The following is a 72089-nucleotide window of genomic DNA, read 5'->3' on the forward strand; positions in this document are numbered from 1 at the left end:
TCCGCCACTAGCTTAGGGCCGGATGGCTCAAAGTGCCGCTCGAATGATACGAGCCATGTCGTACAGATTGGATCAGTTACCATTGTGGAGACAAGCATCAGCCGCTAGAACGTGTCGATCATTGGAGGGGTGTTCGCCATTAACGATTGAGGGTTGAGTGGCCTGTAGGCTATCGCCTCGAAATTTCCACGCCGAGGAGGTGTAGAAAGGAGCAACACTACAGTGGGTGGCCATGGTTGTGAAGATCACTATCATGGAAATGTCAAGGGAAGGAGCACCATCTCACGATCCATTGGATCTGACCTCTCCTTGCTCAGGTTTGGTCGCCTCGGCCACCATCCAACAGGTCCAACGCTAAGGATTGGATTTTCGAATGCCATCATCGAAGTAAGTATATTCATCTCCATGATGCTTACTGTGATGGATTTGCTTTTGTTCTTGTGTTGATTGCGCGACCTCTGTTAGCGGAATGGAGGGCGAGATGTTGTTGATAACGTATTGAATGTTGAATGTAATTGAGAAAGTAGAGTTGAGAGATTGAGAGTAAACTGAATGTTTCATTGCTTTAATTCGATGTACATTATACATAACAAGCGAGTATGTATCCGTTGGGGAGACATCCCTCCCAGACACACACAACCGTCGATGATGATTATTTGATAATCTTTGTTTGTAACAACAACCATCTCCTTCGCCCATATGTTGGTGTATCAATAATTTGAATAAGGCGATCAGCATGGAACACAACCATGTTGCAACCAATTTTGGGAGGGAAGTAGTTACTTCAGGTGCAGTTAGATTTGACAGGATTGATCCTGAGCATGTAGTCATTTCCATGTGATGAGGCTGACAGAAAAGGTGCCAAGGGCTAGGGAAATGGGTTATATGGGGGAATCATCGGATAATACAAGGGGGGAGGCAAGCCCGCCCCAACCCACCTGTTGGTGTTCCATGGAAAGGAGGGAGAGGTTGGAGGGAGAAGAAGATGGGAAAATGGAGGACGAAGAAGGGGATGATCCCCCTACAAAGCTAGCACATATGATATATGGGGGTGGATCAATCTATATACGTATGTTTTGTGCCAGGGCATGCACTGAATGGCCGATTGGTAGTATATGTGCAAAAAGAACCATGTTAATTGTAACATTCCTCTATTTTATATATACAAATTATGAACTCTATTGGGTTCGAGATAATTTGAATATCAAGTATGTTGCATTCCTATAGTGTGGAAAACAAATAGTTAGCACATCCTTTATATTAGAGCATAAATCTTTTACAGGACAAAGTGCAACAATATTTTCAATATATCTAATGAAAAAGGAGTTAAGGATAGCCAAATTCCATCTTCAGCTCGCCATTGTGGTTTCCCCTTATGCTTGGCGCATGACCGCATGCAACTATATATGTTTGCTACCAATGAGATGCTTTCCAACCTAATAAGAAAGAAGGTAGTTAGAGAATCATGATATTATTGCCAAAGTGAAATACATTATTGTTGTGATTTTTCACCGTGGTTTTCCCTCCCCTTTTATGTGAAATACGGAAATATGACTACATATACGTATATCCACATTGAGCACAAATTTAGCATTTAGTAAACTACAGACATCTTTATTGCTTTGTTATTAGGGCAAAGGGCCCCTTTGTTCCCTAACGCCGTGTAGTGAGCAGTTAACACCTTCACCGCTTTATCGTTGGTGCGGGAGAGGACGATCGAGCTAGCGTCGTGCCACCTAGCCTCTTTTGTTCTTAACATTGCTCTTACCGTGTTTCTGGAAACTATGCACACATTGTATGGAGCATACTTGCTCTAGGTAAAATAAAAGAGAACATTTACCACTTCTTATTGACGTTCACCCTTCCCCTTTGGGGAAATTGTGCTCGTTTCTGCATCAACTGCCGGTTTGGCGCGTACAGCAGACACCACGTATGTGTCTGCGCCGAACTTATAAAGGAGTCACACGGCATGCGCGCATGCACGTTGATGCATCCACGTCGATGCATGCCAGCACGCCAAGAGATAGGAAACCCCGTTCCGTTCCGTTAGCCGCCCCTCCGTCGCCGTCAGCAACCACCACCGGAGGGCAAAGCTGGGAAAAAGGAAAATACCTCTATGCCCGTGGAGCCAGGCGGGGTCCAGTCGTGCCTGCGCGGCGTTGGGCTGCATGTCCCGCGGGACCGCCACCTTTTCGTTGCGGCTCCCAACAACCGAGAAACGCAGGCCGCGCAGGGCGCGCGACACCTGTACGGGTGGTGACCTGGTAGAGATAGAGCGCCGCTACGCACTCCTACGCGTGTACCCCCAGCGAGTGCGTGGTGATCTGGCGAGGATGCGTGCGGCGTCCAGTACTACTCAGAAACGAGGAACGGTTTGGGGCGCCGGCCGGTGCGCGGGAGAAGACGAGGACGGGTCGAGTGATGTGGCGTGAGCTGGCGCGGGCGGTGGACCGCTTGGACGGGAAGGCCACGCGCGGGGGCACCGAGGGAGTGCTGCGTCACTGCGGCTGGAGTGACGAGTCATGCAAGACTCATGGCCTGCTGCATGCGCGCAGCCGCTGGACTTTCCGAGTGGCTTTTTCCGGTGGGTGCTGCCAGGATTGCCGATGTGGTGTGAGCTATCGGTTTCTTTGAGACAAAAGAATTGGTTGCATTGGAGTGTGCTATCTTGCAAGTATTGCTTAAGGACTACTGTGGGTGGGGCATGTGCCTGTGCTCTATCTAGAACACTTCTCGATATCTGCTTATATCATGCATGATCACATAGTAAGTAGATATATTCCTACGATAAAATTAAGATCCGATGTTAATTTTTTTTGTTACGTTCATGTTTGGGTACCACTATTTTTTTGCCATAAATGGAAAAAAAATACTTGTGAGTTCATAAAATCACTGGAATCTTGATCTTGCACAATGAACAGATACAGTAATACCATGCAACATATGCGTAGAAACTCACCGGATCACATTGATGGCATAAACATGGACCTGTAAAATTATTCTGGCTATTTTGTCGCCTTTGCTTCTGCTCTTTGCTACCATGTGCTGTAGATTGTATGGATGGAAGAACACAAACTCTGACTTGTTGGGTGATGCACACCGTAGAACAAACTTGGAAAGGAACTAAAATTCCCGTCACATTCGCCAGGAAAGATGAATGTGGCACATACGATTTTTCCCCCTTTTTCAAGGGTGTCAAAACAAAGCATATGTCGGAGAACAACAAATAAGTAGATTATCACACAATAACCAGAAAAAAACTTGTAAATATAAAAGGGAAGGGGGATACCTATGAATAGCTCTAGGAGAGCCACCGGATCTCTCCTGTCTTGCCTGTCACGAGATGGCCGAAATTGGATCGTAGATGGGGGTTAATTGGTTCCATAGCCGGGCGGGGGGGGGGGTTAAAAAACCATGGAGGTAGAGAGGGAAGGCGGGTGGGGCGAAGTGCCGAGGTGAGGGGTTCCGCAGATTGATTCAAGCTCTACTTGTAGTATTTAAAGATGAAGAAGTATGCGCACGTGAACTATCACGTGAATAGTTGGATCACACACATCAGTTGCTCAATACAAATCATAACATTTTCTATATATTTCTGGGGTTTACTGCAAAACTTGATGTCGATTTGACTATCAACTTGATCAAAATATTGTCCTTTCAAAATTAATCAAATGGGTCCATTTTCTTACCAAGGATTTTTTTTTCCAAAAACCCCAACATACAAGGGTACATTTTTTCCTACCTGATTTTTCCTGAATAGATGCCTTTTATCTTAATTTTGTTTCCATTGTGCACCTCAGCATGCCCAGAATTACATTGAGCCGACGGCTCGTTGAGCCGACGACTCGTTACCTCAACTCTCTTTACCACCAGGCTAGGAATACACATCTTAGCATTGCATTGGCTATCCTTATCCTTCGGGCCTAATACACTACAACAAAAAGGGTCAACAGTGCCCGTTAAAAATCGCTATCAGTGCCGGTTTTGCAACCGTCACTGTATAGTCGGTACTGATAGTGGAGAGCTATCAGTGCCAGCTTAACAACCGGCACTGTTGAGGTTTTTCAAAAAATAAAAAAGGGCCAACAAACGAGCCAGCTCTATGCATTGAGCCAGAGCCCACCACTACCCCACATCAGAGCTTGCCGGCATCATGGACAATGGCATCATCTCAATGGCGGTCGATACACATACGACTAGCCAGAGCACACATGGACAACGGCATCAACTGGGAGTCAAATCACCAGCGAGCAAGCACCTCAGCCATTGACAAAACAGCAGCGGCGCAAACAGAACAACAATGCCACCACCACGCTAGCCATCCAGACACACCAAAATGACGGTGACCTACCAGCCGAGCACGCACACCAGCGCAATGACAACCCACACATCAGCAAGCATGGTGGAAAACATCACATCAGCACATAACACACGCACATGCTGGAGTATACCTGCCATTGCACACGTGTCGGAGCCCCGAATCACTTCAACAGCGACGCATAACACACGCACACGTTGGAGAATACTTGGCATCGCTTCAACAGCGACTGATACCCTCCTGCAGTATGGATCTCCGACCCAGCGAGATCCATGGTCAGATCCACCGGATTCCACCGTGGATCTCGTAAGGGGCGAAGTTGCTGGTGGGGAGGGTGGGAGGAGGCCGGTGAGGGGAGTGAGAGAGGGAGGCTGATGAAGAGATAAGGGAGAGAGAAAGAACGAGATCGAGCCGGAGGAGATAGGGAGGGCGGTGAGGGCGGAGGAGGCCAGGATGGGGAGGAGGGCGAGGGCGGTGAGGTCGGGATGGGGAGGAGGGTGAGGGTGGTGAGGAGGGCATGGGCGGAGGAGGCGAGGAGGTCGGGATGTGCAGGGAGAGAGAGACCGAGAGATAAGTGAGAGAGAGACCCACATGAGTGTGTGAGAGAGAGCCGTGAGAGTGGATGTGAGCCATGAAGTATTAAATGAATATAATAAAAATTTTGGGTCCGAATCCTGCTTTCAATGCGGGTTCATAAAAGAAGCCCGACACGGATACTACCAGTATCAGTTTTTGTTATATAAACCGGCACTGATAATACTTATCAGTGCCGATTTTTACTCGAATGGATGGGTTTTTGCCTAACTGTGTTACGAACATACTAATGGACTATTAGTGTCGGTTTTGAACTAACTGGCACTGACCCCCTTGTGTATTAGTGACAGTTACTTAGGTGGAATTGGCCAAATTTTAACAATTTTAATCTTAGGTAGAGTTGCAAACACTCAAATCAATTTTATAAATTTTAACTGGATAGATACCATTACAACACTTAAATATGTCATGTCAATGAGGTTCTGAGATCCAACAAGCCATGTGAAGGTTTTTCTCTTGATCTGAGCTTCCATTAATCTCAGCTCATCACTATGATGTTGCCATCTTCTTACAAATGCACTCCATTCGTTTAGTCCATATCCTTGGGAGTACCCATTTCAAAATATTTGTCCACCTACCTCGTGATGATTGCTCTCTTGTTTCTAAGAGATTTTAAATGTGAAGTGTGTCTTTTGGAGAGAAAAAACCAATGCGTGTAGAGCGTTTGAGGTAGGTTTGCGTGTTCCAAGGGGTGAACACCTAAATGTGGGTTGATTTATTGCTTCTTTTGCATCGATTTGGAATTTTTTTTGTCTGTGCATAATGGTTGTCGTGGAAAAATATAGAGAACTGGAAGGGGTAATGTATTAGATCAAAAAATCATTCCAGGCTTTACCCGAGATAAATTGGGGCCTCCAATGCGGAGTTGGACGGTAAGCGGGCACAAAACCGCACCCATAATCCTCCATGCCTCGGCCAAAATTTGAACTTAAATGGGCCGCACACTGCTAGGACAAAGCAAGGCCTCTTTGTGTGATGGGTGTCATGCAACATATTTTACATGTTGCTTATTTAATTGAGTGCTTGGATTTTCTCTAAAAAAAAAGAGTGCTTGGATGATGGCGGTGAACTTTATACCAAAGATCTACAAACAAATCTCTGGTGGTTTTTTGTTCTAACACATCCTGCATACAGAGGCATTGTTGTCCTACTTATCCGCAAAGATCATCGACAAATTGAGTCCTGTAACCGTGATCACCATCACTAATATTGCCGAAACACAATGGAATTTCGAACCCTGGTTACACCGTTCGAAATCGGTAATTAGAACTAAGTTGGTACCATCACAAATATGTCCAAATTTAAAAAAAATACCATCGTAGGTGGGGCTGACAAGTTGGCCCTAGCTATAGAACCATAAGTCACTGACACCCAGATGGTGCCAACCAAAATTATATTTACTATGGTAAGGAATAACTTGATCAGGGGAGGTGGCACTCATTAGTAAGTACCGCATAACACAAGTAGAAAATTAAAAAAACATCAACATTCGACAACTACATCCAAGGTCTATCAACACGAAGACCTCATTAATCGAGGCAGTGAATGCCAATGAAAAACACCGAGAAAAACATAAGTCCTATGGAAGAAAAATAATCGTCCAAACTCCAATGAGAGAGTTCTTCACTGTGCAAATGGAACACAAGAAAAGAAAGTACGCACATATCTTGAAGAAATATATAGGTCTGGCTTTACTAAAACCAACCAATTTGGCTCACCGAATTTATGTCCAAAGGCCCTGTGCCAACCTCACCAAAGGCTCTCATTTTCAATTTGACTGCATTATGTCCAAAACGATAGGTTTTTTATGACAAGGATTATTGGTATGCTAGAGGATCTGAGCTATATATACTGCAACTACAAGTGTTGCTGAAATTTAGGGGCAATTTTTTTTTTTAAATAGAAGCAAGGAAAAATGACAAAGGAAATCGGCCTTTTCAGCCTGTAGCATTATATCCTAACAAACAAAGTCATGCCAAAATGTTGAAAACAAACAAACATAACACAAACGGATGTGTCAGGGAAAAGCAAACGCAAGTTGAAAAATTAGTGGCAAACTGAAGGATAATGGTTTTTTTACTGATAAAACAATATTGATTATTCATAACACAATTAGGAGATCATGTATATACAGTTATACACACATTCTTATACAACTTTTATTGCGGGGAAAGAGAGAGCTTTATAGATTAAGGATTTGAGTTATTGTAATCCTGGAGTAGCTTCCCCTGAACACATGCGGGAATTAACCTGCATTGGTGCACAATTCACATTCTTATACAACTGACACCCACTAACTATGGCTAATGCTTTAAATCTTATAATGTGATGATCTCCTTAATTAATTTACTGTGACCACCATCTTGAAGTTGTATCCTCTATCTGATTTGCCTTAATCGAATCCCCTCCCATGAGGCCCAGTGTTGGCCTTGGCCAGGTCGCCACATAATTGAATATAATCAACCCATCCCAAATCAGCCTCCCAAGCACACGTTCCGCAGCAACACAAGAGGTATCCATGTAATGCTAATATACAAATATATGTACCATTGCTATATTGTATAAAATCCCGTGGCATTTCTTCGGTACCTAATAAAGTGAAGTCTTTGTTACGTTTAGAAAAGGATAACATCATCAACTCATTGAGAAACTAACCAATCCATTTATTTATAACATTATGCCACTAGGTTTTCTATATTTGCATATTTGCGAATTGCTAAGGAGATAATTGCTCTTATGCCAATGCAAAGATGAGTAACGGAATCTTATTGCTACTTTCCATTACGAGTCAGTCATGCCGTTCGGTCAAACGATGTGACCAAACCATGGACAATGGTACCTCTTGTGCCCCCTGGGTACCACTACGCCGCACGCTACAGCTCCCTGAACCCTGATGGAGAGAACCAAAGCTCTATGTATTAAGTGATAACCCGGATGCCTCTCCTTCCTTTGGAACATAATCTTCCTCAAAAATTAGAAACGGGACGTGAGTGAATCTTAATTTCATCCATACCGCTACGCCGTACATATTTACTGACAGTTAAACTCTGCTATATAAGAAACGGGACGTGAGTGAATTGAACGCTGAGAAACGAAGTCTGCCTATCAGCATCCTGCGTAGTGTACGTTCCAGTCCAAAGCAAATGAAAATCGATAGAGAATCATATGCTTAACAGCACGATCGAAGGCGGCAGCGAGGCAGAGAGAAAAAGCTGTTTATTTTTTTTTTAGGGAAAGAGGGAAAATTGGAAAAAGGCTGTAAAGCGAACAAAGAATGGCAGATTTGAAATAGCAGCCCAAACTTGGCCCGCGAGCCGCGTGCAGGCCCGGCCCGGTCCGTGGCAACCGGTTCCCACCTCCCGGACGGCAACGGGAGCCGCGGGCTGTTAACGGCGTCGCGGGACGGCGCATTCCTGCGCCCCGTTAGTGCGCCGCGAGCCGAGGGCATTTCGGTAAGTCCCTGCCCTGCCAGACTCCTCCCACTTCCTATAAATACCTAGCTCGCCTCGGCTGATTTCAATCACTCGTCTCGTCTCTCTCGTGTGCAAGGAGTGGTGGAGTCGTCAAGAGTGCAGCGCGCGGATGAAGACCACGCGTGGGGCTGAGTCGGAGGCGAAGGCAGAGGGGAGTAACGGGAAGAGGCTGAAGGTGGAGGAGGCGCCCGTCGGCTACGGCTACCTGGGAGCGTTCGAGTTTCTGCCCCAGGAGCTGATCGTGTCGGTCCTCGCCGCCGTGTCTTCCTCCGCGGACAAGCCCGCCGACCTTTTCTCCGCGATGCTCACGTACGTGTACCGGTTTGGTTTGGTTTGGTTTGGTTTGGTTCATGTCGCGTGTCGTGTCTCTCTGTTCTTTTCATTCTCAGTGTTGTGATTTTTGGAGGGGATGCCCGGGTTCTTGACGGGATTGATCGCAGGTGCAAGAAGTTCAGTAAGCTGGGAAAGAACCCGCTGGTGCGCAAGGTGGCGTCGGCGCAATGCGTGGCCGTTCGCGCGGCCAGCTGGTGCCGCGACGCGTACCACTTCCTCTGCCGCTGTGGCAACGACGGCAACGCCGACGCCAACTACCTGCTCGGCATGGTGCGTGCGTAAACATGACGTGTCTTGTTTCTACGGAAACGTTAGCATCAACCCATGCACATTGATCGGCGTCTTTCTGTTTATCCGTCTGCCTCCGGCAGATCCAGTTCTACTGCCTCGGCAAGCGCCCGCAGGGGTGGTCAAGGATGGTGAAAGCGGCGTCTGCCCGCCACACGGAGGCGTTATATGCTCTCGCAATCATCCGGCTGAACGACAGCGGCGTACCTAAGGAGAAAAGCGACTACGCCTCCGGCGCACGCCTGTGCGCAGCCGCCGCGACCCTCGGCCACACCGGCGCGCTTCGCGAGCTCGGGAATTGCATCGTTCACGGCCTCGGCGTTCCCCAAGACATCGTCTATGGCTGCCACCTTACCGTCTGGGCCAACGTGCAGGAGCTGCACGCCAAGTACCCGGCTGGGCCTGAGCTGGACGCCGCCCTCGCCCACGTCCGCAGCGGCAATGGCCCCACGTGCCTAACCAGCAACTTCGGATGCTTTGCTGCCGTGCCGTCCGGCAGGTATCTCTGGTCGCACCCGGCCAACAAGTTCCTGGCCGAGTGGTTCGCGGCGCACCCTCTGCCGCCACCGCGGGTGCAGCGGCTGCTGATGTGCTCGGTGCCCACCTGCGGGCGCCCCGAGACGCGGCCACTCGAGTTCCGACGGTGTACCGTGTGCACCATCGCACGCTACTGCTCCCACACGTGCCAAGCGCTGCACTGGAGGACGGGGCACAGCTCCGAGTGCATCCCCATGCACTAATGGCTCATCAGTGCAATTATCAAATAATACCGCCGCGACTGCAGGCAATGCCGGCGACGATGACGACGCGGCCAACATGGCGCTACCGTGGCTGATCAGTCGTGTGGTCGTGTGGCTGCTTGTTGCTCGTGTGCTGATCTATCTATCTTTTTTCCCTGTCTTTTCGTTAAGTGTTTGTGTAATCTTTTGTTTTTTGTGTTCAAGATTTTATACAAAGGTTTGCATATTGTCCGGTTGTCCTATGACATACCAATTAGCATATAAAGAACAAGCGATCAATAAATGTATTTTGAGGTGTCTCACATTGTTTGCGCGCGTGTGTACACCAAACACATTGCACGTGTGTGTATCACATTTTCTTCCAAACACATTACACATGAATGAAACTTAACAAATCAGAGCACGTCCACGTGCTAGAGATATGTAACGTGTAACATAGGCATAGAACGTACCAAGCTAGGTCTCTAGAGTATGGGTGATGCTATTCCACATGTGACTGAAATTAACGTTTGCTTCAGTACATTAATTGTGGACCATCCAATTCTAATCCAATGGCCGATTTGCTTTCTTCAACCTCTGGTCATTCTCACCCCTCTCTCTACTACATAGACCGACGTGATGAACACACTCCCTCGCACCATCCCGCCCCCTCCATCCATGGGTGGATCTAGCGGGGGATTGGGGAGCTTCAACCCCCTACCCCTTAGGAACAAGCCTCCTATAATTTTTGGGTATAGAAGAGGAAGAAGAGGAGGAGGAGAAGGAGGAAGAAAAGGGTAAAAAGAGAAGATGAAGAAGTAAGATGAAGAGGGAGAGCATCCTCTACTTCTCGGCTCTGGATCCGTCACCGCCTCCATCTCCGATAGCTCTCCAAAAGCCAAGAAAGCCCCCGCCAGAGAAACTCCTTAATACTAACCATGGCTACCACGCCGTGTTCACATGGTCGACTGAGTTTTCAGTTGACTGAGTTTTAAGTCGCCTGAAATATAGGAGCATCATGCTAAAGTATCTTTGTTCATCATCAATTAAGTTACTCAAAATAAAACTATGTATCTATATATTAACATGACGACGCTATGTTTGTGCACAAGCTGATGAAGGCGTATCGATTGGCAGCAACAACCTAGAAGTGGTGAGATCGAAGGTCAAGCATAGTATCTTGTGATGAGCAAATACTCAAGCAGGCGGTCGATGCGGTCCATGGAGAGATTATTTTGAGTAATTTTTATGGGATGGTAGAAATATTTTTTTATAAAAATACATGGACAATAGAATTGAACTTAGTGAAACACCTATGATTTAGGGTTTTGAGATGACTGATGTGCGTATATTGACCACGTGACCTTACTATATTCCTCGATCTACTGAATTAGAGTCTTGCGCAAAGTTATTTTTCTTTTTTCCCCCTCACATTCACAATATTCGTTAACATGTGTGCATCCATAGTGTAATATTTCATTTCTTTTTTAGTTTATCTCTGGACTCCACGACATAATTGTAAGAGATACCTACATTAATATTTATGTGAAACACATGTGGAATGTTCAAGGTAGAGACACTTTAGTTTAATTTTGTTACAATGTTATATGTGGGTAATTTAGAAGCATGTATTTGGGTTTTTTAGTTAGTTTTTTTTATAATAGAAGATGTGGGTAATTTAGAAGCATGTATTGGATGTACTTTGGGATAATTTTTCATAATGATAGAGGTGGGTAATTTAGAAGCATATATTGGGGGTATTTGGGTTAATTTTTCATAATGTCAAATGTGGATAATTTAGAAACATGTTAGATCCAAAGGCTGTTGTTGTCAATGAAGATTAGAGTCCACCAAATCAATGGTTAAATATATGGCTTCTTTGTGAGAATTTAAGGATTTATCTCTTTTTCATCTGAGGATTAACGTGGATGCTCTAAAATGAGCCTCTAATTAGTAATGGTAACAAAGTAATACGATCAATCCTTGAATATGATCTTTTTTTGGACAATGAGTGCTACTGATATGCGGAGCACACACCACTATTAAATACACCAATCATAATCAGCACATCAGAATTAGTTCCTTGGGAGTCAATTATAATGCTCAAGCTAGCTCTAAACTGATTCTAATAACAATTATTAGAATAGTTCTTACATTTTAACCTATTATGATATCTGTCAGAGTATTAGAATTGGTTCGGAACCAATTTTGATACATCCCCGAGAACTCTAACAATCGAGAAGCCAGGAGGATGACGCTTCATGCTTTATATTCGTATGTTGCAATTTTCATACTCTCTCTCAACCGCTCATTTTGCACTTATCCTGTCACTCTCTTCTCCTCTCCCATGTAATGGTTTTGTCTTCCAATCAGCCTCCCTCTGACTAATCGGCCGTTGCCAGTTTTAGAGGCTGATCGAGAGGCCAATATTGAATGGGAGGTTCTCAAGATGGAGGGACATTAGGGAATGGAAGGAGGCCAAGGAGGAGGTTACGGACGTCGATGACACTGGCATCGATTAGGCTATCATGCATGCACTGCATAAGGAACTAATAGCTGTAGAAGAGGGTGCCTACGGCACCGTCAATGACGCGGATATCGCACATGCCCTTGTGGTCGAGGAGGAGGAAGTGGATAAGGATGAGGATCCGGAGGAGCATGAGGAAGACTATGAGGAGGGTATAATTGATGATGAAGACGAGGAGAAGGGGATGACAAGGACAATGAGGAGGAGGAGTCCGCCGCTGATGATAAAAATGAGGAGGAGTCTGCCACCGATGACAATTGAGGACGAGGATGAAAACAGTGTGGAGTAGGCGATGAGGATGAAGACGCAAACTAGGAGGAGGCAAAGAATTATTATTGTATCTTGTTGGGGGAATGGTCCCACATGTCCGCCCGTTCATCGACTTCAACCACAATGGTCAAATCCCAAAACCCAAAATAGAGGCTAACATCAAGGTGGGGATAGTTCCCTTTATGTTATGTAGGAGTTAGGCTCGATAAGGCATAGCGAACTAAGGAATGAAGTTCGGAGTCGAAGCCCAAAAGACTGAAGGGGTGCAAGCAAATCCCAAAGGGCGAGGAGTGTAGCGGAGCTCTGAGGCCGAAAGGGTATAACGAGACCCAAAGGGAGAAGAGTGTAGTGAAGTCCCAAGGCCGAAGGGGGTGCGGCAAAGCCTGAAGGACAAAGGAGTTGGCACAAGTCCTAAGAATGAAGGGAGGTGGCACAAGTCCCTTCGATAATAGAGCGAAGGCTAGCTTGAAGAGGGACCTGCTAGTTAGCTTGAACCTAACAAGGGGGTGGCTCAAGGAGGATCGCTAGCGGTCCTAGTGAAAGGTCCAGTGCAAGAACCCCAAGGCACATGTCAAGATCTTGTTACTTAGGGTAATATATGTAGACAATTATCATAATACCCTTTGAGATATCCTGAAATATTCCCTATCATTAGTAGAAATATTCTTGTGGATAAGAGGCAAATATGTAATGACAACCGGAGTGGTTGAGGTATGCATATAAATACCCCCATTCACCCATATAAAGGGAAAATAAACAGTTATTACATCAACAATTATTACACTATTTACTGTGTTATGATCACGATCGCAACATATCTACAAGGTAGTTTTACAAATATATATAGGAGGCAGTTGCTATAATAATGCCTTGCAATGCCAAATAGAAACAGAGATGAGACAGACTAAAAACGAAGCAAATCAGGAGGACCGGTTAGAAGCCTAAGCATGCATGATGATCAAATAAGGGTGATACTGTAAGAGTGATCAACTAAAAGTTTAACAACTCTTATTTTTAGAAAATCTGACTATTCAGTAAATACCACATACAAAGGTAGAGCCCAAAACAAACCATATATAAATAAATCTTTTTGACGGTAAGAAAAAAATAGTTCAGTTCATTCTAGTTGCGCAATGAAATGTGTTACGCTATGGATAGTGTGTAACTTTGTGGTGGTGGATATACACAACCACAGAAATATTCATCCACGCCCCCTCTTCACTGCCTGTTAAAAAAACAGCAATGATAACATATCACTACCAATTCATAAGCTTCAGCCACACATAAAAAGTCAAGGCAACAAGAACTGACAGTGATAGTGATTAACTCTGTCGGTCAGTAATACGAATCAGTAATGATATATCACTGCCAATTGTATCACTGTTGGTTCATACAATGAACCGACAGTGAAATTAGCACATCAAAAGACATGCCTTTTATAATCGGTAATGATAATGGCTATCACTGTCGGTTGTGTTTACGAACCGGCAGTGATACTAAAAAATTTGTACATCTTCACATGTGTGACTGCCAGGCTTCACGCACCTGACTGCTCAATTGTCTTCCTAGGGATTTTAAATGTTTGCTCACTCTCACCCTATCTCTCGTGTGCTCTCGCTCTCTCTCCCTAGCTGTCACGCCCAATTTTACAAGGCCAAATCGGATGCAAACTACCTGTATGCAAGGATCAGTTTCATCATATATGTAGTGACATCATCAGTGATAAAAAGTACTATATCGAATAAAAATAACTTTATTGAAATAAGTACTAGGGTTTTAAAACAACAACAGAAGAACAAGAGGAAACTCCAACGAAAGCATCAGGGCATACCATAGGCAATCGACTGGAGGCAACACAACCTAGGACGCTTTGTCTTCATTGTAGCCTTCAACTTCCTTGATCTACACATAGTCTTCTCCAATTGATCAATATTTATTATTGGAAATAACAAGTATGAGTACATATCATAATCCACAAGTGTAGGAAAGCATGACATATGGCTTAAGTCAAGAAAAAGGTTAGACACTGATTTATTGCACTAAGCAACCTTAACCTATAACTCTAAGAAACAGGCATCCTATTTATTAAGTGTGAAGACACAACTTAAACAAGAGGAACAACTTATCGGATTCCATCTAACTACCAAACTCACCAGATATTCCATATCCGACTACCAACTCATCAGGTTACCACCACCCGACTACCAAAACCAACCATCTAAGATCTCAACTTATCAAGAAGAAGTCCAAGTTACTCTTGACTGTGAGCACGGCTGATCGATCATTTTTATACTCTGCAGAGTTTGCACACTTTACCCATGAGTCATGATTTCATCACCCGCATTACCAGGTGACAATCTCCATGTTACCGTGCTAATCAAGCACTTGCACACTTCATATGGTGTGCTGCTAGGAGATCACTACAAAGCCTTTACAAAGCTCCCACCGACCTGTAATCACCCACTAAGGTTTTACTGCTAATGATGATTCCATCACTGCAGAAACCCCCTCTTGTGTTACTCAACTGTCCATAGGTGCTCATATAATCGGAGGGGTGGCTAATTAATTGACCAGGCCATACCCATATAGGCCTCATGGTTGTGTTGTTTAGCTGGGTTACATGCTTCAAAAACCGATACTTAGGATCTCACACACGAACAATTAAACATAGTCCCACTATGTAGCACAACACAAACGCCTTCTTGAACCATCCTCAAACCAACCATCTTTTTATTATCCCTATACCATGCTGCTACAAAAGATTACCATACCCGGTTCGTATTGCATAATCATTATTCAAGTTTAACTCATAACCCACCCATGATAGCGACTAGCATATCTACCCTTTATTTTCCATGACTCGATCAACGACGACAAGAATAGTGAGCAAAATCTAGTAAACCCTACTTATAGGTTTCCAATTTAGACAAAAATATAAGAAGGATAAACAACTAACATAAATATCCTAAAATAGGTGAAAGATGTTCAAGGACACTTGCCTAGATGCTACTGAGTGATCTTCGTAAACTAGGTCCTGGGATATCCCTAAGTCTTGAATATGCAGATCATCGATTCTTCCAGACACGTTGTACTCTACGTGAAGACATGCTATAAAAAGCAAAACTAAATAAATACAAAATAAAACCAAATTTGCAAATCAAAAGAGTAAAGAACAAGGATTGGGGCTTTCAATGAAGAAAGAGCTAGGTTGACTGGATTTAACATGAAGATGACGAAAACTAAGGTTTCACCGGAGAAGGACGTACAAAGATGTCCGAGAATATTGACATGTGAGATCTTATATAATTTTATAAATATTATTTTAATATTGGATTCATATCCTATGTGCAATAATATGTGAGCTCTACACATAGAAGCCATCTGATATGCATCCAGCTATTAAATAATATCTAGAATTATATAGTACTACGTGACGAATAAATCATTGGACATGAAAAAGGATGATTTGTTGGAAACTTGCCGAATTTAGATGAATTTACAAAGTGGCTTGGAATTTAGATGAAATTCATTGAATAAGATTTGAAATGATGAACTCTATTTGAATCATGAAGGCCGGAACAAAATTGACTATAGAAGGCAGGGGCTAACATGTAGACATCCTGAAAAGGAGATAAAGACATAAATAAAAGAGAGAAAGGGAGGGGGTTTCCTTCAATTGCGCATACCAACAGAGAGGATAGAGAGCACGAAACATGGCGATGGCTGGTGGTGGGCTCTCGACGTCGCCAACGATGGAAGACATGAGCGACGGCGGTGGCGGTCACTAACGTCGATGTTAGGCAGCTGTGACATTTCAACAAATCAAAGAGAGCATGGAGCAGGACACGAGAAGGCAAGTTTGTTTTTATGGTTGGTCTTGGCAGTGAAGTTCCGAGGTAGCGGCAAAACAACGATGAACGCTCCCAGGTTCCGTGGTGACTGCGAACATATGTAACAATGAAGATGCTTGTGTTTCCCGGAGTCTGGCTATGATATTCAAGAAACGGTTTGAATAGAAGGTTTTGATATTTCTTAGAACACATCTCAACAAGGTAGAACAGCCAGGAACTAACCAGAGTAGGAGATCAAGCGTGGTGGCTTGGGATGGTGGTGCTAGGATTGGGGCTCACGTTTCCGTTGCGTTGCTACAGATCCGGGAGTGCCCTCTAGAGGTCGAGCAGAAGACGTGATTCGACATGCTATGACATGCTTGTCACATCAAGACAGCTGCTGGGTTGATGGCAAACGAAGATGCATTCCGGGTGCATGTGCCGAACACACCCAGACATGGGGGCAACGGCGCAGCGACAATAAAATTGTCGATGCTCTTCTGGCTGAACTTCTTTTAGGGATTATTGAGGATAACTAGGGGCATGTCTCAACCAAAGGACTCAAGGATTGGAGTTATAGTTCGCCGACAAACGCAACTTGAACCCACGCTGCATGCGCGGAACTCGTCCAGACTGGGGCAGCAGCACGGTGATCGTAATCCCAGCGGCATCAGCTCTCTAATAGCCAATCTAGTTAGTGGGGGCATGGAAAACATCTAGGGGCATGTGCTGGTCAAAGGGTATGGCGATCTAACCTCTGATCGGTTAGGGAACGCCGATGCCATTCGCGATGGCGTGCCTATCCGCGACGGCAAAGACCGTGGTTGCGTGACGATGGATCCGAGGGAATGGGGGTTTGGCTAGGGATCACATGGGATGATAACATAGGGGAAAGGAGGAGGGGAAGGAGCTGGTCCTGACCTTGCTGCAATGGTTGGGGATGTGGTCATCAGGGTGCTGAACGGTAGCATCAGTAGCAACTGCAGTGTTGGAGGTTTGACTTGTGTTCCCATTTCATCGTTGCCGATCTAAGTGAGTCCTCCTATGTTCACATAGAAGAGAAGATGGGACACACCATGACGTGGGTGGCATGGCTGGATCTTCGCTGAATCATCGGGAACATTGATAGATTCTTCGGTTCGCGCCCTGGATGCAAGGAGACGTAGAGCAGCGTAGATGACAACGTAGATCCCAACGTTGTCTATCCTCTTCTTGAAATGCTACTTTATGGAGTCATGTGCTACAGCCAAGGGCTCACGGTGGTGAAGGGGCTCGGTGATTTGTACACTAGATTGCTAGGAACGCAGATGCCAACAAGAAGAGTGCACGGCTGGACGCAGCTAGCAGCAAGAACAGCGAGCCATGGCAGCAGCCTGGAGGCGTGGTGGAGTTGTGTGCAGCATGCAGCTACCTAGAGGGTGCCTTTTATAGGCCCAAGGTGGGAGAGGGATAGCAATGTGAGGAGGTGAAAGGACGGTGATAGTGGAGACCGGAGTTATGGTCATTATGGATATTGGTTTCATGAGCTATTAGTGGGGAGGGGAAGAGGAAAGGTTAGAAAATCTATTTGATGCTCTTGAGGGGGAGGGGGAGGACGTGATGGACTCATTTATAGGGCTGGGTGTGGCTGGCCACAAAGTGGGGAGAGGAAACGATCGGAGGTGGAAGATGAAACGAACGGGTGAAAGATGAAATGGATAGCCCAGGTTCAAAGACGATTTCTCTACCGTCCGAACACCAAATTGGATGTTTTTGGACTCTATATTATAGTGCTCGAAAAGATCTATATCTTTGGTATCCATTTGAACTTCTAAAAACTCCATCTTAATTTCTAAAAATGCACCACAAGATAAATTATTTGAACTTTAGCTTATATGCGCAGTACTGATTTCAGGGGCCACAACTTCTAGATCCATTATCCAAATGTGAACTTCAATAGGTGCAAATCTAAGCTCTCAATGAGAAATTGCATTTGAGGCTATATTGAACTTTGAAACTGCGTGAGAAGCTGAGACTGGGTGACGAGGAGTAACTAGTAGTCGGAGTAATGGCCATTAGAGACAATTAGAGCATCTGTTTTGATCTTGAATTGAGGGAAAAAATAAAGATAGGGAACTTCAGAGCTTTCATAAAAGGGTGACATGATATAAAATGGAAGAAATAGATATAGGGATGTTAGATGATGTTGGAAAAATAGAACAAGGCTTTACCCAACCTTGAAATTCTTGAACCTATTCTAATATTTTATAAATACATTTTTCATCACACAAAACAAATTCTTTTTAAACTCTAAATTTTTTTGATAAGCTTTCAAATTTTAGGATAAATATTATTTCATTGTTTTAAAATGCTCACAACCCAAAATTGAAATTTTGGGGTGTGACACTCGCTGACCGCTGGCCCCCTCCACCTCTCCTGTGTGATCCACATGGATCCGCTGCCACTTCTACCCCCTTCTCCGAGGATGCCTCCCACACCCGCATCCTTATTTGGGGAGGATGAGGCCCTGCCGAACGAGGCGGCGCCTCCTCCTCCGATTCTGGCATTTCACCAGTCTCCCCCCTCGTCGGACGACGAGGTGTGGGATGCGTTCATGACGAGCTGTTGAGGGCCAAGAAGGCTCAGAGAAGCTCGTCGTCATCGTCATCCACTACGTAAGAAACTAGCAATGGAGACACCACATTAGTGACGGTTGCTCAACAGGCATCACTAATGTCCTATTAGTGACGGGTCCAATGAGTATGCGTCACTAATGTCCCTTTTGATTAGAACCAAATATAGACCCATCACTAATGAGTGGTCATTAGTGATGGGTCGTAACATGACCCGTCACTGATAATAATAGTGATGGGTCAAGTTGTGACTCGTCACTAATGACTAGGTCATCAGTGATGGTTTATAACATGACTCGTCACTGATAATAATAGTAACAAGTCAAGTTGGGACCCATCACTAATGACTAGGTCGTCAGTGACACTTCATCCTAGGTCAATCATTATTGACGGGTTAATTTATGACCTGTCACTAATGATAAGGTCATCAGTGACAGATCGTCCTAGACTAGTCATTAGTGACGGGTCACAACTTGACACGTCACTAATGATCCACTCATTAGTAACGGGTCGTCCTATGGCAGTCATTAGTGACGGGTCAACTTGTAACCCGTCACTAATGACCGACTCCAATCACTAATGACGGTATTCACAAATAATTTTTTTATTTTTATTTTATATTTGTCTTATTTTTTCTCACCTCAGTAGCACTAGAATATGAACTATTGTACATTTCTGCTCAAGTTTGATGTAAGGTGTGGTGGCTATGGACACAAGCGCGCGTTCCGAAAGCAGTGTAGAAACTTTCGAGGGCGAGAACTTAATCTTTCAAGCCATTTTTGGCCTCGAAAAATTCTCTGAACCTGAGAAAATTGGGGAGAAATGGATTTAACTTTTTTTTTCAGATGTCCGTAGAGTAAAAAAAAACGTTAAAATCGGAGTCCGTATGCAAAAGTTATACCCGTTTTATCGAATGCACTCCGGGTCACATATCAAATTAGTCATTAGTGACGGGTCATGGTTATCTGGTTTCTATCACAACTACATGATAGCAGAGGTGGTAAGGTGGCTACACGCGCGAGTAAGAGGTCATGGGTTTGATTCCTATGTAACGCAAACTTGAAAATAATGTGAAAAAAATGTGGCTTGTGAGGCATATGGGATGAGCCTATGTTGGGATGGCTCGGGTGAAAAAATATTTTTTTGACTTTTTTGTGTCCAAAAAATATGAAAAATGTTTATCGGTCATTAGTGACGGGTCAAGATTACAACCCGTCACTATTGTTCAGTCAATAGTAACAGGTCACGGTTATGAATCGTCACTAATAACTTTATTAGTGATGGGTCATCACCCGTCACTAATGACCTATCATTAGTGACACGATAAGAGTGACGGGATACATGACCCGTCACTAATATCGGTTATCACCCGTCACTAATGATTTTTTTTCACGTAGTGATCGTCGGAGGAGGACAAGGAGGAAGACAACACTGACACCGACAGCGGCAGAGATGATGGTGACGACGCTGATGAGGGTGATGATGGTGACCACGATGGCGATGAGGGTGATGACAAGGCTGCAACTTCCGTTCGTGGATCGAGTTTCAACTTGACCACGACTAGTTAGCTAGGTTAGTCCATGCGCACGGGTTTTCACACGCGTTAGGGTTTTTGCATTGTTTTCTGCATGACGATAGCTTTTGCTATAATTAGTATAAACTATATTAATATGATCATTAAGAATCATTTAAATTAATGCATGGATGTTTAATTATATATATTTTTGTCCTGAATTGAGTATAACTATTATTTCGTAGCTGGAACCAACATTAATGATAAGTATACAAATTGAGTGGAATGAGATCTAGAACCGGCAGTGATAGATTGTATCACTGTTGCTTATTTACTGCCAGTTCAAAAACCGACAGTGATGACCTTTTCTGTAGTAGTAGTGATAATATAATTGAGTTGGATTATTACTTAATACAAAACAATATTATAAACAGTCATCCTACATACTGAGTTGCATTGACAGCCAATTTATCTAAAAACCTAAGCTGATGGAGAAAGATAGATAATTCACTTATATTTTAATACCCTCTCTAATGTTGAGGATCCCTCAGGCCTCAAATGTAGAAATAAAAGTTGATTGCAATTTTTAATTTAATTATACCCATCATGACTCAAACTCGAGATATCTGATCCTAATATCATATAGAACCATAATCTTCAACTAACTCATCTAAAAACCTAAGCTAATTGAAAAAGACAATTCACTTATATTTGGTTAATACACGCCTCATCAGTGAGTTTGGGTGCGTCACCGCTGTGCTGTATGTCCAACATGTTCCTAGTTGAGTGGTTCACGAAGCGGGAGCATGGCTGCTGCTGCTGTGCTCGGTGACCACCTGGTGACACCCTGAGGCCTGAGATGTATCTGCACCCCTCCCCCCCGGTTGACGGTGCATCTCGTGTAGCATTGCGCGCTACTGCTCCCAAAGTTGTATTGTAGGCTGGGGCAGAAGCAGGAGTGTGCCACCGTGCACCAGTGGCTGCTCGCAGTCATTGCAAGGCCCAAAACGAATGTTGACGCGTGTGCTAGTGATGCCGACATCAATGCCAGTGCGGGTGACAACAACGGTGATGGGGATGCTACTGCCAGCATGACACTGCTTTGAGTGAAGGTAGTCAACGTTCTTTAGTCTGTGTTGTCACGGGCTTGCGTGGCAACCATAACTTATAAGTAAACTATCATATAAATGAAAAAATTGGAAGTAAAAAATGAAACAAACGCGTAATGAAAATACAATAGAAAACAACATATAGAAAGATCTACACAGGAGCACCAATGTTGTCAGACACATTGACGTTGGCTTTAGTAGAAGGACTGTCACATTACCACTTTGCCAGCTCGACGATTGGGACCTACGGCAACGAGGTACTGGTGCATAGGGATGCACTCGGCCCTGCCTCATCCTACAGTGCACGAGTGCAATGCCTGGCATGCGCGGGAGTAGTAGTGCGATGGTGCACAGGATGCGTCGCCAAAACTCGAGCGGCCTCATCTCAGGGCGCCTACAGGTGGGCATCAAACACATTAGCAGCAGTCGTGCCGACAATGTCGCCTGCAAACAACTCGGTAAGAACGTGTTGGCAGGGTGCGATGAGAGATAGAAGGGTGGCACGACGGCGAAGCACCCGAAGTCACTGATCAGGAACGTGGGCCTGTCCAGATCCTTAATGCGCACTCTTGTGCGTCGGCCTAGTCGGCGAGGCAGTGTTGGGAGGGAGGCTGTTAGGAATAATCTAGTTGTTATCTGGTCCTGTCATGTTTTGTTTTGTGCATTTTGTGCTGCATTAGTATGTAGGTTTGTCAAATTGTAATCTGGACGTTTTGCATGTGTTGTACGCAGTCTGAGTCATGCGTGTTCATGGAGAGATCGTCGGGTGTGCGTTGAGTGCGTCAAGTGGCCGCAGCTGGTGGAACGTGGGATGGCACGTTTGAAGCAGGCTACGACTATTGGTTAGATCCTTTCATGTAGCATCTAATGAGAAAAACCCAGACAAGGAAGCTATGGGTTTTGTGTCAAAAACTCGTCTCGGTGTTCATCTGCCTCATGGTGATTGCGCGGGTCCTGATTACGTTGTGTGTGATCTGAGAGCGGAGAGCATTCTCTCCTCGAACATTTGGCATCAGAGCTAGGCGGCAAGGCAGCCATCGGTGTTTGCACGCCCAAGTACCAGCCGATGACAAGCAAGATGTCAGGTGGTAGTCAAGCGGCGGTGAGGGAGAGCACGGTCAGGCTGTCGTATCCGGTGCTCACACAGAGCAATTACTCGGCCTGGTCGATAAAGATGCAAGCCATGATGGAGGCACAATATCAGTGGGATGTGGTGGAGCCCATGGATCAAAAGGCGGCGACTGATGCAAGGCGCGATAAGGTGGTTTGCGCGGCCATCCTATTGGCGATCCTTGAGGACCTGCTATTTGTCATCACCAAGATAAATGGCAGGTGATGCATGGACGACCTTGAAGACCATGTTTCTAGGCACAGAGCGTGTACAACAATCAATAGTGTAGACCCTAAAGGAAGAACTCAAGATGCTCAAGATGAAGAGCACCGGAGAACGTCGATGACTACGCCATCAAGGTGGGCAGGCTTGTGAATAAGATTAGAGAGCTGGGGTAGACCATGGAGGATTCATACATCGTTAAACAAATGCTACGCGCCGTCCCTAACAAGTTCCTTCAGATCGTCTCCTCGATCGAGAAATTTGCTAATCTCAAGTCGATAACCGTAGAGGAGCTCATTAGGCATCTCAAGGTGCACGAGTCACGCTTGCATGTCCCCGATGATGGTGACGATGATGTTGGGGAATGGGCAAGCTACGCTTGCCAAAAAAAAAAATTCTACCGTATTCACCCAGGAAATCATGCTAGTAGGAGATCATATATTGTTACCGCTCGACGCGCAGTGCAGCGGAAGAAGAGTCCGATCCAATGCCGTGCGTGTCAAACTCTTCGAGCAACTTCAAGATCGGATCCACGACCAGCTCCGCGTAGGTGGTCCTACTCCTCGACCAACTCCGAGCAGGTGGTCGTGCTCCTCAACCAATTTCGAGCAGGTGGTCATGCTCTCAACCAACTTCGAGCAGATGGTCGTGCTCCTCGACCAGCTCATGTTCGACTCACCGAGAAGATCAGCGTCGTAATAGCAGCAGCGCCTCTGTGATATACACACGTACTGGGTAGAAACGCCAAGCACCATTGTGCTAGCACCACATGCACAACTAGGGTTTTGGGAGATCTTGTGGAAGGTTGCGGCTAAGGTTTCAGAGTAGCTCAACCTACGCACACCATACCCACATTGGAAGCCCTTTAGGACTCTAACTTCTCATGCATCACAATCGAATTAAAACCCATATACGAATCCAATTCGCATGTTTTGTTCCAACTCATTAAGTGTGTGACCTGTTAGATTCATGTACAAATGGCTACGACTCGGAAACCCTTTCCAAACTGAAATCAATAGCGGTCCCTAGAAGGACATGTTGACTCTTGAGTATACATAAAAGATCATATCGGCTGAACCTTGATATACACATGCATCGATCCCTTCGCCACCCTTGTGATAGCCCGACCATAGACTCGATCAAATAGTGAATTCATCATGATTAACTCTTTAATCATATTGGCATGGCTATGCACTTTCTTAATCCAACTACTTAAGAGGCCTAGAGATATCTCTCCCGTTATCAAGGAGGGGCAAATTCCATCTTAATCATTGATACCCACGACATGTTTCATGACAAATCTGAAAACTATTTTTATGACTACCCAGTTACGGAATAGCGTTTGACAGCCTTAAAGTATGCCACTACACATTCTGGAAATCAATAACGGTCTCAGGTCTAAGGATTCTACAGGTACACCATTTGAGATAATAACTGATGGCACATCATAAATAATAATCACATCAGTATCTCAAGATGGGTCTATCCAATATCATATTCTCTAACATAAATATCTATATTATTGACCTGGTATGATTCTTAAAACGTGATCCAATACATGTGCTGTTCTTATCATCTCTTTCTTCTCTGGTCTTGCGTACGTACTTGTAGATTCAAGAATCAATTGCAGGTGATGATCATCGACAACCGGGTGGCGTTTGTCAGGAGGCGTTCTTGACTACTAGTCGAGACCGGCACGCCCTTGCGCGCCGACAATAAAGATTGAAGCAGCAGCAATAGTGATAGTTACAGTTCAAAATGCTAGTGAAAGATATACATATAAATTTAGGAAGATAGCAATCTTTACAGGATCTAGATTGATATAACATAGACATTGAAAACACTGCTATGGTATTAAATTTAATATTATAAGGGTTTGTGCCTTACTATAAAGCTATATTAACAACAAAAGGAAAGTAGTGTGCGGGAAGGTTTAACATTAAGTTTGTATTTACAATCATATCGGGAACAGGTGTTGCTGATGATGTCCATGGCACAGGATAAAGCTATATTAACAGCAAAAGAAATTTAGTCCCTGGATGGTGAGGTGCAGAAGAACAGTTTTGATCACGCAGCAAGGTTTAGCATTAAGTTATATTTACAACTATATCAGCAACAGGAGGTGCTGGTGTTGTCGATGCCATAAGACAAACTTATATTGACAGCAAAAGGAATTGAGTCCCTGGAAACAATCTTGGTGGCATAGGACGAAGTTCCATTAACAGCAAAAGCAATTCAACTCCTGGGTAGTAAACTGCAGGAGAAGAACAAAAACAGTAAAGAGAAGGCTGCAGCAAAGGAAAGAAAAGTGAATATGAGAGAATTAAAACTAAAGAGGTTGTGGTTGCTGACACTGGAAGGTTATTAACGTTTGGTGGAGGGATCGTCATTGCCGCTGCCGGAAAGAGCGGAAGAGTGATGTCTATATGTTGTAAAGATTGTAAAGTATGAAATGTGTTAAAGTAGGATACTGGTATAATGAACAAAATAGTGAAGGTGTGTGTGATATACTAACTTAGCAGTTATCTTAGACAGATCATCTTGCAGCTCCTCATCGGCGAGATCATCATTTGTATCTAAAATCTGTTAAAAAAAACAAAGGGAGGACAAAGGTTTGTAAATATGTATACAGAGAGAATACGTAGTATAGAACATATCTAGCCAAGAAAACATTGTGATATGAAAAACAGGTAGAGATAAACACTGGTGATGATATAAATCACCTGCTGGTTTGTTCTTGAACAAGCGTTTACGCACATTTTGCTGTTTTGCGTCAAAGTTTGCTTCAGCACTGCATCTCATAAGGTTGAAGATCTAAGTGCGTAAGTATAATATGTGATGAACTGTGTCAATAGGAATGTAGAGTGGGAGCTGCGATAAACAAAAAGTAGGAAACATATTTGTCTTACGACGAAGAGGTCTTTGTTTTAGACAACAAAAGTGTTGGTGAGAGCTTTGGTGGCGGGGTATCTTTTATGTTCTAGAATATAACAAAATTCAGTAGTGATTAGATTGGGAGAAAGCTTGCTGGTAAGTACAACATATGGAATATAAGAATGTATACCTGAGGAAGAGCAGGGATGTTGATTTGGTGGGGCTCTTCTAATGATGGATTAGTAGCTGCTGTAGCCTGAAAGTGCATCTAGGCCCCCTAAGTGGGTTTTGGCTTATTGATGACAAAACGATTAAAGAACTAACATGCTTTTCGAGTGTTGAATAGGTTTAAGCATTAGTTGTGAAGATAAATGATGTTTGACGCCCGCCGAAACAAATGAAGAATCAACGAAGGGTACTTAGATAGGGTTTACATTCGTTTTATTTTTGAAATTGAGTCTAGGATAGACATATTTTTAGAAGGATGGATTTGATTGCTTGGTTAGTGTCTCAATGCTCAAGAGATCCTTTAGAACCACCCAGTTGAGAGACACATTCACTCACGGACACAAAACTCTTTCTGAAAATCTTCACTGAGTCCGGAGTCTCCGGTGTTCACCGGATACTCCGGTACTCAGTGTTCAGCCGGAGTCTCCGAGGTAGCCTTCGGCAGAGAGTCTCGGTTACGGTTTATTCTTTTTGAAAAAAAGACCGGAGTCTCCGGTGTACACCGGATACTCCGGTAAAATGTTCAGTGTTCAGCCGGAGTCTCCGAGGTAGACTCCGGCAGAGACTTTCGGTTAGTATTTAATCTTTTTGATAAAAGAAAAGAAAGACCGGAGTCTCCGGTGTTCACCGGATACTCCGGTACCTGGAGATGCCGGAGGGTCCGGCTAGTCTCCGGACTTAGTCTTTTTGGAAAGTCTGTCAGGACCGGAGACTCCGGTGTTCACCGGAGACTCCGGTAATTAAACAGAACTGTAACGGCTAGTTCTGACACGTTCGATGACCGTTCTGACGCCGTTTTTGGATTTAGGACCGGAGACTCCGGTGTACACCGGATACTCCGGTAAGCTTTGACAAAAACAGTAACGGCTAGTCTGTGAGAGAGTGTTATAAATGCCCCCTCTCTCCATAGCATTTAGAGCTTGCTGTGGCTGGTAAACTTGAGACCTCTTGATCACTTTAAGAGCATTCAAAGCCCCTCCGATCACCTCTAGAGCAAAGTTTGCACAAATTTGAGAGTGTGTGTTTGGAGAGGGTTCAAGCCACTTGAGCATTGAGCTCTTCATCGAGCATCTACTGCAATCATCTCTCTTGAAGCTTTGGGCTTCTAGAAGGAAAGGAGTCGCCCGAAGAGCACCCAAAACTTGTGGTGTGCCTCGGGAAGTTTGTAAGTATCTTCATATTGAGTAAGAATTTCTAGCTTGATCTTGGTGGTCGCTAGAAGAGGATAGGGTTGGAGAAGACCCGGCTCTTTGTGAGCTCCTTAACGGAGACGTAGACACTTCTTTGTGAGGTGGCCGAACTCCGGGATAAATTCACGTGTTCTTATTTGCGCAATTTACTTTATCGTGTGAATTTGGTAACTTGTCATTTAAATTGCTTTAGTGACAATCTTGCTAGTATTAAGTGTTATTCTAGCTTTGTGATATCTAGTAGACCTAGTGTAATTCTTAGACTCTAGCTGTTATCTTTAGTTCACTTTTATTCTGAAAATTCCTGTTAGGCCGGAGACTCCGGACTAGACCGGATACTCCGGACCATACCGGAGTATCTGGACTTCATCGGAATATCCAGCAGTTTTAATCCGCTGTTTTTAGTTTTAATTTTCAGAAAAGCCTATTCACCCCCCCCCCCTCTAGGCACTTTCATAGCCTCATACGAATCACCTTTGTGCTTCATCCCAGTAAGTCTAGGAGTGGGATTTGTAACTGTTGGAATTGTAGGTTGCCTGCCGTATGCACAATTGATGGCATTCACCTGATATGATCGGTGGGCTCTCTCAAAGCATTTGTTAGTCACATTGATTGTCAGCAGATATTTTTGTGATACTAAAGATGTTATCGGGGTTGGAATTTCATCAGCTTTGTGACATGACCTCATTAGCATTTTGACGTCTTTGTGGACAAGGCGTTGTTCCATAGCTCCGAAGAATAAGAATTCTGCTTCATCTGTTCCGTCAGTTCCAATCAAGCATATTTTGTATCTAAAGACAATTAAAGTATTAGGTAATTGTATTAGAAACTGTGGTATGTAAGTTTGAAGAAAGGAATTGTAAGATATTTTTGTTGAATATGTGAATGTGTTATTACTTGAATGTACAACCAGTACAGGCGCAGTGTGGGCTCTTGTAGTCATTTCCATGTGGCAGTGATGTTTTGCTGCATCGGTTGCAAGAAGGAAACCACCATGATATGAATGGATCTATCATTGAGATAGTGACGACACACTGAAATCCTTCACGCTGTAGATTAGGGAAAATTAGTTAGCGACTGGATGAGTAGTGCAGAATGTAAATAGGAACAAATTAGATAACAGCAAGTATAAGTGCGAGCTGCACTTAGCTGGAAAGTCGTATGGGCTAATTTGAAGAAGTTCATAGAGAGTTTTTTTGCTGCGGTTCGACATTGGTACTGTGAGAGGGATGTTGTTGTTGAATGGGTGTGGTGCACTGTATAGGATGGAAATGACCACCGAGGCTATGGAAAAGGGGAAAAGCAACTTTAGGGTGGCTCAAGATGTAGGTAAAATGAACAATAGGAATATATGATGTAGTATGAGGGCAATATGAATGCATTTAGGTGCAGCGGTCGTACCCATGGAAAAAATCATCGACCTCAGGGACTTCAGGATTGATATACCAGCGGCACGCTGTGTTGCCACTTAACGAATGTTCACCTGGAAAATAAGACAAAGATTTAGGCAGGTGAATGGTAACTGTATCCCCTTTAATTTGTTTTGGGGTAATGTTATATGTAGAAAGTAATGTAAGTGTAAAAATAAAGATAATAACTGAAGCTAATTTGAGAAGAGGGATCTAAAATTATAGCCTTTTTTTTACATTGCTTATGTCATTCGACGATGGGTATTTCTGCTAAAATGTTGGGTGTACTATTATCTTAAGCAGGGAATAGGAAATATGCTTTTTTTTTCTTGCCCTCGGCCCCCTCCTCTTACAATACCAATGCAAAAGGAAAAGTATGTCTTGGATAGAATAGTTAAAGTAAAAGGGATCATGAAAAATCAGAGCAGTGAAACTGAGCAATGATATATGGGGAAAAATGCTTGTGTTAGGAACAAATGCAAATCTGGAGAAGGCTGCTATTAAAGGATTACCGATGCAGAAAGAAGTATGCTTAAGCACAATTGAGTAAGATTCAGATAGAAAAAGAGGGTAATACGTATGTAAAATTTTGTCTTGAGTCAAATAAGAGTTAATAAACTTGAAAATAATCTAAAGTAAATTGTACGTTTGTAACACTTGATAAACATACCAATAAAGATAACAAAGAGTCTACAGTGGTGGGTAAGCTCATATATCTGATCATGCTGAAACTGAGAAGCTCTTTGATTTGATAAATACCGAAGGTAAAGCGAGAACAGGAAGCTAATATTACCTGTATGTTTTTTTTTTGGCGCTTCACATTTGCCAATTGGTATATCTGTTAAAAATCCAAGTGCACTATTGTGCTAAATAGTAAGTACCAAAGATCCTTATTTTCTGTCATTTTTTATCTTTGTTTCTCGTGCACCAGGAGTTTACAACGGAAGATATGTTTGAGGCATAGTAATTAAAGTAAAAGGGATGGTGGAAAATCAGATCACTGAAAGTAACCAATAATATGTGGAAAATAACAAGTATTCTAGAAAGAAACGCAAACATATACAAAACTGTTATTAGAGAAGCAGCAATTCTACGAGAAATATGTTTACACATACAACTGAATAATATTCAGATACAAAAAAGACACGAATATACATCGAAAGTATGATCTCCAAGTGGGCGAATGTGGTTATTATATGATATATCAAGTTGTGTGCTGTGAATATTGCAATAAAAACATCACTGTCATGCAACATGTTGATGAAATAGTGATTTTTTAAGATTCAGAGTTAAAGATGAAACCATGTTGTTATATTTGTGGGAGGACATTGCTGGTCATATAGGGAGTGATTTTTCACAGCGAAGAAGCAGAGTTATTTGTGAGAATTAATAAAGCTGAAAGTAACTCAAATCGAATCGTACCTTTGTAAGATTTCATAAGCATACCAACAAAGATGACAATCACTGGATGGTGTTGGTTGAGCTGGCATATCTGATCGGAATCAAACTCAGAAGCTCTTTGACCCCATAAATTTAATTTCATTTCATAGTTGTTGTAAACAGATGGGAAAATAATTTTTATGAACACATGTATTTGAGGTATGGGTATATCAGATTTTAAGAGGGAAAAACTGAGGAAAAGCAAATAAAGATAAGATCGTGTAATGCACCTTGAATCTTTCAATGTAATAGTTCTTCGGAGTGTAGGCCTTTGCTGATTTTGAAGCTGAATGGTGTCTAGCTTAGAAATTTCTGTGATCATTCCAATTACATCTGTCAAATAGCAGGCATTAAGTAAGTATATAGTGCTATAACTGCATATGATGACACATATTAAGGTTAAGATACGTAGGGGCTTAAGCTAATTGGAGGGACAAACCGATGAAACGCTTGGTTTCACCAACAAGCATATGTAGATTAGCAAAGTTTGTCAGGCTGTAGGTATAGAGTGGGAAATCAGCTGGAGCATCATGGTTTTCCTCGATTAAGGTATGGCAGGTGATGTCAATCATAAACTCTGATTCGACAGGTCTATAAGTGGTCTTGGATTTTAAAACTCTAAACCTCCTGAATGTATATATTTTTCCTTCTGCATGTAATGACTTTTTAGTCTCAATATTGTCAGCTGCGATTTCAGCATACATTGCAGTGCCCTGCACTATGGACATATAAAGAGGAGCAAAGAGAATTTAGATTACAAACAGTATAGGATTGAGTAATTGTGGTTCAAAGTATGTTATGTGAAACTTTTAGTACGTCAGCATCAACAAGCACGAGATCGACATGACGTATTTGACCATCATCTTTTCCTCCACGATAGTCCCACATCCTTGATACCCTTGTGAAAATGCTCCAATGTCTGCCTTGTGGGTTTATATCTTTAAGCATAAACGTTGACATGGTCTGTTGCAGACAAAATAATGAAAGCAGGTGTATACAAATAATGTAAGAAACATAGTGCATATCCAACATGATTAAACCACTGGTTGTGCAATGCAAGGACAGACAATTATTTAACAAAGGGGAATTAGTGATAAATAGAACATCATGAATAATCATAGATAAAGCATTACATGTTTACAGGCAAAGGTATACATATTTATATGTAAACTACGTAGAGAATCTATGATAAGGATGCAAAAATTTCAGTGTACACTATGTTTTTGGTTTTTGAACCACATGTACCATCTTCATTTTCAATCAAGATAGTAAGACCTCTCTTGGATGTAACTCATGACACAGCAACATAAAGTTGACCATGGGTGAAAATAGGAGTCTTTAAGTAAACACCAACATTGTCAAGAGTTTGCCCTTGGCTTTTATTTATAGTCATAGCATAGCATATTTTAACAGGAAATTGACGTCGTTGAACACTAAATGGCATCTTGTTTTTTGTGAAGACAAAACTATCCTGGGTATGTAAACAGTTTGGCCAACATTTTTACCAGTTATAATAATAGCCTCGATGACAAGCTCAGCGAGGTTTTTAACAATAAGCCGTATTCCATTGCACAATCCTTCAGTTTGGCTAAGATTACGTAATAACATGATAGGAACACCCTTTTTTAATACAAGTTCATGTTCTGGGAAGTTGTTAAATTTAAGTGAATTAAGGAACTCGATAGGGTAGAGTAGGTCTGGGTCCCCAACTATATCTGTTGATTTGGAAATTGTGTCAGAACTTAAGTATTGTTTTTCTTGACCTGGAACAAGGGACAAAATATATGAGTTTACCTCATCAGCAACCTCATTTGTAGGTATTAATATAGCGCGTCTACACAAATATGATGCATTGGAAAATTGCGCTCTAAAATCTGGGTAAACAGAAGCAATAATAGAAGCAATTTTGTCACCATCTGTATGAAGCAAAAAATTAGAAGGTATCTCTATCCATGTTGGCTTAGACTCATTATCATGTTTTTCATTAGGTATTTTTCCTTCCCCAATATCAAGTACCCATTTGCTAAACTCAGCAATTTCATATTGCACAACGATATCAAGATTGGGTGAAGACAACCTCATATTAGTTGTTAATTTTAAGACAGTGACATGATACCACAATGGAGAATTAGTAATTGAAGCATTCACTATTTGAGATCTAGTACCACCTTCTATAACAGGAAGAATTTATCTTAAATCACCACCAAGTACAATCACTTTGCCACCAAAGACAAGATGCTCTACTTTGGGATCCTGTCCACCTATAATATCATGCAAAGTTCTGTCTAGAGTTTCAAAACATTTCCTATGGGTCATTAGAGCTTCATCCTAGATAACTAATGAGATTTTATGGATTAGCTCAGCTAGCATCGTTCCTCTTTTTATGTCACAAACAGTATCATCATCAATATTAAGCGGTATTTTAAACCGGGAATGAGCAGTTCTTCCACCAGGTAAGAGCAAAGCTGCGACACCGGAAGACGCTACAGTGAGGATAATTCTTCCCTTTGCTCTTAAAAATGATACAATCACATTCCAAAGAAATGTTTTTCTAGTACCACCAAAACCCGAAACAAAGAAGAATCCAGGAATTTCATTAGAGGCACAATTAACTATTTGTTGAAAAGCTTCCATTTGTTCTGGATTTAAGCGACTACACAAGGATGCTGATTCCATTTCTAACTCAGATAAGTTGTAAGACATCTCATCATCTATAAGTCTATTCGCGAAATATTGTGAAGTTTTTTCGCTCTTGGTAGGCAAATCATAGTCTTTTATATTGGCTCCATGCTTATTAAGTAAAATAGATATCTCATCAAGAATCATGTCTTTTAGTTCAGGCAAAGGGAGGCTAAAATTTGGGTTTCTCAAAGTTTCTTTGAGTCGACGCTGAATATCATCTCCTAAGTAAAACCAAATTTTTTTCAAAGAGTGAAAATTCATCTTTGACATCACAAAATAACAACATAGTAACAAAAAGTTGTCTAAGCTGAGGTGATGAACCCCACGTAATTGCTTCATTAAAAGCATTAAGCCACTCAGTATCATCTCCTAAAAGACCACGAGCTGCACATGTTTCTTTGAACGTATTATAGACTATTCCTTGATAAGTCCTAATGTCTTTATAGCTTTTTGCACCTTTCACAATCATCAGTAACATTCTTAAAAAGTATCGTTCTCCAGCACTGGGGTGCACAAAATATAGGCGTCCTATTTTAAAACCATGGCGTCTTTCGTTCCACACCCTATCTGTTTCATCCCATGTAAATAAGGTAGGATATTCAAAATAAGTTAAACTATTTCCTTGTTGGTATTTTTGGTTAGCTAAAAACCACTCTGTTAACATAGTTTGTTTCACACGATCATTCGCTACGACTGCAGACAGATTATCGGTATCTCTATAAGTTACCCAATTTTCGTTAGGTAAGTGAACAGGCAATCGTTCTACAGCCGGAACATGTACATGTATTTCATAATCAAATAAACGCCAACACGCATCTTGCTCACAAATATATCGACAATCTAAGTATTCCTTCATCAACAGCTCTAGTTGTAGCATCCATAGGTGTATCTTGACCCCTTTGTATCTGCTCAAGATAAACTTTTGCACAATCAGAGCCCTTTGTAACATATTTGAACAAATATTTTAAAACATGCGTCATGTTACAATACTCAATATTAATGTGAGCTTGGAACTTTTTAAGGAGGGTCATGTTATAAGGCACCACCCATCGGTTATCTAAATCGGCATTTCATTTCTTAATGTACCTCCCATTATCAGAACGTTTGTATATAGCAAAGCCCTCGTCGTCGATTCTAGTTTCATTAGAACATGGTTTCGGGTAGCCTTTAGAGCAAGTGGCATTCTTCATACAGGGACAACTTGGGTTTTGTGCACCACAAGGATCATGTATCATATGCTCTGCAACGAGAGCATAGCCAAGGGGATCAACTTCTGGATCTGGGATCTCAGCACTGATGAAAGAATCTATGTATTCAGCCGCAGGAATTGCTGCTACGTGACGGAACCATAAGAGCATATGCGCATGTGGCAAGCCATGTTTTTGGAATTCAACAGTGTGAAGCACTGTTGAACGGGAACAAATCCAACAAAAGGTAAGACATAGGAAACAGAAGCAAACCAAATAAGAATGGTAAAACGAAGCAAAATAAATGGGTGGGAACTAAAGACAGAAGTGTAGCAAGTGAACAGGCAACACACCTGCATTAATAGGGCCAAAGGGCATATGACTTTTGATATCTCCAAGCATCTCTTGTAATTTCATATGATATACCCTAACAACAATATCGGCCCTATCAGTGTGTTTTTGACCACGTTCAAATCTAAGGGCTTCAGCAATTTCAGGCCATTTTGGGTTACATGTGAATGTCAAAAATATATCTGTAACACCATAGACTAGTTATTGCAACTGCATCATGGAAGTTTTGAATCATGTAGTGTCTACCTCCGGTATGGCTTGCAGGAAGATACGTGCGTTTACCTACAGCATTGCCATCTATAGAACCATTTGTTACAGCATCAACGATTCCTTGGAATTGTTCTACTCTAAGCTTGTCCTGATTGTCAATAATCCATTGTAATCTATTCTCATCAATACAAGCTCGGGCGTCAACCTTAGCCTGCGAAGATAATCTACCACAGCATAGATAGGGATTTGATTGGTTTCTTCTATAGTGAAAGCAATAACAGTAGTAATCTTGCATTGTCATTTTATTTCGAGCATTTGACCTTGTCAAATCAGCACCGACATACGGAACACCTACTTGGAAACCACATTCACCATATGGGAATAATAGTGGATATTGCAAGGCCATGAGAGCAGGATGAAGTACTGATATTTGGCGAAGACCACCATCAAGACAATCGACTATTATGTCACGTTTAAAAGTATCAAGCGAGAAATCCGCAACCACTAATAAAGCAAGTTCATCACATGTTGGGAGGTTATATTGCACGGGGTCACCATCACGGGCACCAATGATTCTGATGGCCAAATTTTCGTCAGGATACTCTTTTAATCGATCTCTTGCCATTCTAAATTTTTTCACTAAAGGATTATATTGATCCAACATCTGTAACAAACCTTTGATGATCTCTTTATCTAACTCACCATCTAGTGTTTCAGCTGGATCTAACACATGGATCCTATTTGTCACTTCGTTTTCAGTATCGTAGATATAAAGCTCAACGAAACGTGGCGCCTCACCATCTGTTGGAAGCAAAGATCCAATACGATGATGGATTTGTCCATAATACGGAATACGTATGGACCTCGACCTCTATTTATAGCATTGTCTATTCTAGCACCCATTGAGCTAAAAACAAATAAACAATTATATTGTCGCATTTGTTTCAGAAATTTCTTGCATCGAGGTTCGTCATCGTATTTTTAGAGGTCTCGTAGAAAGGGTGGATGTTCTCTAAACGGTGGAATTTGAACTTTCCCACCTTTACAACATAGGTTATAAACTGGTCCTCGTCCCCTGGATGTAGACGATCCTCGTACAGATTCTATATACTAGAATAAAGCATGGCAATGATCACATTGAAAATCTGGAGATCCAAAATATGACCTCCCGCGATAAGTTTCTGCGTATTGAAAGCAACACACAGGCAAACATAATAAGAAATAGTGCTATATGTCGACATTTAGAAACGCCAAGGGCAATCCTATGTATGTGCCTATACCTTTTAAATAATCTATATACTCCTGTGTGAAGCGCGCATATAGGGTAGTCACAACACAACCATCGCTTGGTCCTATCGAGAAAACAAGGCAACTCATCGCATTAAGAACTCCTAATAGATAATCAAACCAACCTTAACTTTATGAAATCTATACAAAAACTACCTAGCAATTTCAATCGCCGATGATTATCTAACCTTCAACGCTTATGACGGTTGTCCGTTGCCACATCAGGAGGCAAAGATGGATACGTAACGGGTCCTATTTATACCCGATCCCAACAACACAAAGACAGGGGGAGCGGGGAGAGACATAAATAAGAATTTATGCACCGAAAAAGATAATACAAAACATAAGTAAGGAAATACGAGGCAGTGCACATACTTGGGTTGTTACGTGAAACTCGAGGCATTGCTGAAACGACTATTAACTTGAATGGTCGGAAAAAAAAAACAAACAGACAACGATAAAGCAAGTGCGCAAATAAACAACATATTGTAAAACAGTTAAGGTAACCTAGAAGTGAACAAGCTGCACCAATAATGATGGACAACATATAAAAGCACAGAGTAGCTATGCTGTGTATATAGGTATAACACTTACCACAACAAAAGCCTAACGAAGGAAGGAACAATGACAGGAAACGAAAGAATTATCTTATTAATAGACATGTGAACAAACAAGAAAAACATTACATGATAAATAATGCTTATAAAGTGCTATGAACAAGCATAAAAAGAAGACATACGTTTAGAACCATGGACGACCGGAAAGGATGTCGGCAAGGGGAAATCGGCAAGGTTCACTCATACTCTCAGGAAACATATCCTGAAAACAGACAAATCGATCAACAACACCGGCCCAACTCATAGCACCAGCCGCAAGTTGGATAGCCGAGTGTGCCACTCTCCTATAGCACAACAAAGCCTGATAGCTGTAATCAAGTACCAAAAACCCATAAAGACCTTGCAGGTAACTTACAGCCTTGAATGCTGCCTGCTCATAAGGAGCCATATAAGTTATATGAGGACAATTCCAAAAAAACACACGACGACCAGTAACATCTGTGTGCAAAGGCGGCAATTCTATCTCTACACCAGCTAGAACAGATCCATCATCAGCGACCTCACACAAATAATAAGCAGATACCGATTGGCACCGACTGACCACAGCCTGTAATAAAGAAACATAGGACGCACCCACGACAAACATCTTAGGATAGAAAACAAAAAGCAAATAAAAAAGTAAAAAAAACCAAAGGATCAGCAACGATGTATCACACAAATTGAATACAAGAAATAACAATATACAAAAAATGTAATCAATAAATAAATAACAGTACTTATATAAATCGTTACCTTAAATATGAAAAGATAGCCTGAACACGTAAGATATAAAGATCAGCAACGAGCCAAGAAGCTGGAGACAGATGATACCAATGACAAAGGTGAAACTCGCACACATGCAAAACACATCAGTCTAAAAATAAGTAACCATCTATATACCAAACATAAAAGGACACTTACAAATAGGGGAAAATGTAGACGTCTAAATGAAACAACCACCAATTCATAGATGACAATAGCACGACATGAATTCCGCTCCAGCAAACAAGGAACAGAACATAGTGCAGTAACAAAAAACAAACAAAAAAAGAAAAAGAAAAAGAAAACACTTTCATAAAGGATCATAACAATCAATCTAATGTGATTTCGCTCATACCTAAGAAATGAACAAAGAGGTACATATCCTATAGAGCCTAATATACTGTTATCTTATAATTCTAGTAGGCATATAAACACCATAAACTATCAAATAACAATTCTATTTGAAAACCATCAGCAACCAAGCAACAAACAATCCTTGATATACATCTCTGACATTCATCTAACAGCCCTCTTCCAATAAAATAAGTAACTACAGACATGTAGGATGTACTAATATATAAATAGAATGAATAAATGAGTAATCATATTTATGGAAAATCTCACCTTCAATAAAGGCACATAACCTGATGAACCCAGACACCCCACCTTCAACAATGAGCAAGAAAACCAGTAAACCAAACTTCCAGACAGTCTATAGGCAAATGAACCGATCACGAAGCAGATTGTCGCAGCCCTCCAGCACATAAGAACAAAAAAATAATAAGTAACCGTAGCTATAACAAGGATTTTTAAAAATAATATCAAATAAAAAAAACCATGTAGATGAATAAACAAAGTGACCACCAACTCAAAAGTAATAATATTGAAATAATGAGGTTCACTGGAAGAACCAAACTCCAAGGCACAATACATTAACAGTGATCATAAAAAGTATATAAGAATTACACTAAGAAAGATGAACAACGTATCCTAGGTAGCTTTACTCATGTGTAAAGAATCAACAAAGGCAGACATATTCTATAAAGCTTACCATGCTACAAGCTCATAATACCAATAGTAACACAAGTAATACAATTTATGCTCAATGTTTAAGAAGCACATTTCTTTCACGTATGCAACGAACAGCACCATCCTTTACCAAACACTAAAAGCTTAAACATTGAGCATAAATAACTGCAATGAGATGAGAGAATGAATATTACCTTTCCAACATAATATGTCCATTGCCAGAGCCATACGAGCGCTACACTATAAACCTGCAACACCTAAAAAAAGAAGAGGCAAAACACATAAAAAAATGTCACAGCGAAGAAAGGAACCTCTATTTTCTTTGGTTTTCTTTTTTTTTTGAAAAAAGGTAGGGACAACCACCCGCAGAGACAATCTAAGAACCGAAATCGAAGGAAGCAAAAAATAAAAACGACCTGGACAGAACTTTGCAAACCCTACGCAACACCAAACCGGAAACATCAGGCCCCTCCGACCAACGAGGAAAAAGAACCCGGAAAGAACGAACAAAATTAACAAGCAGGCGAAAAGCGTAAAAAGAAAAAGACAGCTACAGATACCAAATCGCTATCCACATGAACACGAAGACCAGACAAAAAGCGCAAAAACAAAGAGACACCTCCACATACCAAATCCCCATCCGCACGAACGTGAAGACCAGGCACACCATAAGAAAAACCACACCATTCAAGCAATAATCAAATACCGAAAGGAGTATCTCCACCACAAAAATACCTGTATCCTGAAATCTGAACCCCCAAAAAACAGGAAAACCACCCACACCAAATCGGAGCAAGCAGACCTAAGCAGCCCCCAAGGAAGCAACCGGGGAGGGAGGGGAGGGCGGGGTGAGGGGGAGAACAGGCAAAACAAAACGATAGGGACACCAGATCTGACCAACCGGAGAGGGAGCGGAGGGAGAAGGACAGGCAAAATAAATAATGCAGACACCGGATCTCACCGAAGCAAGCAAGAACACAACGCTGCGCTGAGCTCACGACAGAAACGAGGAAACCAAAGAGCAAAGCACTGAAGACCGACGCCGGAGCCTCCAATGCTCGATGAGCATTTACCCTTCCCTACGGACAGCGCAACCACCACAAACATTAGCTAACTAATGAAGAGCAGACACGTGTACCGCACTAAAGGCGCTCGGCAAAATCAGCACGCGCGGGGCGTAGCGCTGGGCAGGTGCGAGAAGCAGCGCAAACGCTCAGCCGAGCCAAACAACCGGAGCCGCTAATTAACGATCCAACGATTAAAAAAAATGAATGACGTGGCTAGACTGAGAGCACGCCTATTCGATCAGGAATAAAGTATTAGATCCTTGTTAGTGTCTAAGATAGCCTCGAGTTCGGCCCCATGGGCGGAGCCTGCATAAACCGAGTGAGGGCGTAGATCCCGCTTAAATTCTAGTTTCTCAGGGAATTTAAATAATTATTTCATGAAATTGCAAAAGTCCGACCACTGATATGCTCTCTCAATTTTTAAGCTAGACCCCTCCTGCTTGGTCCAGCCGGTCGATGTTCTTCACCGTGAACAGGAGCCTGGCCACCGCCAGCTTGATGCGGACCCACTCCTCGCGCAGCTCGTCGGCGAGCTGCAGCATTTCCCTTTCCTTCTACAGCTCCTACAGCACACTCCCAGCCTACCGGGCCGCCCACGCCGCTGGCGAGCTCGTTGGATGCGGTCAGGCCCCCGGGAGCACACATCACAGACTTGCGCCAAGACTCTGACGAGCTCGTTGGATGCGGTCAGGCTGTTGTACAGATCTCGCAACTGCATGCGCCGTTCTGTTCTCTTGGCGTGCTGGAGTGAGGCCTTAAGGGGATATGTGCACCTGAAATTAGATCGAACAAATCTATCAGAAACTTGATCAGATGCAGAATTTAGTTAGTTGTTTCCTGTTAGTACCTGGAAGACAGTGAGCTCATTCAAGACAAAACGAATAGCAAGTTCAGTGTGCTTGTTTAATGTTGCTCACATGATCTCATTAAAATAGTTGATGTAAATTCCCATTGCAAACACAGACAAAATTTTAGTGTATGGCGCAGATGATATTATGATAAGGCGGAGGGCCCGTTTGGTTTACATATATAATTGGACTCGGAATTGGGGCAGGTGCCACAGGTCTAAGTCCTGTTTGTTTCGGATCGTAAAAACTGTATTATAATCAAAATTCAAAAATTGAAACAAACAGTTGGATTGTGATCATAATCCAAAAACTGAAACAAACAGCTGGTTGAAAAATCTGGATTGTTACAATCCAATACTCATATTGTAACAATTTAGCAATCCGTCTACCACCAGATTGTAACAATCTACAATCCAGCTTTTACAATCTAGATTTTACAATCCAGCTTCTTACAATTCACAATCTACAAGCTGCTTTTCATAATCTTCAGCTGAAACGAACAGATCCTAATTCTGTTTTTTTGGTGGTGCTAGGAATTAGAATTAGAATTGGAGATGGAATTGAAATTGAAATTATAATTTATTTCCAGTTAAATTGGAGAACAAATACGAGGGGACATCATCAATTCGGATCTCTACTGCTCTGCTTTGGAACCTGACACCCCCTGATTGGCATAGCTTTCTGACTGATCTTGGTACGTGCTCATGAGCTCCCATCGCTGGCAACCGCCATACTCCACCGTCGACTATAGCTGAGCACTGTCAGATTCTGCCGCCGGACTCTACACCTTCTTCCCCAATTCCAGCCCAAAGCACTGGACGCCGGAGAATAGTAAGCATGAACAGTATGAGAGATGAAGCAGGACTGCTCATGCTGGGTGTCGCACCAATGACGTGTCCATCATGATGTGGCGGACCAAGTGGAGCTTCACAAGTGACATGGCATCCGTCTGTGCACGCCTCCCACAGCTATGAAAATCATGTTGATGGTAGTTTTACCCATGGGTAAATATCTTAACAGGGTTAGATATAGTCGTATTTGGCACCCGCAGGTACGTTCATGGGTAAAAAAATGTTACCCAATGGACATACGAGCATAAGTATAGATAAATCTTACTCATACCTGTTGTACCCATTTACTTATCTATCCCTTAACAAGTGGATCCAATGCAACAGCCCCACGCTCCCACTCCCGAGTCCAACTCTACCCTAATCCCCATATCAATCGATTCAGTCTTGATCCCCTTCTCCCCTTCGCTGACCAGTCGATTCATTCTCAATCCCCTTCTCTTCTCCACCGACCACCACCACCCCCTCCACCCAAGCCCGTTTTGTGGATCCCTGCCTCCCAACAGCTCTCCACCGCCACCCAACACCTTGCCACCTAGCTCCCCGTCGCCATCTTTGACTGATTCGGTGTCATCTTTGTTCCCTTCCTCACGAACTTCACCCCATGCAAATCCGCAGCAAGAGCGAGGGGGAGCAGATTGGTGGGCGGTCATGGTGCAGGCAGCTTGGCTAACCCGATGGGTGGCGAGGGCGATGATGGGGAGCTGCAGCTGGGGCGGGAGCTGAGCTTTGGGATCTCGGACACAGTTCTAGGGCAGGTGATGGGGTGTGTAGAGGACCCTTGGGTGCGTAGAGGATCTGTGCCACCCTCCATCGTCCACCATCACACCGCTCATCTGTCGTTACGCCACCCGTCCACCATTGTCGGCCTCTGCCATCACACCACCACATTGCCCATCTACCACCACGCCATAGTTCTTGGGCGGATCAAGCATTGGGTTTGCATGTCGCACCCTCTATGCAACAGTAGTGACCTCCCGAATAGCGAGGTCTGTTGGATCTGACCTGATATGATCCCAGCAGCCACCCCTCTCCGTTGTCCGCAGCTTGTATGCCGCCCATCGCCCATCCATCATCTATCGTCTGAGTGCCCCGCCGCTCGTCCTCCCCGTTGCTCATCACTCAAGTGCCCTACAACTCATCCATTGCGGGTAAATGGGTATACCCATGGACGACGGGTATATTTCCCTTTTTTCGCGTGTGGCCGTTCGCGGGTATACCTATGGGAAGTTAAAAATTGACGAGCACGAGTATGGGAGAGCACTACTCATATACATGACACCTATTGCCATCTCTACTCGCGGACGACTGTGCGTGGGCCCACATAATTGTTTTTCTAAAAAAAAATTCTCAAAACTTTTGAGCAAACTTTTTTTTACTTTCTTCTCAAAACTTTTAAGCCAATCTTTTATCGTGCAAACTTTTTTCATAAAATTTTTCTCGTGCAACTTTTTTAAAAAAAGAAAGAAGGAGAGTGAAAAAGTTTCTGAAAAAAAAAACGGAGGCTATTGGGTGGCGCGCGCGTTGGATTGCTCACGCGCACGAATTAGAAACGTTCCCGCGGCTACGCTGCAAAAACCTTTGTTTTTGGAGGCTACCCTACAGAACTAGGTAGCCCATAGAGAAGTCCTGTAGCGAGAACCATGGAAAGTTATTTACGAGCTATATCAACCAAGCCAGAAGACTAGGAAAACTGCCTAATGTATCTTGGCCGCGCCTATGATGCTGCTGTTGGCTCAAATTCGTTAGCCAGCAAATATGGCGCCATCACTACAAGCGAGCTCGTCCAAAAAAAAAAAAAAAAAAAAAAAATCACGAGTGAGCAGAAAACATAGTCTGTAAATCAGGACGACATCTCCTCAATTATTCTAGTTATCATATTGCGGTAATACACTCCAGGATCGAGGCCCTTTCGTGAGGTTCAGTTTTAGCCCTAAGCAAGTCAACACATTGTCAAATACAAACCCACTCGATCTATTTATTGTATGAAACCACTCCAACCTTATATACATATGGCACAAACAACTGTGGCATTTGTTCCGTACAAATTAAACGCAGTCTTTGTTACTTCTACAAATTAAACACAGTCTTGTAATAACAACTGACATTAATAGTGATTTTCAATACCAGTTCTATACCCGGTACTGATAGTCTGTAATCAGTATCGGTTCAAAATTCGTTACTGATAGCGATTTTAAACTAGTACTGATGAGGATATCTGTATAGTGAAAAGAATAAAACATCAACACATTTAGAAACTAACTTATCACCTTATTTCTTCAAAGCATTATGCCATAGGATTAATTTTATACTTATATATTTGCCATTCCTAAGGAGATAGCTGCTCCAATATAATACCACTGCAAAGGTAGGTAACGGAGTCTATTTGCTACTCCCTCTATAAAAAATACTTACGTTTTGGATATCGCATGGTCATGCGTACCACTATTTTTAACTATAATATATTTATAAATTTAATAAGTTTACGATATTATAAAAGTATTTTTTAAAATAAATCACAAATATATTTTTTATGTAATGAAACTAAATATTTAAAAATTATTGATGATTAAAATTTTAAAACGTTGTATATTTATGACTGAAAAGAAGACTTAGTTTGCCGTTACGGGACAGTCACACCGTTCGCTCCAATTATGACTAAACAATGGATAACTTTGCCCCTTTGACACCTGGGTACCAGCACGCCGCATGCCTCAATGCTTAAATAGATGGCCCACGACGTCTTGAACTAGTCATTCATATTACTCCCTCTATTTTAAAATGTATGAGGTGTCAAAAAGTACACTTTAGCCATTGATTTCTTTTATATTACCCTGCCCTTCACAATAAAACCGTAATCACTGGAAAAAATACTTTTAAATATGAATCCAGTGCTACCGATATTGTATCACAAAATCTGCAATGTGTTAGCTACAAATTGTGTTGGTCAAAGATCAAAAAAATAAAACCTTGAAATGTATTTGGCTTTAAAAATAAGAAATGGAGGAAGTAAGTGCGACCAATCTAACAAAACATAACATACATGCATGTTATCAACTGAATTGAATGTTGAAATCTCGATTATGTGTGTGCTGCTCTTCGTTCAATCCAAGAGGAAGAGAAACCGCAAGATGAATGGTGAACCTAACCGGCGTCCTCATCCCCAGCTCATCACTTCCAAGTTAAACAAATTCAAACCTTAGCCTCAAAACATGAAACTGCCAACTCTTCACATGGACATGAGTTTATTTTTTCTTGTTTTCGTTTAATCCCACGTCTATCCACAAAATAGCCTCTCCCTTTCGCCATCCACAGGTTGAATGTCCAAAACCAACTGAGGATAAGAAATGGTACGATAAATGATATATTTATATCATATCAATTAGCAATCGCTGATTTAAGCTCTTGCTCATGTATTCTATGTTCTTAAAAAAGAGAACAAAACAATCCAAAAGGAAGAAGGCTCATGCGCGTGGGTTCGAGCAGGGTTCAAAAATGCGACGGTAACCGCCCAAAAATCGCGGTTACCGACCTTCCCACTGCGGCTCGGTTTCAAAAATCGTTCGGTTACCGAATTTGAATTCAAAAAATTCAAAACCGATTTTTTTAAAAATAAAAAAAATCCCAAAAAAATCTGATAAAAAACTAGAGGTAATTTCAAGAGTATCTGTGAAAACCAAACTTGAAACAAATATCGTTTGGACATCCAAATTGATGGGCAAACTTCGAACATATTTGTAATGGGCTCGTTTCTGTTCTGGGCCGAATGAACAGTGGACTATGGCCCATTTACAGCCCATGGCAAATGGATAAGGTGGCGTCGGATTGGAGCGTCCTGGCAGCGCTACACTTTCCCCACCGCAAATCCAGAAGCTCCACGAGCGGCGCCGGCGACTTCCCGATCCAATCCGCCGAAGGACGGCGCAAATCCGGTGGCCAAGCAACGGTTATCGACGGTGTATACTCGGTTACCGACTGAATTAATTCGGTAACCGACCTGCGGCCCAGCTCATCCGTGGATTTTGGCGCATGCTCGGTAACCGCTTCAACCCCGTCGGTAACCGCTTCATTTTGCGCGATTTAGGCAGTGTAACGGTCGGTAACCGCTGTAGTTAGCGCGATTTTAGCATTTTAACGGTCGGTATCGTGTTATTTTGACGATGCATTGCGTTATTAGTTCAGTTGTGAACTGTGTAGTAGTTTTTTTTGTGTAAAATGCATTGTTCGGTGATGAGTTCGGGTGATTCGTTGAGTTATAGACCTTATTACATTGAATTGTCCATGTACATGTGAATGATGGTAATATTTGTGCTACATAATCGGTTATTTAGGTGTATATGATGCTAATATTCGGTCAAATAAGTTTATTAGTTGGGTAAGCATTGATAATTTTTGTTCAATTGAGTTGGGTAACGATTTGAACACATGTGGGAATATGTATTAGTAGGCTAACCTTCGAGATTTCTTCTTCCTACAGAGAAATTGTAAATTAATCGATGACAGATAAAGATGTGGTGTGGCAGCATGGGGACAATTTGGCCCCGGGTTTTAGGTGTAATTATTGCAATAAGGCGAAGAGAGGTGGTGGTGCCACAAGGTTAAAAGAACATTTGGCAGGGCGCGGATCAAATGTTGTACACTGTGATAGGGTGTGTCGGTGTATCAGGAACTAGGGGTCCCTAAATCCCGAGGCCAGGCCAGCCATCCGCCGCATGGCGCCATCCCGCGAGGTCTCTCCTGTAGGATGAGAAAAGATCAAGTCCCGGGAGAAGGTGCTCGGGGCCACAGTCAGTGGTCCCCGAGCACCCCAGTTCCCCGATGATCCATGGAGTCTAAGTAATGGGAAGAAAGTGCTCGGGGAGGTGTCCGCTCACCCCCGAGCACCCTAGTCCCCCGACGATCAAAAGAGCCAAGTTTCGGGAGAGAGTGCTCGGGGCTGCATGCGGCAGCTCCCAAGCGCTCGGTTCCCCGAAGATCCGTACAAGAGTGCTCGGGAGAGAGTGCTCGGGGCTGCACGTGGCAGCCCCCGAGCACTCGGTTCCCCGAAGGTTCGTGCAAGAGTGCTCGGGAGAGAGTGCTCGGGGAGGTGAACAGTACCCCCGGGCAGCCGGTACCCCGAGGACAAGGATAGACATTCTCGGGAGAGAGAGTGCTCGGGGACGAACAGTACTCCCGAGCACTCGATGCCCCGACGACCCAAAAAGGCCCCCGAGGGTCCCGCCGATGAGGTGTCAATCAGTCAGAGGTCCGAGGCCGCATTTAATGAGTGTGCGTGGCCTGACACCTCCAACTGCTCCCGCAGCAGCGTCAGTTCCTACCATGTTTTGGCAGAGAGGCGTGGGGTTATTAATTGCACGGGTCCCGTCCCGTGTCATCCGGTTTGTCTTGGGATAACATCGCGAGGATCAAGGCGTTCTGTCTGTCGCACTGCTGTGGCAGAGGAACAAGACAGGGTGGGCACGCCGGGTTGTTCTGCGGCTGCCCGGTGGGCCCTCTCCACGGCGCCCGTTGCCAGGGCGTTTATGGTGACAGGTGACCGGGCGTGCGACACTTTTTCCACCCCCGGTCACTTCACCCAAAAGAAATGATGACGCCTTTTCCAGTCATGGCGTCTTGGAACTTGTGCCCCCTCCTTCCCATTCGGGGCATGTCTCGACCGGCGGGTACTTAAAATAGCCGGCAACTCAGAAGCAAAAAGAACTCTCTCGGAGAAGACCAACAATGGCGTAAGAACACCAACCACACAACGAACCAGACCAACGAAGAGAGACACTGTGAGCAAGGCTGAGCACATTTCCAGCCGAAGAACAAGGAGCCTCAAGCTCTTAGTTAGGCCAACATTTTTGTAACCAGCAACATCCTTGAGAGACTTCCTCAGGATAGTTATAGCATCTATACAGGAGTAGGGTATTACGCCCCCGTGCGGCTCGAACCTGTCTAAATTCCAGTGCATTTACTTCTCCTTGCACTAGGTCGACACCCCCACCACCGGTCGTTGCATTCATTCCCATTTATTTCTCCGATGAACTTATTCAGGATCATCCCCCCGGTCGAATCTCTAAAAAGGGGTCTCTCAGGATCCCTGTGACAGGAGTTAATCCTCCGACAGCTGGCGCGCCAGGTAGGGGGGAACATCCCTGAATCTGTTTGTTTGTTTTCTTCCACAGAAAAAATGGCCGGTGGTCACCGCCTCCAGCGCTCCGACTCCAATTCCAGCGGGGAAATGCAGCCTCTCGCACAGGAGGCCCTAGCCGCTGCTGCATCCCAGCAGCAGCCGCGATCTGCACGCGTGGCGTTCCCCTCCCAAGGGGACCAAGGCGCAGGACCCAGCCGGGCCGCCGTCGCCACCGGTGCACCATCCGACCCCCAGCAGGTGGTCGAGACTCCGGCCGCCAGGTCCGCATCTGGACAGTGCCGGGCACCTCTCTGGCGGAGGCTCGCCTTCGGCGAGGCCAGCCCCGGGAGCGCGCTGCTTGCGGTGCACGCTCTCCTCAGGCATCCGCCTGTCCAGGCGACGCCGGAAACCCGGAGGGCCGCTGGCTCCAAGAAGTCGCTGCCCTGGTCGGCACTGCCCGCCGCCAGGTGCTAGCCGAGAGTTCTCGCGCCACCACCCAACGTGGCGCCGCCAGAACCGGCCCATCGTCGGGTAACGTTCGCACAGGCCGGGGGGCCTCCAGGCGGAGCGCCGCCCCCCTGGCCGCGTCCGAAGCCCAGGACCTCCGCTTGCGTCTCAACGAGCGGAGGGGCCATGAAGATGCGCGTGTCAATCTCGAGCGCCAGCGGGAGACTCGGCAGGAGGCCGAGGCTGAGGACCAGGCTTCCTCTTTGCCGGCCCACGATCGCCAGGATTCCCCGGCTCGCCGGCGTTCACCGCCAAGGAACACCACCCGCGCCACAGGGTACGGCACCGGCTACCGTGCCTTCACTAGTGAGCTCCGCCGGGTCAAATGGCCCTCCAAGTTTCGCCCTGAGCTGCTGGAGAAGTACGACGGGTCCATCGACCCCGTTGAGTTCCTCGAGATATACACTACGGCCGTCCAGGCGGTCGGTGGCAGTGAAAAGGTGATGGCAAATTATTTCCATGTTGCCTTGAGGGGCTCTGCCCGTTCTTGGCTCATGAACTTACCCCCAGGATCTATTAGCTCTTAGGATGACCTTTGCCACCAGTTCGTGGCTAATTTTCAGGGCACATTCGCGCGCCCCGGCTTGGAGTGCGGCCTCCATGCCGTCAAGCAACAGGAGGGGGAGACGCTACGGCACTTCATTCAGCGTTTCAGCTAGGTCCGCAACACTATCCCGCGGATAGCCCCCCACGCTGTAATCGTCGCCTTCCGGCAGGGCGTCCGCGACGAGCGGATGCTTGAGAAGCTAGGTACGCATGAAATCGAAACCACTGTGGAACTCTTCGCGCTGGCCGACAAGTGAGACAAGGCGGCGGAGGCCCGGGCTTGGCATGCTCTGTGCCCTGAGCGCCCCGCTGCCGACCAACCAAGTTCTTCCCGCTCCGACAGGCGGGAAAAGAAAAAGAGAAGAAGGCGCGAGGCTACTCCCGTCGAATCGGCCCAGGGCCCCGCGCCTAGGCCGGCCCAAGAGCCCGATCGTCGACAAGAACGCCAGGCTACCGCCGACAGACGGCCTGCGCCCGCGAGAGCCCCGGCCAGGGCCCCTCCTAGGGCTCCGGCTCCCGCAAGGGCTCTGGTCCCCGCCCAGGCTCCTGCTCCAGCAAGGGCCCCTGCTCCTGCGGGGCCCGAGCCAGGCAAATGGTGTCCAATCCACCAGACCAGATGGCATGACCTCACGGAGTGTCGTACGGTCAAAGGCCTCGTCGAGCAGTGTCAGAGGGAGCGCGATGAGTCCCGCGGGGGAGGCGACGTTGAGGCCGCCCCTGGCAACGCAGAGCTCGGCTTTCAGGAGCCCGAGCATACCGTCGCCTTCATCGACGTAGGCGCCTATACGCCTTCCTCGCGGCGTGGCATCAAGACCATGCGTCGCGAGGTGTGTTCGGCAACCCCGAGTGAAGAGGCCACAAGGCCCCTGAGATGGTCGGACGTTCCGATCACGTTCAGTATGGCTGATCACCCCGCCAGTACTGCAGGTGTGGGGCGACTGCAATGTAAAGGTCGGCAGAGTGCTGATCGATGGGGGCGCAGGCCTCAACCTCCTATCCAAGGAGGCCTTCGAGAAGCTGCAGGTGCCCTCCAGGCGAATAAAGTCGTCGCTTCCATTCTGCGGAGTGACACCTGGGCACTCCCTGCCCCTCGGGTAGGTCGAGCTACCCGTGACCTTCGGGAGTCGGGACAACTTCCGCACGGAGAACGTCCTCTTCGACGTTGTGGAGCTCCCCCTCCCCTACAACGCCATCCTCGGGCGTCCGGCGCTCGCCAAATTCATGATGGCTGCGCATTATGCGTATCTCACGGTCAAGATGCCGGGCCCAGCAGGCCCCATCTCCGTGACTGCCGACTCCGGCGGCGCCGTTTCCTGCTGCGAGCAGTCATACCTGGCCTTGGTCTCAGCTCAGGCCGAGGTCGAAGGCTGTCCAGGGGGCCCGGGACCCTCTTCATCCAAACCCCGACTCACCACCGACGCCTCCGTTCCTACAAAGGAGGTTGTGGTGGGCGAAGACGCCTCCCAGGTCATCCAAATCGGCGGTGACCTGGACGGCAAATAGGAAAGCGCGCTCGTCACCTTCCTCCGGGCTAACGCCGACGTATTTGCATGGCAACCGTCCGACATGCCCTGGATCCCTAGGGAGGTGATTGAGCACCACTTGGCTGTGCCACCGGACCCACGCCCAGTGAAGCAGAAGGTCCGGCGGCAGGCGCCTGAGCGCCAGGAGTTCATCCGGGAGCAAGTCAGTAAGCTCCTTGACGCCAGATTTATCTGAGAAGTCCTCCACCCCGAGTGGCTGGTGAATCCAGTTATCGTCCCGAAGGCCAACGGTAAGCTCCGCATGTGCGTGGACTACACCGATCTAAACAAGACTTGCCCTAAAGTTCCTTTCCCTTTGCCCCGCATAGATCAAATTGTAGATGCAACTGCGGGATGTGATCTTTTGTGTTTTTTAGATGCAAACTCTGGGTATCACCAGATTCGCATGGCCGTACAGGATGAAGAAAAAACTGCTTTTACCACCCCGGTGGGGACTTATTGTTATATGTCAATGTCTTTTGTTTGCGCAACGTTGGGTCTTCTTTCCAGCGCGCTATTCGCATCACCCTTGATTCGCAGGTTGGCCGCAACGTCGAGGCCTACATCGATGATCTCGTGGTCAAATCCCGAGACCGCGCCACCTTGCTCGAAGACCTTGCTGAGACTTTCAATAGTCTCCGCACTACCCGCCTGAAGCTCAACCCCGAGAAATGTGTTTTTGGGGTACCTGCGGGCAAGCTCCTCGGTTTCTTGTTTTCCAGCCGAGGGATCGAGGCGAATCCAGAGAAGATCTGGGCCATCGAGCAGATGCGACCCCGGGCTCAACTCAAGGAGGTTCAGCATCTCGTTGGCTGCATGGCAGCCCTCGGGCACTTCATCTCCAAACTTGGGGAGCGGGGGCTCCCCCTCTTCAAGCTTCTGAAGAAGACCGGTCGTTTCGACTGGACGCCGGAGGCCGAGCAGGCCTTCCGCAATCTGAAGAAGTACCTCACCTCACCACCCATGCTGGTGGCTCCATCCGAAGGCGAGCCACTACTACTCTACGTATCGGCCACTCCTCAGGTCGTAAACATGGTGCTTGTGGTGGAGCGCGATGAGTGTGCGGGGCCAGCTGCTGGGTCCCAGCTCCCAGCCACCCCCGGGAACTCCCCCGTCCTCGCGGCTCCCCCCGAGCAGGGGGTCGAGCTCGAGCACTTGGCTCCCCCCGAGCAGGAGGTCGAGCCCGAGCACTTGGTTCCTTCTAGCCAGGGAGTAGAGCCCGAGCACCCGGTCAGCCCCGACCGCGCCGCCGAGCCTGGAGGCTGCGACAGCCCCTCGGGTGAGGCCACGGTCTGGGCCCGCCGGGTACAGTGACCGGTGTACTTCGTCAGTGAAGTCCTTCGGGAGGCCAAAACAAGGTACCCCCAGGCTCAGAAGCTGCTCTACGCCGTGCTCATCGCTTCCTGGAAGCTGCGCCACTACTTCCAAGCGCACAAGGTCTCGGTGGTTACCACGTATCCACTGGGACCTATCCTCTGGAACCGAGAAGGCACCGGGTGATAGAGTCTTGGTCCCGATCTTCACGACGTAGGATCCCGGTCTTGATAACTAGCCGAAGAACGGCCGATAACTTGTTGCAAGCAGCGATAACTAGTGCAACCTGACGACGTGCACAAGGAGCCAACCACCGTCTCTATACGGCAGCCTGAACCAAGGATTCACCCAACCACACTCTCAAAGAAACCAACCTACGCAACCTGGAATCGATGGACCAGGAGCACGGATTGGGTGCCGATGACGCGGCCGCTTCTGTAATCTCCGCGAAGGAAAACACAAGAGCTAAGGGGTAGAGATCTCTCTCTGGATTTGTTAGCACACAGCTGAACAAAGGGGTTTGTATTTCGATTATCAAAAGTCTATCATTGCTATGAAGCAATAGAGTATTTATACAAGGAACAACCCTCCTTGATAAGTGAAAACACGAAATGGAAATGAAAAGATAGACTATGTGAAAGGGTCTCTACGAAATCAGCTTCTGGAGAGTTTCCGCGTAGCTGTTGGTCTTCTGCGCAGTCTTCAGTGTTTAGGCAATAACTCAACCTTGGAAGCTTCAAATGACGTGCGGCTGGATGCGTTGGAAAGCTAACTTGATAAGCTTTCACACCATGTATAGTATGCATCTCGGAACTTTGTAGAATGATACAGTTTTACACGGCAACTTTAGCTTCATGCAGACTGTTGAGCTTCTGACCAGTATGCACTAAAACTGGTCGGGCGCCATAACGGTTTCTCCAAACTGGTCAGGGTTGGTGTCATTGGAAACTAGACTTCAAGAGCTTTCCAACAAGTACCCATTGGCGTTCATAGCTTTTGGGAATCAAAAGTTATAGTTATTTCTTTCAGACTGTTCTGCAGGACTGGACGAATTCGAACGTGGTTCTTCTTTGTATTCATCGCCTTGTGTGTTCTTGTCATCCTCCTTGGTAAACCTGAGTAATAGCAATGTACTCGACTTAGGCAGTATATAATTCTCATTAATATTTAAATGAGCTTCACAAAGTAGCGCGTTCACCTCTTGTTGTAGTTCCTTTGCCTGACTACGTGTAATTGGTCCTTTAAAGACTTGGGCTGGTGTAGTTGTGCTCGGCATGGTCGGTGTGGAGGTCGGCGATGTCGGAGTAGAGGTCGGTGAGGTCTGCGAGGAGGTCGCCGAGGTCTGCATGGTTGGGATGTCCTCATCATCCTCCCCCTCTTGAATAGGAGTCGTCCTCGACTCTGATCCTTCTAGTCGAAGAATGGTGTTAAGTCAGCAACATTGAAGGATCTGCTAACACCATAATCTTCAAGGAGCTCAATCTTATAAGCATTATCATTGATCTTGGACAGCACTCTGAATGGACCATCTCCTCGTGGCATCAATTTGGATTTGCGCTTCTCTGGAAAGCGGTCTTTGCGAAGGTGTACCCACACTAAATCTCCAGGCTCAAATGTCACCTTCTTGCGATGCTTGTTTGCCCATGCAGCATAGTACTTGGACCTTTTCGCTATTTCTTCTTTGGTCTTCTCATGAATCTTCTTGACATAAGACGCGCGCTTGGATGCTTCCATGTTACTCCTTTCCTGCAATGGTAGAGGCAACAAATCGACAGGAGCGAGTGGTTTGAAACCATATACAACTTCAAAGGGACACATATTAGTTGTAGAGTGTACTGCCCTGTTGTACGCGAATTCCACATGTGGCAAGCACTCTTCCCATTCTTTCAAGTTCTTCTTGATCAAGGCTCGCAGCAGCATAGAAAGTGTTCTATTCACTACTTCAGTTTGCCCATCCATTTGAGGGTGGCATGTGGTGGAAAACAGCAGCCTTGTCCCTAGCTTGGTCCACAATGTCTTCCAGAAGTAGCTCAAAAACTTGGTGTCGCGGTCGGAAACAATCGTTTTGGGCATGCCATGTAATCTCACAATATCCCTGAAAAATAGAGAGGCTATGTGGAAAGCATCATGGCTTTTATGACAAGGTATAAAATGTGCCATTTTAGAGAATCGATCAACAACAACAAATATTGAATCCCTCCCCCTCTTTGTCCTAGGTAATCCTAAAACAAAATCCATGCTAATATCTTCCCAAGGAGCATTAGGAACAGGCAAGAGAGTATATAATCCATGTGGGTTTAGTTTTGACTTAGCTTTGTGATAGGTGACGCATCTTTGCACAAGCCGTTGAACATCTCTTCTCATCTTCGGCCAATAGAAATGGTCAGCAAGCATCTCATATGTCTTTTTCCATCCAAAGTGACCCATCAGACCACCTGAATGTGTTTTCTGTAACAACAAGAGTCTAACAGAGTAACTTGGAACACACAATTTGTTAGCTCTAAACAAAAATCCATCATGAATATGATATTTTTCCCATCCTTTTCCAGTTGTACATTTGGCATAAGGTTCTGAAAATTCATGGTCAGTGGGGTATAATTCTTTTATGTTTTCAAGTCCCGGCACCTTTACTTCAAGTTGATTTAACAAAACATTTTTACGGGACAAAGCATCAGCAACAATGTTTTCTTTACCTTTCTTGTATTTCACAACATATGGAAAAGTTTCTATGAATTCAATCCATTTGGCATGTCTACGGTTCAGTTTTGCTTGGCCCTTTAAATACTTCAAAGCCTCATGATCTGAATGAATAACAAATTCTTTTGGCCATAAGTAATGTTGCCAAGTCTCAAGTGCTCTTACCAAAACATACAACTCCTTGTCATATACCGAATAGTTCAGTTGTGCTCCTCCCAACTTCTCACTGAAGTATGCAACGGGCTGTCCGTTTTGCATGAGAACGCCTCCAATCCCAATCCCACTTGCATCACATTCAACCTCAAAGGTTTTAGTGAAATCCGGCAACACAAGCAAGGGGGCTTCGGATAATCTTTTCTTCAATTCTTGGAAAGCTTTCTCTTGTGGTTCACCCCATTGGAAGGCAACATCTTTCTTTGTCAACTCATTTAATGGAGCAGCTATGGTGCTGAAATCTCTCACAAATCTCCTGTAAAAACCAGCAAGTCCATGGAAACTTCTCACCTGACTTACATTTTCAGGAGTCGGCCAATCCTTGATTGCTTTCACCTTTGATTCATCAACTTGAATTTCTGAACCTGAAACTACAAAACCAAGAAACACAACCTGATCTGTACAAAATGTGCACTTCTCAAGGTTAGCAAATAATTTTTTCTTTCTTAGCACATCCAAAACTTGCTGAATATGAGCAACATGTTCCTCCAATGTCTTGCTGTAAATTAGGATATCATCAAAGTAAACAACAACAAATTTTCCAATGAATGCTCGCAAGACATGGTTCATTAATCTCATGAATGTACTAGGTGCATTAGTCAATCCGAAAGGCATAACTAACCACTCATACAACCCAAACTTTATTTTGAAAACAATTTTCCATTCATCTACAAGTTTCATTCTAATTTGATGGTAACCACTTCTTAAATCAATTTTAGAAAATATCATAGATCCACTCAATTCATCTAACATATCATCTAGCCTAGGAATAGGATGACGATATCGAACAGTGATGTTATTTATGGCTCTACAGTCCACACACATCCTCCAGGAACCATCTTTCTTTGGCACCAAAATCACAGGTACAGCACAAGGACTTAAACTTTCACGCACATAACCTTTATCTAAAAGTGCTTGTACTTGCCTTTGAATTTCCTTTGTTTCTTCAGGGTTGGTGCGGTATGCTGGACGGTTCGGAAGTGCAGCTCCAGGGATGAGATCAATTTGATGTTCAATGCCACGCAAGGGAGGAAGTCCAGCAGGTGTCTCCTCTGGAAAAACATCTTCATATTCCTGTAACACACGTGTAACAACACTAGGGACAGATGTTAAGTCGTTAGCTGAAAGCAATGTGTCCTTGCACACAAGTATGATCAATACTTGGTCTGGGTTTTTCCTCACATCTCTCATTTCAGATTTGGTGGCCATCATCACTAAATTCTCTCCCTCTCGTTTCTTGTTTTCTCTCATGTTTAGCTTGTGGCTCTCACTCACCGATTTGTGGAGGGCACTCGAATTCTTTTTCTCTCCTTCTTTTCCACTCTCATTCCTCACATTGGAGCTCTTTTGTAAGTGCTCAGCGAGGATTTGCTGCGGTGTCATGGGTTTAAGAATCAACTCCTTGCCCTTCCACTTGATGGTGTATTGATTGGTCCGACCACAATGTAGAGAGGACCGATCATATTGCCATGGTCTTCCTAGCAGCATATGACACACTGTCATGGGTGCCACATCACACTCCACGGTGTCAATATATTCACCAATCTTGAAAGGAATTTTCACTCTATGTGCAATCTTAATTGAACCTGAATTATTTAGCCATTGCACATGATAAGGATGAGGATGTTTCAGCAGCTTTAAACCAAGCTTTTCAACCATTTCCTTACTAGCAAGATTGTGGCAGCTTCCACCATCAATGATTACTTTACACACCTTGTCTTCAACCTTGGCTCTGGTTTGGAAAAGATTGTGCCGCTATCCATTTTCAGCTTCACTCATTTGCACACTCAAAATTTGAGTTACAACAAGAGCAGCTCCAGTTTCAAATTCACAGATGTCCTGCTCCAGATTACCTTCCTCTTCAATCTCTTCATGTTCTTCATCACTAGCAGATTCATACTCTCCTTGGTCATTTACAATAATGGTCCGATTATTTGGACACTCCTTTATAACATGACCACGACCACCACACTTGAAGCATTGAATCCCACTACTCTTGGTGGAAGAACCCACTGAAGTAGATGATGAGTTTGCTGATTTGTTCCTCTCATTTGGAGCAGCCAACTCTTTACCACTAGAAGCACCAAAATTGCTTGAGCGTGCACCACCACTTGAGTTGGAAATTGAACCTCTACTTGCACTACCTCGTGGTGTGAATTTGCTTCCACTTGGGGCACTTCTCGAGCTGAAAGATACTCCTCTATTGGACTTCATGTCCTGCTGCAACTATCGTTCAGCTTTGCTTGCTTGATGGACCAACTCAATAAGATTGCGGTACTGCTGAAATTCAACAATACGCTGAATATTACGATGCAGCCCTAACATAAAACGTGCAATTGATTGCTCTTCATCTTCATATACATTGGCTCTAATCATTGCCTTCTCCATTTCTTTATAATACTCATCAACACTAAGGCTTCCTTGCTTCAGATTCTATAGCTTGTCAAAAAGATCACGACGATAATGTTTGGGGACAAATCTTGCCCTCATTTCTCTCTTCATTTCAGCCCATGAACGGACATCACCTTGGCCAGCTTCTTCTCTATCATTTAGCATTTGCTCCCACCAGATTAGAGCATAGCCATCGAACTCAAGAGCAGCCATGGCCATCTTCTTCTGCTCAGAATAGTTGTGCAAGCGAAAAATTTTATCCACCTTCAACTCCCATGTAAGATATGCTTCAGGATCAGACCCTCCATCAAACTTGGGCATGGTGAATTTTAACTTGCCAAACCTCTCCTCGTTGGGCTGATTACGCCCACGATTCTCGCGGTGACGTCGACGGTCATCATGATGGGGCTGATCAATCTCATTGTCTTCTTCCTCTTCACTCCCACTTTCCTCTAGTCCAAGACCTCTCTCATGGTCACGACCAGCACCTCTACCACCATTTTCACGTCCTGGAAGTGGAGGTCTTCTTGCATTTGCAGCAGCTCGCTCTCTACGTCTTCGCTGTTCTCTTGCACGTCGAGCAGCAGCTTCTTCTTTCGTTTCATCAACTTCATCTTCATGATGACTTCCATTTGCGTTATCACGAGGTGGATCCTGCAAACGGGCCATAAGTGCTTGAAAATTGTTCGTTAGCTCTTCCATGCTTTGCTTCAACTCGTTGAATTGTGCCATGGTGACACAATCATCAATCTGAACTTCGTCACTCATCTTCCTGTGAAATTAGTGACAGCAAAGCAACAAATATATGTGGAATAGGAAATTATATGTGGAAACTCACAACCTCACCTCTCTTACCAACCGAAGCTCTTATGAATTCCTGCGGATTACAGAAGGGCCAAAGCGCGGTGGTAACACGAAAGTGATGATTAAGCGAATACAAGATCAGCGTTCCTATGACGGTGGCTTTTAAGTGGAGCTTGGTGGGGAATGATTCACAAGGAATGCAATCTGAATTCTAGATATTGTAAAGCTAAATCACAGTCCAAACTAGAAGATCAAAGTCTAGTGCTGACCACAAGATATGAATGATGTAAATGGATCAAACACACGCGCAAAGATAATTTCAGATTTGATACAAACAAGGAGTATGCTTAGGATGCAAGTGTTGTAATCAAACCCAAGCAAAATTTTGCACCAAAAGATGGATAGCAATCTGGTTGTGCAACTTAAAAAAAATTCAGAACTTGTGCACATAAACAAACTGATCTTTCTACTTTTTCTTTCACAACTTTTCTCAACTCTTTTCTTTCTTCTTTTTTTTTGGACACCTTTTTTTTTTGATATATAGAACTAAGAACAAGGTCAGATATAACACTTGCACACACTTTTTTTTTTAAACAAGACACAACCGTCAGCAATAACTTGATAGGATCAAAGTTAACGCGAAGGATGATACCGGTTTCAGATTTTTTTTGTGTAGGGATTTCAGATAGACAAAAGAGACACAAAGGACACGCAAAGGATAATATGATCAGCAACTAAAACAAGGACTCTAATGAATTGAAACTTAACAAAACTCACTAGGATAACAGATTGAAACAACGGGCTATAACAAAATATTTTTGTGGCTTTTTGGTGGATAGTATGAACACGAAATATATGTAGCTAAGGGTAAAAATTCCTACCGTGACAACTGAGGCTCTGATACCAGATGATGGAGTCTTGGTCCTGATCTTCACGACGTAGGATCCCGGTCTTGATAACTAGCCGAAGAACGGCCGATAACTTGCTGCAAGCAGCGATAACTAGTGCAACCTGATGACGTGCACAAGGGGCCAACCACCGTCTCTATACGGCAGCCTGAACCAAGGATTCGTCCAACCACACTCTCAAAGAAACCAACCTACGCAACCTGGAATCGATGGACCAGGAGCACAGATTGGGTGCCGATGACGCGGCCGCTTCTGTAATCTCCGCGAAGGAAAACACAAGAGCTAAGGGGTAGAGATCTCTCTCTGGATTTATTAGCACACAGCTGAACAAAGGGGTTTGTATTTCGATTATCAAAAGTCTATCATTGCTATGAAGCAATGGAGTATTTATACAAGGAATAACCCTCCTTGATGAGTGAAAACACGAAATGGAAATGAAAAGATAGACTATGTGAAAGGGTCTCTACGAAATCAGCTTCTGGAGAGTTTCCGCGTAGCTGTTGGTCTTCGGCGCAGTCTTCAGTGTTTAGGCAATAACTCCACCTTGGAAGCTTCAAATGACGTGCGACTGGATGCGTTGGAAAGCTAACTTGATAAGATTTCACACCATGTATAGTATGCATCTCGGAACTTTGTAGAATGATACAGTTTTACACGGCAACTTTAGCTTCATGCAGACTGTTGAGCTTCTGACCAGTATGCACTAAAACTGGTCGGGCGCCATAACGGTTTCTCCAAACTGGTTGGGGTTGGTGTCATTGGAAACTAGACTTCAAGAGCTTTCCAACAAGTACCCATTGGCGTTCATAGCTTTTGGGAATCAAAAGTTATGATTATTTCTTTCAGACTGTTCTGCAGGACTGGACGAATTCGAACGTGGTTCTTCTTTGTATTCATCGCCTTGTGTGTTCTTGTCATCCTCCTTGGTAAACCTGAGTAATAGCAATGTACTCGACTTAGGTAGTATATAATTCTCATTAATATTTAAATGAGCTTCACAAAGTAGCGCGTTCACCTCTTGTTGTAGTTCCTTTGCCTGACTACGTGTAATTGGTCCTTTAAAGACTTGGGCTGGTGTAGTTGTGCTCGGTATGGTGGGTGTGGAGGTCGGCGATGTCGGAGTAGAGGTCGGTGAGGTCTACGAGGAGGTCACCGAGGTCTGCGAGGAGGTCGCCGAGGTCTGCATGGTTGGGATGTCCTCATCACCGGGCGTATTGTCAAGTGGGCGGTGGAGCTGGCGGAATTTGACCTGCACTTTGTCAGTCGCCAGGCGATCAAAAGCCAGACGCTCTCTGACTTCGTGGCAGAGCGGACACCCGTCCCCGAGGACGCCCAGAAGAGATTTCTGCATATCCCAAGCACCATGCGCCCGGATACTGGATCATGCATTTCGACGGTTCCCTCTCGCTGAAGGGCGTGGGGGTCGGAGTGGTTCTCACCTCCCCAACGGGTGAAGAACTCCGGTACGTCGTGCAGCTGTAGTTCCGCGCATCCAACAACATGGTGGAATATGAAGGTCTCATCGCTGGCCTCCGGGCCGCGGTGGGCCTCGGGATTCGTCGCCTCCTGGTCAAGAGAGACTCCCAGCTGGTGGTTAACCAGGTATCCAAAGAGTACCAGTGCACGGATCCTCAAATAGCGACGTACGTGGCAGTAGTCAGGAAGTTGGAGAAGCGCTTTGATGGCCTTGAGCTGCGGTACATCCCTCGCCGCGACAACGCTCTGGCCGACGACCTCTCCCGCCTGGCCTCCTCCCGTGCGCGCGTCCCTGCCGGAGTCTTTGAAGAAAGACTCACACGGCCTTCCGTCCTGCCTACCGAACAGGGCGAAGGGGAAACCTCGAACTCAATTCAGGGGACCCCGGCGGCGCCCTCAGTGGGAAGCCCCGTCAGGGTGCCGCCGTTCGGCTAGCGCGCTGCACTTGCTGAATGTTCTCAAGATACCTCGTGGATGGACGACATCCAAGGGTACTTGAAGGAAAAGTTCCTCCCCGGGGATGAGGGTCTGCCGAAAGAGTTGCTCGGCAGTCCAAACGCTATGCCATAGTAGATGGGGATCTCTACCGGCATAGCGTAGGCGGTGTTCTCCTGAAATGCATCTCCCGGGCAGAAGGCGGCGAGCTTCTCGCTGAGATCCACGAGGGCGAGTGCGGTGGCCATGCATCATTCCGCACGCTGGTCGGGAAGGCCTTCCGGCAAGGTTTCTACTGGCCTACAGCCCTCCAGGATGCTTCCAAGCTGGTTCGGCGCTGCAGAGCGTGCCAGTTCCATGCAAAGCAGATTCACCAGCCAGCTCAGGCTCTTCACACCATCCCCCTGTCATGGCCTTTCGCGGTCTGGGGGCTGGACATTCTGGGTCCATTCCCCCGAGTAATCGGGGGCTATGAGTACCTCTATGTCGCCATCGACAAATTCACCAAGTGGCCGGAGGCGGTCCCAGTCATCAAGGTGACCAAGAACACGACGCTCCAGTTCATCCACGGCATCACCAGTCGCTTTGGTGTCCTGAACCGGATCATCACCGACAACGGCACCCAGTTCACAAGTGCCCTGTTCGGGGACTACTGCGAAGACCTCAGCATCAAGCTCTGCTTCACCTCCGTTGCTCATCCTCGGAGTAACGGGCAGGTTGAGCGCGCCAACGCGGATATACTAAAGGGGCTCAAAACCCGGACCTATGATGTGCTCGCAAAGCACGGGAAGGGGTGGGTCGACGAGCTGTCTGCCGTGCTATGGGCCAATCGGACCACGCCAAGTCGTGCTACCGGGGAGACTCCTTTCTTCCTCGTGTACGGCGCTGAGGCGGTCCTCCCCTCCGAGCTCACTCTAGGCTCCCCTCGGGTGCATGCCTATTTTGAAGGCGAACAGAGCAGCAGAGGCGCGACGACGTCGACTACTTGGAGGAGCGCCGGCGGCGTGCCACCGTCCGAGCAGCTCGTTACCAGCAAAGTCTGCGGCGCTACCATCAGCGCCATGTCCGGGCCCGGTCTCTCGAGGTGGGGGATCTAGTTCTCCGACGCGTCCAGTCACGCGAAGGAAAGAATAAGCTGTCCCCTATGTGGGAAGGCCCCTTCACCGTAATCGGGGTCCCACGAGAAGGCTCCTTCCGGTTGGCTGCAGAAGACGGGCAACCGCTCCCCAACCCATGGAACATCGAGCACCTGCCCAAGTTCTACCCGTAGATGGCTATGCTCGCGGCTCAGGTCAACCAGGCCGGGGGCTTCCCCCCGCCCAAGTTGATCGGGGGCTACCACTAACTGGGTAAGTCACCCAACCTTGTAAAAAATTATCAAGCCAGTATGAATGTTAAAATGCAATCATGTGTCAATTTTGTTTTTCTGGATTCCATATGTTTAATCTGTCTGGTGAGATGCTCGATTGTGAAAGAAAAGTTTGCTCTCTCTTTTTCCCCGCTGATAAAAGAATCCCGATCGGTATGCGCGCGGGCAGTTGCCGCTGACTTATGTCTGATATGGTAGGCTGTGGTGTTCGGTGTCGTGGCAGGCTCCCGAGCACTACCGAGCCCCTGGGTGCCCTGGGTAATCCTATCGCTCGAGCTGCTCGAGTAGTCCGGAGCCTAGGCCCCAGGGGCGGGCTGTCGGTGCTCGGTCTGGTCTGTCATACCTGGGCGCCACCAGACCATGGGACCTCTGGGTTATGCCTCTGCCTGCTCTTGTCTGCCGGTCTGGGCATTCGAGAGGTCTCGGGTCGAAAACGAGGGCAGTTTATAACAAGTACCGCACTAACAGAGCGCACCAAACAAGGAATTTCTCCATTTTCTCTTAAGTCACAGATCGACAATCAAAGCAAAAGCAGCTCGACCGCGAGGGCCTCGATGCCTAGGTCGCTGCTCAGCCCCGAGGGTCCTCGGGTGGTCCTACCGCTTAAGCATGAGTGGTCGAGATCACCCGACCCCGGGCTCCTCACGCATCCCCTGATGCTCGGGTGCCTCGACCATGGGAACCAAGTCCCCGGGCACCCTGAGCTCGGAGCGCATACCCCTCCTGGATCGGTTGGTCGAAAGGCCGACAGCTGTCCGGTGAGTGGTTAAACTCAGACGAATTTACATTCAATAATATTTTGTTCCCGAGTCGTCCTCGGGGGCCCTCGTATTCTAATCTGCCCGGTGAGGTGGTCTCCTCACGCACAAAACCCTACCGTGTGTCCACTTTTTCCTAGAACGACAGAACGGTCCGTAGAAAGGTGTACCGTGCGTGTGGTAATGTCTGATCGAAGTTTTTCATGGTGGTCGTGGTGTTCGGTCCGCTTTTAGGGCCCCGAGCACTACCGAATCCCTGGGCGCCCTGGGTAATCCTATCGCTCGAGCCGCTCAAGTAGTCCGACGCCTAGGCCTCAGGGACGGGCTATCGGTGCTCGGTCCGGTCCATCCTAAGCTCGGACACCACCGAACCATGGGGACTCTTGGTCGCATTCCCGCCCGCGCGTGTCTCCGGTCTGCTGACTGAGTGGTCGCAAGGTGGAAAAGTGTTCACCGGTCATGGCGTGCTCTGTGCTGGATCGATCTATCTCCCGAGCAAGGAAGTTCTTGTCTTTGTCTTTTGACTTAGCCAATGCGGATTCGCGAGGGCTCGGGGGCTGAATGCACCGAGAAGGACGATCGAAACGATTTGTTCTCGGGGAAGGAAAGGTCGGGGTCGGTCCTACTGAGTACTCCTCGGAGCACCAAGAGAAAACATCAGAAACAACACTAAGTACTCAGAAATGCTGGAGTTGCGAACCCAAAGAAAGGCTTCCATTATATTGACAAAGAAGGATAGCTATTCTGAGAGATCACTCCCATATTTACATCAAGTCAAAAAGAAAAGAAGAAGGAAAAAGCTACTATAAAAATCCTAGTCGGAGTCGGAGTCAGAGCCTTCATGGTCGCTCCTCGGGGCCGGAGGCGGCGGCACCTCCCGCTTGAAGCCGGCCGCCACCACGGCGGCGGTGCTCCGAACTGCCTCCTGGGCGGCCTCCTCCTCGGCTTCGACCACCCCTTCCTGACCCGGCTCCAGTGGGAAGTTTGGGTCTCGGCTCCGGTAGCAAGCCAGGACGTGTTCGGCCACTGCTTGGGCCAAACCACGCCGCTCCCGGGCGGCGAGTTCCTGGACGGCCCAGGGCAGCGCCTCGAGGCGCTTGCAAACCTGCTGGAAGCCTAGGGCGTGCCGGCCAGGGCCTCCCACCTTCGTCTCCACGACGAGTTGCCCGAGTCCGACCCCCGCCACGGACCGCTGCATCCGCCGGAGGATTTCATCCAGCATTAGCTGCAGGCTGGCCCGCGCGACAAAGGCGGCCTCGAGCTCCTCCTTCGCGGTCCGCAGCTGTTCCTCGAGCCCCTGGCCCCCAACCGCACCAGAAGAGTCGGCGCCGGGTGCATGGCCGGCGGCCAGCTTCACCTGCCCCGCCAGCTCGGACAGGGCTCGCTCGCGGGCGAACAGATCCGCCTCGGACTTGGCGATCTGCTCCTCCCTAGCAGCAGTGGCCGCCACCGCCTCTGCAGCCTCCGACTCCCGGTGGGTCAGCAGTTCCTCTCGGGCGCCCAGCTCCGCCGCCGTTATCTCGGCGTCCATCTCCCGGATTACGACGTCCTCCTCCCAGCGTCGGGGATCCCCTTCGAGGTGCTGGAGCTCCTCTGCCCAACGTTGAAGATCGGCGAGGGTCCGTCGACCTCGCCCTCCTGGCGAGCTAGGTCAGCATGGAGGGCCTCCGCTGCCCTCTCGTGGTTCGCGACTGCCTCCTCCCGCTCCTGCGCCCGCCTCTCCCTGGCAAGGGCCTCGGCACCCTGCTGCCGCGACGCCTCAGCTAGGCGGGAGGCGTCTTCCCGCTCCCGCGGAACTTCCGCGCGGGTGTCCTCCAAAACCTTCCGCTCCCGCGCGCCCTCCGCGCGGGCCTCCTCCATGGCGCGCTGTTCGTCCTCGTTGGCGGCGCGCACCGCGACGAGGCGGGCTTCGAAGGAGCGCCAAGCAGTGGTAAGCTGCGCCCTCTCCGTGGTCAGAGCGGTGCGCTTCGCCTCCAGCTGCGCCACCTCCTCCGCTACGGCTGCCTCCAGCCACCCCATCGCCTCTCGGACGCTCCCCAGCGCGACCAGGAGGGGTTCGGCTGGCTGGCTGGGCGGCGGCTGGGCGCTGGGTCCCCTGCAAGCCTCCCTCGGGGGGCTCGGGGTCCCCGAAAGTTGTCGCGCGGTCGCCAGCCCTGCGCTCGTCGCGCCGGGGGCGAGCTCAGACGGCGCCGGGCGCTCGGGTGGTGGCAGCATCTCTGTCTCGGCCGTCGCGTCCACTGGCACCCTCTCGGCCGCCACATCCACTGGTCCCAGCAAGGACATCACGTCCGTTGGTTCCGGCACCGTCGCCGCGTCCGTCTGCCCCGTCTCCGCCGCCGTGTCCCCTGGCCCCGGCCCCCCCGCCGCACTTGCCAGCCCTGGCTCCGCCGGCGTGCTCGGCTCGGGGGCTGGCGCTGGCCTCGGCGCCTCCGGCCGCCCCTGGTCCTCAACGGCGTCCGTAGGCGGCCTACAGGAGAAGGATGAACATCAAAACCAAAATCCAAAACTTAGTTCGGGCGAAGCATGCCCAAGAAGGAATAGAATTTACGCGGTTGAAGGCCCTCGGTACTGCAACTTCGCCGCCGGAATCCTGAACTCCAGGCTCGGTGGCGTCGGCCCGGAGTCCTCCCTCCTCCTCTTCCGCCGGGGGTTCTGCGGGGCCGCCGCGTGGTCTCCGGACGCCGGGTCGGGCCCCATCCGAACAAGGCGCGGCTCTAGAGCTGGGAATGCCGCCCCCGCCGATGGCGACGGTGGGGACTCTGGCGCGGGAATAAAGAGCCGGGGGCGCTTCCCCCGGTCCTCCGGCGCCGCCGCCGTTCCGCTACCGTCGGTGCCTCCTCCTCCGGTGCGGTGGCTGCTGCCCGCAGCGGCCCCACTGCTGGCCTGCGGCTCGCCGCTCGCGGCGCCCGGGCCACCAGTCCGCGCCGGACCACTCGCGGCCCCCTCGCTGGCCGCCTCATCCAACCCGGGGATCTCCTCGACCTCGGGACTCCGGCTCCTCGGCCGGTCGACTAACCCATGGGCGTCGAATTCTGGCAGCTTCGCTTGGATCGCCACATGCTCAGGATTGGCGCAGAGCGCCATTTCTCTCCACGGGAGCTCCACCCGGCTCATCTCCTCCACGCCGGTCACCACCCGAATCATGCCCCTCAACTCCGCCGGGCCCAGGTCCCAGCTCGCGCCGATCTGGGTCCGGGTGATGTCCTCAGGCCCGGTGTAGAGCCAGCAGGGCCGGGCCTGCTCCCGCAGGGGCGCCAGGCAGCGGCGCAGGAAGTCCGCCACCACCATCACCGAGGTGAGCCCAGCGTCACGCAGGAACTTGATGCGCTCGAAGATCGGCTCCAACCGTGCATCCGACAGTGGCGGTACCTCCCAGGTCGCTTTCTGGGGCTCCGCCGCCGCCTCCGGCAGGGTGAGACGGTCGTGGGGGTCAACGTCGACGTAAAACCAGTCTCGCCGCCACTCCTCCCACTTGCTTCGCAGCACCTGGGAGATGTATCACTCCCCCATGCTGTCCCGCAGCTGGCGATTGCAGCAGCACGCGACGTCCGTAGTGGAGTAGCCCCTCTTCTTCCCGGCAGATCGTAGCGCGAAGAAATGCCGGAGAAGCGTCACCGACGGTGCCACTCCCACGAACATCTCGCAGAAGTGGGCGAACACCGCCAGGACAACGACCGAGTTGGGGCTCAGATGCACCAACTGAACGCCGTAGGTGTCGAGGACTTGAAGAAAAAACATCGAGAACGGCGGCACCAGCCCCGCCGCCACGAAAGATGTGAACAGGATGATGCGCTCGGGGCGGGTCGTCGCCGGCAGGAAGCTCGCTGGCGTCACCACCAGGGCCCCCTGCTGGCCCTCGGGGACCAGCAGCTTCCTGATCTTCCCCGCCGCCTCTTCGTTCGTCAGGCGAGACTCCGGCAATACGCCGTCCGGAGTCCTATCGCGGCGGCTTCCTCCAACTCTCGGCATTTCGTCGGAGGGGGAGGTGGTCTGGGTGGTGAAGAGAGAGATGTGCTCTAATCGCCTAGGAGATTCTTAGGCTCAGGAGCGCGAAGGAAGCAAGAGCAGGATCGCGAGATGGTGTAAAGAGGTGGGCGGTTCGCTCCCCTCCCCCTTTTATATCTCAGAGAATTCAAACGTCTCCTGCCACGGCACACTTGGCGGGACGGTTTCCTCGATCGATGCAACTGCTAGGCGAATCTCTCACAGGGCGTGCGGTGTCAGCGGTTGCCAGGCGTATTTTCCTCGATCTGCGTGGCAGCCGCGCGTGCCGCCCGTTCCGTTGTCATGCCCTTCGGGAGTTGTGTGGACGCGCGTCCATTCATCTCCCCGTTGGGCCGTACCAAAGGCCCGGATCGAAGGGGCCACCTTTTGAAAGCTTGCCACGTGGCGTCCCCGCCGGCCTCGGCCTCGTTCGCGACGAAGGGCCCATCCGCAGTCGCTGGGCCATCGCCTGCCGATGGGCCCGGGAGCTACTGTCGGTGTATCAGGAACCAGGAGTTCCTAAATCCCGAGGCCAGGCCAGCCATCTGCCGCATGGCGCCATCCTGCGAAGTCTCTCCTGTAGGATGAGAAAAGATCAAGTCCCGGGAGAAGGTGCTTCGGGCCACAGTTAGTGGTCCCCGATCACCCCAGTTCCCCGGTGATCCACGGAGTCTAAGTACCGGGAAGAAAGTGCTCGGGGAGGTGTCCGCTCACCCCCGAGCACCCTAGTCCCCCGACGATCAAAAGAGCCAAGTTCCGGGAGAGAGTGCTCGGGGCTGCGTGCGGCAGCTCCTGAGCGCTCGGTTCCCCGAAGATCCGTACAAGAGTGCTCGGGAGAGAGTGCTCGGGGCTACACGTGGCAGACCCCGAGCACTCGGTTCCCCGAAGGTTCGTGCAAGAGTGCTCGAGGAGGCGAACAGTACCCCCGGGCAGCCGGTACCCCGAGGACAAGGATAGGCATTCTCGGGAGAGAGAGTGCTCGGGGACGAACAGTACCCTCTAGCACTCGGTGCCCTGACGACCCAGAAAGGCCCCCGAGGGTCCCGCCGATGAGGTGTCAATCAGTCAGAGGTCCGAGGCCGCATTTAATGAGCGTGCGTGGCCTGACTCCTCCAACTGCTCCCGCCGCAGCGTCAGTTCCTGCCATATTTTGGCAGAGAGGCGTGGGGTTATTAATTGCACAGGTCCCATCCCGTGTCATCCGTTTTGTCTTGGGATAACATCGCGAGGATCAAGGCGTTCCGTCTGCCGCACTGCTATGGCAGAGGAACAAGACAGGGCGGGCACGCCGGGTTGTTCTGCGGCTGCCCGGTGGGCCCTCTCCACGACGCCCGTTGCCAGGGCGTTTATGGTGACAGGTGACCACGCGTGCGACGCTTTTTCCACCCCCGGTCACTTCACCCAAAAGAAATGATGACGCCTTTTCCAGTCATGGCGTCTTGGAACTTGTGCCCCCTCCTTCCCGTTCGGGGCATGTCTCTGCCGGCGGGTACTTAAAATAGCCAGCAACTCAGAAGCAAAAAGAACTCTCTCGGAGAAGACCAACAACGGCGTAAGAACACCAACCACACAACGAACCAGACCAACGAAGAGAGACACTGTGAGCAAGGCTGAGCACATTTCCAGCCGAAGAACAAGGAGCCTCAAGCTCTTAGTTAGGCCAACATTCTTGTAACCAGCAACATCCTTGAGGGACTTCCTCAGGATAGTTATAGCATCCATATAGGAGTAGGGTATTACGCCCCCGTACGGCCCGAACCTGTCTAAATTCCGGTGCATTTACTTCTCCTTGCACTAGGTCGACACCCCCACCACCGGCCGTTGCATTCATTCCCATTTATTTCTCCGACGAACTTATTCAGGATCATCCCCCCGGCCGAATCTCTAAAAAGGGGTCTCTCGGGATCCCTGCAACAGGAGTTAATCCTCCGACAGGGTGCCTCTAGATGTACGCGATTATTTCAGACGTGAGCTGGATAGGGCAAAAGATAAGAGGAAGGGAAAGGCAGATGAGAGGGTTCGGAGGCAAGAATCAGCCAGAGTTCAAGTAGATTTGACAAGCGACAATGAGGACACAGAAGAGGAACAGGTGCAGCGTGCCATAGGTCAATTGAGGGATGAGGAAGAGTTTAGGAGGAGGGCAGGCGAGTCTTACGAGCATGGAGGTGGTAGTGGTACTGACAGAGGGGGCTCTGTGTTAAAGAGGATGCTTAGGAGAGCATCGTCAACAAGGGAGCCACCACCAAGTGTCCGGGATTACAATGTTGCTTTAGAAAAATCCCCTGTGCAACCGAGGATTGACACCGGGTCATGGAGTGCCAAGGGAAAGAAAGAATGGCCAGAATATGGTGTTACTATAATGTGCGATTCGTGGACGGGACCGACGCACATGAGTATTATTAATTTCCTCTTATATTGCAATGGTCGTATGTTTTTTCACAAGTCTATTGATGCGACCAGCTACAGTCAAGATGCAAAATATTTGAATATGGTATATTATTTTTCTCAGTTGCTAACATAGTATTTAAATTGTTGCATATTTATTTGGTTCATTCTTTTATGCAGGAGATAAGAGCAGTGGTAACTGATTTGGGTCCACAAAATATTGTACAGATTGTGACTGATAACGGGTCCAACTACAAGAAGGCATGTCAGGTTCTGAGAAGGGAATATCTTGCTATCGCGTGGCAGCCTTGTGTGGCACACACGATAAATTTAATGTTAAAATCGGTTGGTGATTTTAGAGAACACGACATTGTCATCCAAAGTGCAAGGGCTATATCACGATGGCTGTACAATCATTCGAAACTACATGAAATGATGAAGGCAGCAATTGGTGGAGAGTTGGTGAGGTGGAATGCCACAAGATTTGGAACTAACTACCTATTTCTTGATAGCTTTCTATGACGAAAGGATAAGTTCATGCAATGGATGGCATCTAGTGAGCTCCAGCAGTCTCGATACATTAGTTCTGATATTGGGAGATATGCACATAGTTGCCTATCCAGCTTACCATGGTGGGACAATCTAAAAATGGTTGTCGATTCCGTCCAGCCATTGTATGCATTCCTCCGTTTTGCGGATCAGGACAAAGTGCCAACATTGAGTGAGGTGCTCCTGAGATACACCATTGTGAAGCATGAGTATGAATCGTTGTATCAGAATGATAGGGATTCTTTGGATAAGTACATGGCAATTGTCAATCGTAGAATGAAATGATCTAGCCAATGGGACATACATGAATGCCGGTAATACACTCCTACTACTTTTCAAATGCTTGTGTTTCTAATGCTTTTAGTACTAATGTTTCGATCATCAACTTGCAGTGGCCGCTTTGAACCCCCGCACGTATTATGCGTATGGCACAGGTCCAACCTTGTTCGAAGATCTCCGTGAGGCATTTGAGAGGCTGACTGATGTTACTACTGCCGTGGAAGCACTTATTGAGGCTGAAATGTGTCGGACAAAGTCTCTCATTCTCAGGTCCTCTAGCTGCACGGATGGCTTGTGACGGCAGGACTCATCCGGGTACGAAAATTTTTACATATCTATATGATCCGTCATTTTACCTACTTTTCTGAGCCTCATATCACTATACCTACTTGCAGCGCAATGGTGGTCTATGTTTGGTTCGTCTACACCTACACTTTCAATGCTTGCTAGACGCCTAGTGTCACAGTGCGCATCATCTAGTGGGTGTGAGAGGAACTGGAGTATATTTGCTTTCATCCACACCAAAGTTCGCAACCGATTAAGCTACAAGAAGCTCCATAAGTTGGTGTATGTCAACTACAACCTGAGAATACAGAACAACTTGGATGCAGGTATCAGGTCAACTCTTGATGATGATCCATTTCAGCGGCTTATGGAGCTCACATTGAATGAGGATAACAATCCGCTCCAGGACTGGATGGAGACCAGGAGATAAAATGCAGCCCCTGAGCTTGACGAGGAGGACACAGATAGCGACGTAGCCCTGCCTACTCACCTGGTGACAGACACAGTGAACACACCTGACTTGCAACAATGGGCTGCTACAACGGTTGGTGACACACACACGGGAAAGAGGAAGAAGCAAATGACGCAAAGAAAGAAGAGCAAGAGGACTAAGGGCAAGGGCTAAAGACAAGTGCAAAGCGATGAGAGCACAAATAGTGACCCAAAGAGCCCAACTTACCAAGAATCGAATGACAGCAGCTCAAAGACTAATAGCGGTGATGATGATGGTCAGGGCGGTGATGCTCATCCAGGCCAAACATCTGTCGTTCCTCCTGTGCAATTCACTAGTGAGAGTCAGTTTTCGCATGCCATGCAAGATCAGGACCACGGTGCTCCATCCTCACCAAGGCATATAACACATGGTGGCCACGATGGACCACAAGATAGTGCGAGCTATTCCAGCAGCTATGGCATGGAGAGTAGTTCTGGATCGTATCCGTACCACTATCCTGCCCCCGATGCTCATTCAGAGCCTCCTATTCAGTGGGTCTATGAGTGGCAAGACCCTGAGTTTTATGCCACTTTGCAAGGACAATGGTCAACCACTTCTGCATGGACAGGACAAGCATGGGCTGAGTTTAAAGCAGAGTTACTATCGACACGACGGCTAATGCTAATGTCCACCGATGAGTACAATATGGCCGAATGTAATCGGCCCCTAAGCTGGTGGTTCTCAAGGTGATGCAAATTTACTTTCGAAGGTCATGATAATTCCATATATATATATTAATTTCAGGCACTGCATATGTAATATACGCATATATTCGAAACAATAATTATATGTTCGTGCTTGAATTGCTATTACTATCTGTTTGTTGCCTTCGAAACATAAAAAATTAGCAAAGGTCATGCCAAAATTTTATATGATATTAGAAAACATATCATGGTTATATACTATTTTTCCTCATGATTTAGTGGGCAATTATTTGTTTATTATGATTTTTCAACTTAATTATTGATAATGCATCCACACATGTCGGTAATCGCTAAAAATCGATCGGTTATCGCATCAATTCGGTCAGTTTTCGACCTGTCGGTTACCGCCCAAACCGCTCGATTTATCGAGCAAAACGCTCGGTAACCGGTCCAAACCGACCGGTTACCGAGAGGGCAAAAACACGATTTTTTCGCAAAAATTCAAATTTTTCCGAATGAATTTTCTCCGAATTTTTTTGAATTTTTGACCGGTAACCGCGGTTACCGCGAGATTTCGGTTACCGCCGGAGGTCAGTAACCGACCTCCGGTTGGTAACGTGAACCTTGGGTTCGAGTGCATATCACATGGATTCATCTCATATAAAACGGAAGCAAAAAATTTTGTAAAGGAATTGGAAAAAAATGGCGACCAGCCAGGGCTTAGTGGGGTTCCAAAAATAAGACCCTTTTATCAAAAACACTATTAAAAAACTGAAGATTATAATATCACTGTACACATAAAAAAATTGACGAGAACAAGAAAAGTGTGATATGACAATAGTGCATACTGGACTACAAGTGTGTATAAAATTCATTACCGCCTTTAAGTTACGAATGAATATAAAATTACATGTACTACATCTATTAAATTTTGAGGGCATTTTTGAAATAGTGTATCACGCACCTTTATGAGCGAACCTTGGCATGATGAAAGCAGGTAATGACCAGTAAGGATATGATGCAAATGAGGAAGCAGGCTATGGCCGGTAATAAGGTGAAGGTGTTTGAAAGGAATCCTGAATTCTGGACAAAATTTGACCGAGTATGAATGAAACTTAACTAAAAATTTTGTACGAATTCAAATTATACCGTCTTGTCCAAAACCCCTGCCGAGAGAACCGCTGAGGCACGTAGCTGTTGTTACCGACCTATATCGTTGAACATTGTTTCACGTTAACAGGAAGTCACATTTTATTGTATTTTACTTAATTTCTTACTGGAACCTTTATATGTGATTGTTTTAACTTCAAATTAGAAAACATTGACCAATACCTAAATTCAGGTGCTCATATGGTGTTGGAGGAAAATAGATTAGCCTGAGGATAATGGTTGATGATCGCTATCAAATATCTCTCCGGAGCCTTTGGCCTCCACACTTTCAGCAGAAGGTCTGACCCTCAGAGGCTGCGGACCCCTTCAAACCACCT

General features: G+C 46.4%; 1 protein-coding gene and 2 long non-coding RNA genes across 3 annotated transcripts; 1 reads left to right on the top strand and 2 right to left on the bottom strand.

The window, feature by feature from the left end:
• Positions 1-8494: 8494 nt before the first annotated feature.
• Positions 8495-9746, top strand: LOC133923064 (F-box protein At5g50450-like). Its single transcript, XM_062368518.1, has 3 exons — positions 8495-8721; positions 8775-8988; positions 9090-9746. The coding sequence occupies exons 1-3, from the start codon at positions 8495-8497 to the stop codon at positions 9744-9746; spliced, it is 1098 nt and encodes a 365-aa protein (XP_062224502.1).
• A 15040-nt stretch (positions 9747-24786) lies between these two features.
• On the bottom strand, positions 24787-26051 carry LOC133920538 (uncharacterized). The gene is made up of 4 exons (XR_009910115.1): positions 25984-26051; positions 25435-25502; positions 25272-25341; positions 24787-25173 (listed from the first exon to the last, which is right to left on the bottom strand). It is a non-coding gene; the product is annotated as an uncharacterized LOC133920538 (long non-coding RNA).
• A 1622-nt stretch (positions 26052-27673) lies between these two features.
• Positions 27674-30332, bottom strand: LOC133920539 (uncharacterized). Its single transcript, XR_009910116.1, has 4 exons — positions 30043-30332; positions 28613-28694; positions 28109-28495; positions 27674-28002 (listed from the first exon to the last, which is right to left on the bottom strand). It is a non-coding gene; the product is annotated as an uncharacterized LOC133920539 (long non-coding RNA).
• Between the last annotated feature and the right edge of the window lie 41757 nt (positions 30333-72089).

The sequence above is a fragment of the Phragmites australis genome, chromosome 6 (genome assembly GCF_958298935.1).
Source record: "Phragmites australis chromosome 6, lpPhrAust1.1, whole genome shotgun sequence".
NCBI lineage: Eukaryota > Viridiplantae > Streptophyta > Magnoliopsida > Poales > Poaceae > Phragmites > Phragmites australis.

Bases quoted from the DNA above. Each gene is read 5' to 3' on its own strand.
- LOC133923064 (XM_062368518.1), top strand. From the start codon at position 8,495: ATGAAGACCACGCGTGGGGCTGAGTCGGAGGCGAAGGCAGAGGGGAGT. The intron at 8,722-8,774 runs GTTTGGTTTGGT...TTTCATTCTCAG, and splicing joins TACCGGTTTGGTTTGGTTTG to TGTTGTGATTTTTGGAGGGG. The intron at 8,989-9,089 runs GTGCGTGCGTAA...TGCCTCCGGCAG, and splicing joins CCAACTACCTGCTCGGCATG to ATCCAGTTCTACTGCCTCGG.